Below are 72089 nucleotides of genomic sequence, written 5' to 3'. Positions count from 1 at the left end.
AATCCAATAAGCCAATTGTTGTGTGACAGAATTTTCCTGGGTAGATACAACACCCATATCTACTCAGTTCAGAAAGGGAACCCAAAACAAACCGAAGGCTACATGAAAGCCCAGGAAGATAAATCAATGGAGTACTCCTTGACTTACCCTACCCTGATGGACCTAACAGGATGATGGGTGAAGGGTAACTTACAAGAAGCAGAGATGACTATATCACTAAAACGTCCACACCAACTCTAGTGACGACTCATGAAAACTGTAGACCTGAAGCTCTTTGCACAGGGATCAGTAAGATAACAGCCCCAGAATCCCCTTAAACTCAGTTGGACATGGTCTCCTTCCTCAGTAGTTGTTTGCTTCTTATATTTCTGGGGAGAGGCCCAGAGAAATTTTCAAGTTTAGTTTTCTCAAACTTGTGACCTTTGGTTTACTTCTCAAATCTAATAAGTGCTCCCCAACCCCACCACCCTTGAGAGTATGTTTCAATTCCAGGAAACGGCCATGTAACACCAATAAACAAACTAAGATCAACCATCTAGTCACTAGGAAAATATAAAGGAACCCTCTAGTAAAACATAACTATACATGCACATCCATCAAACTGAGTGAAATAAAAATCCAAGAAAGGCTAGTACTGGTGACCATGTGAAGCACTGTCAGCTGATGGGCTAGAGAGATGATTCAGCAGCTAAGAGCACACAACACTGCTCTTGAAGAGGACTAGGTTCAGTTCCCAGCAACTACACAAGGCAGTGCCTAACTACCTGTAATTCCATCTCCAGGGGACCCAATGACCTCTTTTGGCCTCAGGCACTGCACTCACTTGTGAACCCACAAGCACAGGTGTAAACACACATACATATAAATAATTTAAAAAACACAAATAAATCTTAAAAATACATTATTAGTTGAAGTTCAAAACAGGCTGATGTCATGACTCAGCAATTCACGCCCAGGTAAACCGTACCCAGAAAATACGACTCAAAGACATGATGGTGCATAGATACCATTTTAATATTAGCATATGATATTATGTCCCAATCCAAGGCAGCAAAACGCACTATGTTGATAAAACGCAGCAAAGAAATAAAACCTAAAGCAATATGCATCAATTTAAACAAATGTAAATGGATTGAAATAAACATGACAGGAAATAACACATGTATTCCATAAATCTACATTAAGCTCACAAATATGCAAACTAATCAAGCAGTGTGGAGCAATCCAAGTGCTGCTAGAATGGGAAAGAAAGCAATGAGGTGATTGCCAAAAAACGCACGGATTGTATCCACCACATGGGGACAGGGACATCCCACTGATCCACAAGGAGTGTTCTGGAAGTTTCTGAAATGTTTTGTAGCATTCTCTTCTTATCCTGCCTGCTAGGTTGTGGGTTTCATTTCCATGACACTGGTTATTTTTATTTTATACATTCGCCTTGGTGTTAAATACCCAAATAAAAACTATACAGAACAGCAGCCAATGTGTACCAACCACAACCCCTCAAACTAAATTCAATCCTCACCAGACTATTGGTGACAGCTCTCAGATTTTTTATTGGCACCATATCCCATCAATAATTGTAACAACACTAATTTTCTAGTTTTTTTCTGTTTCTTTGAGCTTTAAATATTCACTGGAATATTGACTGAAAGAGTAATGGTTATGAATGTCCTCAAAATATGTTATATGCATGCATGAATGAAAATGTCAAATTTGAAACAAAATTAATGCACAGTAATGAAAAATAAAATATTGACTGCTTATTGCATGACAAGAATCATGCTAGACACTCAGCTTCACAACAATGGAACAAAGGGGAAAATCTTTACCCTTGCTCACTGAAGTTAATTCAAGCTTAAACATAAGGTAAGGGATTATTTTTAGCAATTATAACATAAGATTATATGAATAAAGTAAAATTACCTAGAAAAGGCTGCGTCCAGGGCTCAAATAGCATCATCTGTGTGTGTGTGCATGTGTGTGTATCTGTCTGTCTGTCTGTCTGTCTGTCTGTCTGCCTGTCCAATTCTCTGTCTCTGTTTATGTGTCTCTCTGTCTCTGTGTATATCTCTGTGTATGTGTCTCTGTCTCTGTGTGCATGTCTCTATTTCTGTATGTGTGTCTCTGTGTCTCTATGTCTATAACTCTCTTTGTGTCTGTGTGTGTCTCTCTCTCACTGTCTCTCTGTGTCTTTCTCCATCTGTCTCTCTCAGTATAAAAGCACATTTTAGCCTAATTCCTTTAGACCTATTCATAAGTTATCCGCCCGTTTATACTTCAAGGGGATGACAGTTGTCCATCCCCTTCTATACTTCTATACATATTAAGAATTTTTAATATGGAGGGGGGAAACAAAATGAAATCCCAGGAAAATCAAGCTGTCCACTTGAGAGTAATAATTTCATTAGAAAGCCAATGACAGAAGACCCGATCATAGTGAAGTATGATAGGTACAGCCTGTATCTTCTATGCAGTGATTCAATCAGAGCAGGTGGTCCTAGCATCAAGGACTCTTATAAAGGTGTGGAATGGTGAGAGGTGTTTTCAAAAGCATGTGCTAAACTTAGAATTGTGGGGGCTGGAGAGATTGCTCAGCAGTTAAGAGCATTTCCTGCTATTGCAGAGAACTCAGGTTTGATTCCCAGCACACAAGGCAGGTCATACTGGCCTATACCTCTAGTTTCAGGGACACTTATGACTGCTTGGGCCTTGATGGGCACCTGTGTTCATGTGTACATGAACCACACACAGGCATACTCATTGCAGTTTCAACAAAATCTGTTGGTGTTTTCTGTACCAACCCATGGACCCCTCAGCCTCTTGGCTAAGACAAGAGTAGGATCATTTTACTAACCAATAGAATAACCAGAAATGGCATAGGTGAGATCAGGCTGGGACTTTCAGATAGTCATAAGAGAAATGAGAAATGGAACAGAAAATAAAACACAGCAGGACCCCAGACACAGAAGCCATGATTTCCAACTGAAGGACTGAGGAAAACTGAACAAGCTCCACACCCTCAGGGCTGCTTGTCAATTCCTTGCTGGAAAGACCAAGAAGAACAACTGTTTTCAAAATAAATTAATAAATGAACACAAAAACTAATATGGCTCATCACTAAAGTGCTGGATGTGCTGGGCAAGTAAGAGGACCTAAGTCCAAACTCCAGAGTCCACATAGAAACCCCAAGCATGTTGGTGTGTGTTTATAATCCCACCACTGGGAAACAGAGGCAGGAGGATTCCTATGGCTTACTAACCAGTCATTCTAGGCCACTTTGTGAGTTCCAAACCAGTGAGAGTCTCTCTCAAAAGATAAGTAGCAATGCCTAAAGAAAAACACCAGAGATTGACCTCTGGCCTCTCACACACACACACACACACACACACACACACACACACACACACACACAGAGAGAGAGAGAGAGACAGACAGACAGACAGACAGACAGACAGACAGACAGACAGACAGACAGAGACAGAGACAGAAAGAGACAGAGAGAGACAGAGAGTCTGAGAGGACATTGAGATCATCCTGGCTTCAAAAGACAGCCTAACTAGAATTGGTGACAACACACCTGTGAGCTCTACTTAAAGGAAGGCATCCCCAGGTCTGTGTCAGGAAGCTGGCTGGGCTTTAATAGCCCTTATCTTCTCAGCCCAAATCAAAAGCCACTTCTCTTAACCAACCCAAGGCAGGGGAGTTTATAAAACAGTCAATAAAAACAAGGACACAGTCAAGGAAGAAACTGGAAGGCAGAGACAGAAAAAGTGGGGAGGGCCTCTGAGTGTATGCTGTGCCCTTAAATCACACTTTCGGGAGTCCTTATCTTGGCCTCATGAAGACCCAAATGGCCCTCACAACATAAGGTCCTGTTTGCATCTGTTGCAAGTTTTGCCTGAGCTTTTGAAGTTCTGTTATTAGAATATTTCACATGGGTTCAGGGAACGAGAATGACTGTGGTTACGTAGTTCAACCAGTGTTAACTTTCATTCCTTCATAATCTTCTGGGAACAGCCTTTCCATACTGAGAATAAAGGACACTGGTTCCTGTCTCTATTAGCGCCCCTTAGGCATGCTCTGATAGACACTTCCAAGATGAACTACATCGCTGTGATGATAACTTGGAATACACCCATTTTGCCTTCAGCCCTCACCTTGGGCAGCGTCAGAGTCTAATTTCCCAGCCAGGCTTCCTTCCCTTTGGGCTTATGAATTCTCTTTAAAAATCCTTCTCCAGCCACCCAACAACTAAGTGAAAGACTTGTTCTGTGGTTGAGAAGATGACTCAGTCAGTAAAGTGTTTCCCATGCCAGCATGAGAATCTGAGTTCAATCCTCAGAACAATTGTAAAAGTCAGGTGTGAAAAAAATACATACAAGTAACATATGTATTCAATAAATAATATTTTGGTATATTTTATATATGAATATATATTCATATAATAACAATTGAATAAAAAGAGGCTGCCTTGGTTAGGGTTTCTTTTGCTGCTGTGAACTACCATGATCAAAAAGCAACTGGGTGGGGGGATGGTTTATTTTGCTTACACATCCACATTGCTGTTCTTCACTGAAGGAAGTCAGGACGGAACTCAAGTAGGGCACGATCCTGGAGGCAGAAACTTATGCAGAGTCCATGGGCAGGGTGTGCATGCTGATTACTTGCTTTCTCAGACTGCTTTCCTATAGAACACAGGGCCAGCACCCAGGGATGGCACCACACTGGACTGGACCCTCCCACATTGATCACTGATTGAGGAAATGCCTTACAGCTGGATCTCATGGAGGCATTTGCTCAACTGAGGCTCCTACCTCTCTGATGCCTCTAGCTTTTGTCATGTCGACACATAAGCCAACCAGTACAGAGGCTAAATGAATTTTTGTTTGTTTGTTTTACGAGACAGGGTTTCTCTGTATTGTTTTGGAGGCAGTCCGGCCCGGCCTCGAACTCACCGAGATCCGACTGCCTCTGCCTCCCAAGTGCTGGGATTAAAGGCGTGTGCCACCACCGCCCAGCAGGCTAAATGAATTTTAAGGAGAATGGGGAAGGGAGAAATGTTGTAATTAACATGCAATCTCAAGCCCATATCCTGGCCCACAACTCCAACAGAAGAACCCTGCTCTACCAGACATGCCAGTACTAGGAACCCCAGATAATACACCAGCCCCCACCCAATAACACTCTTTAGAGCCATCCTAGAAGTTCTCAATAGTACCCCGTTTCCCTCCCCTAAACTCTTTATCTCAGCCCACAACTCTTGCAGAAAACCCATGGTCTACTGCAGACTACAAAGGTACTAAGAGCCCCAGACTCACAACTCCAGTAGAAAACTCCTCCTCTGCTGAGGCCAAGCTTATACTAGGAATACCAGAGGCCAAGCTGCTATCCAGGGCCCCCAAGGTCACACAGGATGTTGAAACTCCGGTGAAAACACCCTACTGTATCTGAAGACACTAGAACTACAGGCCACTCATGCCAGAAGATGAGGGGAAATAGAAACCAAATAGCAAAACATCCATCCAACAAAGACAAACTCAGAAATTGGCACCTAGATCTGTAATAACCCCAAACTCAGGTGAGTGGAGGCCAGTATAAGAATACAGTCAATAGCAGCCAGGACAATATGGCATCATCAGAGCTCAACTATCCTTCTATAGCAAGTCCTAAATATTCCAACAAAGCTAAAGCATAAGAAAAGGACCATAAAAACCAATCTTATAAAGATGATAAAGGCCCTTAAAGAGGAAATGAATAAATCTCTTGAAGAAATCCAGTAAAATAAAAATAGAAACAAAAAAGAAAACACAAAATGAGGGAATCTTGGAGATGGAAAATCTAGGTAAGTGAATAGGAACTACAGATGCAAGCATCACCAACAGAATACAAGAGAAGGAAGAAAGAATCTCAGATATTGAAGATCTGACAGAAGAAATTGATACACTGGTTAAAGAAAACGTTAAATCTAAAGCATTCCTGGCACAATACATCCAGGAAATCTGGGACAGTATGAAAAGACAAGAAGAATCAGGTGAGGGAAGGATGGAGAGAGAGAGTCCTGGGAAAGACAACTGAAATTGGCGAATTCTTGGGAATGAGCTGGAAACCTAGAATGGAAACTCACAGAAATCCACAAGGGTGACACTAGCTGAGACTGAATTGGTCATCTCCTGCAACCATGCAAGACTTCTAGGGGAAGAATTAGAACCCAGATCCAGCCACAAAAACCTTCCACCTACAATCTGTCCTGCTAACAAATTGTGCCAGGATAAAGGTGGCACAGAAATAGTAATAGTAAGAGTATCCAACAGATGACTGGTCTAGCTTGAACCCATGCCACAAGAGGGAGCACATCCCTGACACTGCCTGGAAGGCTACGACCTTGAGGCTGGGTGGCCCTGAAACCTAAGATAGAAGCAAACAAGACTGGGAAAAACACAGAGACATACAATGAAATGATTCCTAATGATATTCTGCTATACTCATAGACCAGAACCTGGCCCAATTGTCATCAGAATGGCTTCATGCAACAACTGATAGAAACAGATGCAGAGACCCACGGCAAAACACTAGGTGGAGCTTGAGGAATCCTGCAGATAATGGGAAGAAAGGATTGTAGGAATCAAAGGAGTCAAGGACATCACAAGAAAATTAATAGAATCAACTAACCTGGGCTCATAGCGGCTCACAGATACTGAACTGACAATCAGGGAGTTGCATGGGTCTGACCTTGGTTCCCTGCACATGTGTGATGGTTGTACAGCTCTATGTTCTTGTGGGAGTCTGAACTGTAGTAGCAGGAGCTGTCTCTGACTCTTTTTCCTGCTTTTGGGACCCTTTTCTCCTACCAGGTTGCCTGGTATTATTGTCACTTGACATGCCATGTTTAGTTGATATTCATGGAAGTCTTGTCCTTTCCTGAAGAGAAACAGAGGAGGAGTGGAGAAGGGGCAGTTGAGGAAGGACTGGGAGGAAAGAGCAGAATGAAAACCACGTTTGAGATATATGACTGAATAACATTTTTTAGAATGTAATTTCAAAAATAAACAAAAACTCAAGTCAGATATAGATGAACATCTCTAACCCTGCCCCTGGGGTAGAGACAAGTGGGTCCTTGGGAGAGAACAATAAAGGAAGATAGCAGTAATGAGATCTGGCATCCACATGCATGTTCATACATACATGCTCACTGGAACACTCAAATGCACTCACTCATCCACACGAACATGTACATATAACAAATACAAACTCTTCTGGTTAAGAGGCATTTTATCACTCATATTTCTTAAGCTCCTCATATTTTCTTAGGTAATAAAATGCTTTATACATAATGATTTCATCAGTGACTAACTGAACACCATTATCAATGACTAACTCTGCCATAATCTGCACAGCTTAAGGATTGACCTAATTGGGTCAACAAAAACCAAAGATACTACAAACATGCATGCAGAAAAGGAGATATTGAACCAGGCACCAGCATCCATCTCTCTGCTTCCTGACTGTAGATGGAATGTGACCATCTGCCTCACACACCTGCAGTCATACTGTTCATGCCATGATGAACTGTGCTCTTGAACCATCACGATAAACTCGTCCTTTCTTAAATTTTGTCATAGCAATGAGCAAAAGTATCAATACAGTTGTATGGGAACTGTGTGCTTCGTGCTGTATGCTGAAACTTAACCACCAATCTTTGCTGATATGTCTATAGATGATATCTTCAGGGTTTGTTGTTAGTTCATACTATCTGCTAGTCCTTTTCCCTACAGATCAGATTTTTTAAAGAACCTGCTATGAGCCTGTCTACAGTCCTGTCTATCATGCCTAGTGACTACTGACTGTGTAGAGTATTGCTGCCCAGAGGAAATGTAGATGTTTCTGTATTCTCAGCCAGATTTCTTTGCAAGGTCTTTCTCTACCTCCATATATTCTGCAGCATATAATCTCCCCCTGCTTCTTTTTGCCCCATCATGAGACATTTTTCATTATGTATAGATGGAAAGAGTCTCATCTGAGCCCACTCCTCTCAACCAGTTTGCCTCCCCCTTAAATCCTCTGATTCCCCTGCAGCCCTGAACATTGACAACTGCTGTCAAGAAAACTATTTTTTTCCACCATTCTTCTCTGTCTTGCCTATGATAAACACCATGACCAAATGCAACTTTGGGAATTAAGAGTTTATTTGTCTTACAGCTTATACTCATAACCCAGGGAAGTTAGCACAGGAATTCAAGTTAGGAATCTGGAGGCGGGGATTGATATAGAGGCCATGGGGGAATGCTGCTTACTGGATGACTAACCCTGCTTTCTTAAACAGAAGGACTACCTAAACCAGGCATTCTGAACCTGTGAGTCATGGTCCCTTTGGAGCCCTTTCACAGGGCTCAAATATCAGCTATCATGCATTATCAGATATTTTTGCATTATGATTCATAACCATAGTAAAATTATAGTTATGTAATAGCAAAGAAAAGAATTTAATGGTTGGGGTCACCACAACAAGAGGAAACTGTATTAAAGGGTTGTAGCATTACCACTGACCTAACCAGAGACAGCACCATCCACAATGGGCTGGGCTATCACATATCAATCACTAGTAAAGAAAATGCACTACAGACCTGTCCCTAGGCCAATCTGTCTCCATTGAGGTTCCCTATCCTTAAGTGACTCCAGATTATGTCTAGCTGGCATAAAACTGGATGGCACAGTTTGGTACATTCAAACTTCTCTCTACCAGCTATTTAAAAGTACATAATTTTATTTCTTAAAATGAGAGGTGCTTATACTTATTTAGGGTCCTAGAAATTCCTTCAACTGTGCACATGTTTTATGTAGTTTTGATATGTTTACATTTCACAACTTTAAAAGTTTGTTTCAGTAAGGCCAACTAGATAGCTTAGTGGTTCCAAGTCATTGCCACTAAGCCTGGGGACTTGAGTTTGATCCCTGAGACATTTGTGATAGAAGAAGTCAGCCTACTCCTGAAAGTTGCCCTCTATCTCTGCATAAGCACCATGGCATGCAAGCAATGCACACATATATGTACACACACATGCAAGCAATGCATACACATACACACACACACACACACACGATGCAATGTTCAATTAAAATGAAAATTAGTGACAATAAAATGAAAATTTTAGTCAACAATCATAAACATTTTCAAGTTCTGTGTCTTCACTAAGGAGGTGTACCTGTGAAACATACCTGTATGCACGAGGCAGGCTTAGAAACAGTACTTTAGAAAGAGAAATGTTTCAACAAAAAAGTTTTCAGATACAGTGTCAGCACCAGGATCTGGGAAGACAGCCCAGCTAGTAAAGTGTTCAAGGACATGAATCCCATCCTCATAGCCCACCGAAAGGCCAGACATGATGGCAAGGATTTGCAATATCAGGGCTGTGGAGGAAAAGACAAGAAGATCAATGAAGCCCACTGACCCGACTGAATGGTCAAGTTCCAGGGAAAAGTGAGAGACACTGCCTCCAAAAACAAGATGGCTGACACCCAAGGCTGACCTCTGGCCTCCACAGATATATGCATCCACATATACCTGCATACATATGAACAAACATGTACACACATTCATGTGTACATAAACATGTACAAAAAAATCACAAGTCTTAATAGAGGCATTTAAGGATGATAGAGATAATAATAAGCAAATAAAAATAGTGTCATCCCTCAGAACAAAGATGTGGAAAATGAAGGAAAGATGGACACAGATGACAATGATTTTGTCAGTGACAGCCGTGTGATGGCTCCATTTAATCTGCTTGGTAGGCAATGAAACTGAGTTCCAAAAGCTAGTTCTCTTGGCAGCAGGGAGTTGACAGTACTTTTCCTCTATCCTCTCCAGCTTATTGGGTCAAAGTCTCTTGCTGGGAAGCCAAGAGTGGCAGCAATGTAGATTATGCCCAGTGCAGATGCCAGCCAGTCCACCAAGGCCAGTGTTAAGAGCATCCCAGCACCACAGGAGCTCCAAGGCTATGCCTTACACTTGGCAAAACTGCATGCATCAACACTAAAGGGGACTGCTGAACTCAAAGCCCACACAGATTTTAATTTCCACCAGTTGTTTTATTAAGCTCATCATATCCAACTTATGAAAACAGAGCCAGAGGGTGTCCAGCCTTCCCTCTCACAATACCCTCTGCACATCACACCATCACTTTTTCCTTTAGGCTGAATCTAGGACAGGAATCTCTGGGTATAGTGTTTTCTGAAGTCTAATGGGTAGTTTCTACTCAAGATGACCATGAGACAACCTAACTACGTCTTTAGCTAGCTCCCAGGTGACTGTTGGTCTTCACACTCCACTCTGAGTAGCACAGTTTAACTGCATGCATAAAATGCCTGAAAACTCAGCCTATCTATCCACATAACATTCCAAAACATGCCTTAAACCATGTGTAAATATAGCTCAGGTTCAAGCTGGGACAGCCTACAAGACTACCCATTCAAGCCAACGATTAGCACAGCTGTCAGTCAAGACTAATTGATCATCTTTTCTGTTCCCACCATGTGGGATGAAGACAATTACTGGTTATTGCTTCTGCCTTTGTTGAATTTATTTTTGACTCAGTGAGAGGCAGGAAGACACTCAAAAAGTGCCATGAACTACTAGGGATGCTTCAGCTATAAATAGAGTATTCAACTAGGCATGGCCCTCTGCATCTGCACCTGGATGCTTTTTCCCTTTTGCTTGTTGATGTGCTATTAAATTCAATGGCAAACCTTGAATAAAATTTATGCCACAGTAAATCATAGCCATTCTCTCTGCATTAACTTCTTCTATAAATGCTTAGCTAAAGAAAATACATCCCATTGATAAGCTGTGGAAATATAACTTCTTGGTTTATACACTTCATTTGTCGTGGTGATACTGCACACCTCAAGTGCATTAGCAAACCACTTTCAGATATTCAAATATCTTTTTATCTCTTAAGAGTTAAAACAACTGTGACTTCCAAGACACAAGGATGAACAGGTAATGGCATTCAGTTTGTAGGTTGTATTTCCTTAACATTAATGGTATTCGTTTGTAGGTTGTATTTTGTTTAGTTCAGTTTTCTTTCCTCATTTTGGTAAACCAAACGGTGCTTACTCTTTGTATTTTAGAAATTTGAATGGGAAAATTCCTGAGATAATTTTTAAACTTCAGTTCAAGAGAAACAATCCTACAAATTGAATAGTCGAGTCAGCAGTCGTGCCACAGGGGAGCATATTCTAGCTGAAATGCAATTCTCCCAACATGAACAATCAAATAAAACAACCAGGGTAGTTTTAGATCAGAAACTAACTAGAAGGGTAGTAAGATGGCTCAGCAGTGAAGGAACTTGTCAGTTTTATCCCTGGGACCTAGAGGGTGGGAGGAAAGAATCAACAGTTACAAACGATCCTCACACATCCACATATGTACCATGGGTCATAGAAGAGATCCTGAGGGTGTCCTGTCACCTCTACCCAACATCACCTCCACAGCTTCTTGCTCATGGTCCTCTCCTTTCTTCTGTGGTGCTGTAGCTTCATTGGCAAACAGAGGCATAATGACTGTAAATGCAAACACTGTATGCTATCCCAATGTCAAGATTTTCACATCCACTGCAACTATATGAAATTAGCCCTGTAGATTTTGCTTGTTTGGGTAATTAGTTTAGTTTCCATTTGGTCTGTTTTGAATAAAAGAATAAGAGAATTAATGAAGTAAGTTTTAATGTTCACCAGAAAAACAAAAGCAAAACAAACTAGACAATCTAAGAAGGACTGACACATTTTTGAAACTTAAATAGGAGAATGTTTTTAGTATCATTCAGTATTAAATGCTACAACTGAGTTTAATTTTTGTAAACTTAGAAGGACAGATTTCTAAAAGAGAAGAAAATCTGAGAAACAGCCCCTCAGATTTGTCTATATTTGATAAACTTCAGCTGTAGTGTTGCTAATGAATACAGAAAAGAAAAGCTAGTCACAAATAATGCCAATTTTGTTCGCTAATTGGAAAAATAGGAAGAAATCTTAGTACACGTTCTACACTAAAATGAACTCCAGATGAATACGAATTTAAATTCGAACAACATAACCATGTAAATGTAGAAAGAACACCAAGGATCTTTATCATAACTAAGCAGAAATAAAAAAGCAAAATTCACCACAGCTAATGTAAATGCAGAGTTGTGGAGCCCAGTCCCAATGAATACATCTACAGAAACAGTGCACCTAAGGCACAGGGAATATTGAAGAAGAGGGGGTGGAAAGATTGTAAGGACCAGAGGAACAGGGAGTTTGGATGAGATTGTGTCTTCTACCTAGTAACATCAGAAGCTATACCCATAAAGTCTCACAAACATGACTGCCCACATATGAGCAGAACATGAACATGACAAAGTGGATGGAGGAAAGCCACTGGCTTTAACCCTACACACACGCATGCACGCACACACACACACACACACACACACACACGTGTACACACACTTTACAGGCAACTGAGTAAAACTGCGAGTGGGAGAGATGGTTTTCTCCAGGAAAGAATGCACTGATTGGTTCTGCACTGCTAAATGAGTATGAGCTTAACAGGTTATATTTGGGAATATATATGTATATACATAGACATATATGCATATACTAACAAGTAATGAAAAAGAGGCCATAAATTTGAAGAAGGTAAGGGGTACGCGGGAGGGTTTGGAGAGGGGAAAGGGAATGGAGAAATGTTGTAATTAAATTGCAAAATGGATTTATCAACCAAAGAAAACCTTAAATCCAACAAATCCTTAACACAAAACATCCAGGAATTATGGGACACCATGAAAAGACCAAACCTAAGAATAATAGGTATAGAAGAAGGAGAAGAAATCCACCTCAAAGGGGCAGAAGGCATATTCAACAAAATCATAGAAGAAAATTTTCCCAACCTTAAGAAAGACATGCCAATGAAGGTACAAGAAGCCTACAGAACACCAAATAGAGTGGACCACAAAAAAAAAATTCCCTCGCCACATAATAATCAAGACCCCAAACATACAGAATAAAGAAAGAATATTAAGAGCAGCTAAGGAAAAAGGTCAAGTAACATATAAAGGCAGACTTATCAGAATTACACCTGATTTCTCCATGGAAACTCTGAAAGCCAGAAGGTCCTGGATAGATATTCTACCTACACTAAGAGACCATGGGTGCCAGCCCAGACTACTATACCCGGCAAAGCTCTCAATCACTATAGACGGAGAAAACAAGATATTCCATGACAAAACTAGATTCAAGCAACATGTGTCCACTACAGAAAATTTTGGAAGGAAAACTCCAATCCAAGGAAGCTAACTACAACCAGAAAAACATAAGCATTAGAGAATCCCTCTCTACCAACAGCCAAAAGAACAAAGGGGTGAAATTCCACCCATAATTCCACCAACAACAACCATCGCAAATCGAAGAAGGATGAGCAATCAATGGTCATTAATATCCCTCAATATTAACGACCTTAACTCACCCATAAAAAGACACAGACTAGCAGAATGGATTCGAAGACAGAACCCTTCCTTCTGCTGCATACAAGAAACACACCTCACCCTCAAAGACAGACATTACCTGAGAGTTAAAGGTTGGGAAAAAATTTTTCAATCAAATGGACCCAAGAAACAAGCAGGAGTAGCAATCCTAATATCTAACAAACTAGACTTTAAAATAAAATCAATCAAAAGAGATAAAGGAGGTCATTACATACTCATCACAGGTGAAACCCACCAAGATGAAGTGTCTATCCTGAACACCTATGCCCCAAATACAAAGGCATCCACATTCGTTAAAGAAACATTTTAGAACTTAAACCTCATCTAAAGCCCCACACAGTTATAGTGGGAGACTTCAACACACCACTCTCACCACTAGACAGGAATACCAAACAGAAACTCAACAAAGAAGCAAAAGGTCTAATAGAAGTAATGACCCAACTGGGATTAACAGATATCTATAGAACATTTCATCCACATAAAAAAGAATATACCTTCTTCTCACCACCACATGGAACCTTCTCAAAAATCGACCACATACTTGGCAACATATCAAACCTCAGCAGCTACAAAAAAATTGGAATAACTCCATGCATCTTATCAGACCACGATGTCTTAAAATTAGAATTCAACAACAACACAAACTGCAGAAAACCTACAAACTCATGGAAATTGAATAATGCTCAACTGCACCATCCCTGGGTCAAAGAGGAAATAAAAAAAGAAATTAAAGACTTCCTCGAATTCAATGAGAATGAAGACACAACATACCCAAACCTATGGGACACTTTGAAAGCAGTGCTACGGGGGAAGTTCATAGCACTAAGTGCTCACATGAAGAAACAGGAAAACAGTTATACCAGAGAAATAACATCACAGCTAAAAGCTCTAGAACACAAAGAAGCAAACTCCCCCAGGAGGAGTAGACGCCAGGAAATAATCAAATTGAGGGCTGAAATCAAAAAGTAGAAACCAGGAAAACAATACAAAGAATCAATGCAACGAAGAGTTGGTTCTTTGAGAAAATCAACAAGATAGACAAACCTTTGTCCAAACTTACCAAACAGCAGAGAGTGAACATGCAAATTAACAAAATCAGAAATGAAAAGGGGGACATAACAACAGACTCTGAGGAAATCCAGAGAATCATTAGGTCATACTTTGAAAACCTGTACTCCACAAAATTCGAAAATTTAAAGGAAATGGATGACTTCCTGGACAGCTATCATTTGCCAAAACTAAATCAAGAACAGATAAGCAATTTAAATAGACCTATAACCCCTATGGAAATAGAAGCTGTCATCAAAAGTCTCCCAACCAAAAAAAGTCCAGGTCCAGATGGCCTCAGTGCAGAATTCTACCACAAATTCAAAGAACAGCTTATACCAATTCTTCTCAAAGTGTTCCACACAATAGAAGCAGAAGGGTCTTTGCCAAACTCTTTCTATGAGGCTTCAATAACCTTGATCCCCAAGCCACACAAAGATACAACCAAGAAAGAGAACTTCAGACCAATATCCCTCATGAACATTGATGCAAAAATACTCAATAAAATACTGGCAAATCGGATCCAAGAACACATCAAAACAATCATTCACCACGATCAAGTAGGTTTCATCCCAGGGATGCAGGGATGGTTCAACATACGAAAATCCATCCACGTAATCCACCATATAAACAAGCTAAAAACAAAAATCACATGATCATCTCACTAGATGCTGAAAAAGTCTTTGACAAAATCCAACACCCTTCATGATAAAGGTCTTGGAGAGATCTGGGATAACAGGGACATACTTAAACATAATAAAAGCCATATACAGTAAACCAACAGCCAACATCAAACTAAATGGACAGAAACTCAACGCAATTCCTCTAAAATCAGGAACAAAACAAGGCTGTCCACTCTCTCCATACCTTTTCAACATGGTACTTGAAGTTCTAGCTATTGCCATATGACAACAAAGGGGGATCAAGGGGATACAAATTGGGAAGGAAGAGGTCAAACTTTCACTGTTTGCAGACGATATGATAGTTTACATCAATGACCCAAAGAACTCTACCAGGGAACTCTTACAGCTGATTAACACCTTCAGCAAAGTGGCAGGCTACAAGATCAACTCAAGAAAGTCAGTAGCCCTATTATATACAGATGATAAAAGGGCTGAAAGAGAAATCAGAGAAACATCACCCTTTACAATTGCCACAAACAACATAAAATACCTTGGGGTAACGCTAACCAAACAAGTGAAAGACCTGTATCGTAAGAACTTTGAATCTCTAAAGAAAGAAATTAAAGAAGCCCTCAGAAAATGGAAAGATCTCCCATGCTCTTGGATAGGTAGGATCAATGTAGTAAAAATGGCAATCCTGCCAAAAGCAATCTACAGATTCAATGCTATCCCCATTAAAATCCCAGCACAATTCTTCACAGACCTTGAAAGAACAATAATCAATTTTGTATGGAAAAACAAAAGACCCAGGATAGCCAAAACAACCCTGTTCAACAAGGCAACGTCCGGAGGCATCACCATCCCTGACCTCAAGCTCTATTATAGAGCTATAGTCCTGAAAACAGCTTGGTATTGGCACAAAAATAGACAGGTAGACCAATGGAATCGAATTGAAAATCCGGGTATTAACCCACACACGTACGAACATCTGATCTTTGACAAAGAAGCTAAAAATATACAATGGAATAAAGAAAGCATCTTCAACAAATGGTGCTGGCATAATTGGAGACGGGCATGTAGAAGAATGCGGATCGATCCATGTTTATCGCCATGCACAAAACTTAAGTCCAAATGGATCAAAGACCTCAACATAAATCCAGCCACACTGAACCTCATAGAAGAGAAAGTGGGTGGTACCCTTGAACGAATTGGTACAGGAGACAGCTTCCTGAACATAACACCAGTAGCACAGACAGTGAGATCAAAAATTAATAAATGGGACCTACTGAAACTGAGAAGCTTCTGTAAGGCAAAGGACACAGTCAGCAAGACAAAAAGGCAGCCCACAGAATGGGAAAAAATATTCACTAATCCCACATCCGACAGAGGGTTGCTCTCCAAACTTTACAAAGAACTCAAGAAGCAAGTCTCCAAAACAGCAAAGGACCCAATTAAAAAGTGGGCTGCAGAACTAAATAGAGAGTTTTCAATAGAGGAGTCTAAAATGGCTGAGAGGCACTTGAGAAAGTGCTCAACATCCTTAGCCATCCGGGAAATGCAAATCAAAACAACTCTGAGATACCATCTCACTCCTGTCAGAATGGCTAAAATCAAAAACACCAATGACAATTTATGCTGGAGAGGATGTGGTGAAAGGGGGACACTCCTCCATTGCTGGTGGGAGTGCCAACTGGTTCAGCCACTTTGGAAATCAGTATGGAGATTCCTCAGAAAAATGGGAATAAACCTACCACAAGACCCAGCAACTCCACTCTTAGGCATATACCCAAAAAAGATGCCCATTCATACAACAAAGATGTCTGTTCCACTATGTTCATAGCAGCTTTATTTGTAATAGCCAGAACTTGGAAGCAACCTAGATGTCCCTCACCCGAAGAGTGGATAGAGAAAATGTGGTACATCTACACAATGGAGTACTAGTCAGCAGAAAAAAATAATGGAATCATGAGATTCGCAGGCAAATGGATGACACTAGAAGAAACCATCCTGAGTGAGGTAACCCAGTCACAAAAAGAGAAACATGGCATGTACTCTCTCATATATGGATTTTAGACATAGATCTGGGGAGTGCCAGCCTACAATCCTATGGCCAGACAGTCTGGGAAACAGAAACTACATTTAGTGGCTGGTTAAGTACTGAGCTGAACTCAAGAAAGCCAGTATCAGAGAGGGAGGACTGATGATCAAAGGGATTAAGACTGGGCTGGTTTAACCCCCAGAAACAGCTGACCAGACAAAGGTTAACTCTTGAATCCCAGGCATCAGCCTGGGAATCCAGCATGGGACTGATCAAGACCCCCTGAATCTGGGTGTCAGTGAGGAGGCCTAGGTAATCTATTGAGCCCTGGGCAGCAGATCAGTACCCATCCCAAGTATACACACGGACTTTGGACTCCCATAGAACAATGTGAGGTGCACTCTCACCCTGAACTCTTGGGGAAGGGTCTAGGCCCTGCCGTATATGAAATGACAGACTATGGACACCCCCATGGAGGGCCTCACCCTCCCTGGGGGAACGAGGGGATAACGGGGGGGGATGGGGGGAGGGCACGGGAGGAGGGGAGGGAAAGGGAGAGGGACCTGGAACTGACTTGTGAAGCAACCTTGTTTCTTATCTAAATTTAAAAAAAAAGAATAAAAAAAATAAAATAAATTGCAAATCTCAAAAATCATAAAAAATTGAAAAGAGAAATGATTTCACTAAACTAATTTAAATTTTTGAACATTAAAATTTGAAAACAACCTTATCAGTCAAGCAAGCAACAATGTCAGAAATAAAGCAAAGATTTAATAAACTCAGTATGTACACATTTCTTTAAAATCAATATGATAAACATTAAAACTCTGACAAAACGTAGACACTTATCAAAAAGCAGAGATTTAAACACATAATAAATATCCCATCTAAATAATAATTCACTAAGAAATGTAAAGAGAAGTTATCATTTTACATGTATTAACATAAAATTCTAACTTTTAAGTTATAACTAATTTTTTTTCTGCATGTGTGGGGTTGCCCACATACCACAGCATTCTTGTCGAAATCAGAGGACAGCATGCAGGAACCACTTTTCTGTTTCCGTCATGTGGATTCAGATATCAAACTCACCTTATCAGGCATGATATCAAGTGATGGCATCTTACTGGCTTAAAATATAATTTCAAAGCTAAGATTTCCAAAAATATTACACAGTATTAGGGAAGGTGAAACAAATACGTATCTAGGAATATATTTTGTTGTTACTGTTTTATTGAGACAGTATCTTGCTATGTGGTCCAGGGAGGTTTGAAATTCTCTATGTAGTCCAGGCAGGTCTCTATCACATGGTCCTCCTGCCTCACACTTCTGAGTGCTGGGATTACAGGAAAGCACCATCATCCTTGGCCCCAGAAATCTGCTTAAAGAGTTTGCAAGCAGACACATCTTTTCAGTCAATCAATGTTGTAAAATGTTATTAAAAGCTGGAAGAACTCAACGAAGTCTGTTACCAAGTTAAAGCTGTTTAGGGGTAGAAAAGGAGGAGGCAAGGGGCTGAGAGAAGGGAGGGATGAGGAAGTGGGGTTATTATGCAAAATGAACAAATTTTTTTAAAATAAAATAAAAAATGATGGCAAAAAATTAATAAATCATACATACTAAACACCAATATTATTTTTAACAACTCATTCATTGGGCCGGAAAAATAGCTCAGTGTTTAAGAGCACATACTGTTCTTGGAGAAGACTGAAATTCAGTTCTTAGAACCTGCACAGGCCTGTTACTCCAGTTCTGAAGGATATATTACCCCCTTCTTGCTTGCAAGGATATTGCACTAATGTGGAACAAACACAGAGGAAGTGCACACACACACACATCAAAGACATAATTTAAAAATAAAATATTTTAAAAACTTATTCTTGAAAATCAAAATGTTGAGGGGCTGAACAGAAAATGACCTCTTTCCATTAGCCACGGGAAAGATGTTTAAAAAGAAAACAGAAGAAATCCTGGCTGAGGATGTAGGAAAAATTAACGCAAACAAAAAAATAAAAAACAAATGCAGTAGTAAAAAATGAATGAGTCGATAACCAGTTTCAGTTTTCCCCAACTCCCATTATCCAAATAAATTTTATTCCTTAAAACTGCAGCCCTGCCTTCTTGTGCCTGGCTCACAGCCTCCTGAGGCCTGGGGACTGCACACTGGGGAACCTGTCCCAGTGGACCAGCCCATGCAAAGTGTGCCAACATCATGGTACTAGTCCCACCTCCACCCACAGGGAGAATAGAGCCGTCAAATTACTGGACCTGCTTGGTCCCACACCCACCAGGAGAGGAAGAGGTCCCACCGGTACCCACTGGAAGAAGGGATAGGATGATGACAGTATAAGAACACAGTCAACAACAGAAAGATCCATATGGTGCCACCAGAGTCTAGGGACTCCACACGAGCAAGACCTGAACATCCCAACACAGATGAAGAAAAAGAGAACGACCCTTGAAAACAACTTTATGAAGGTGATAGAGACCCTCAAAGAGGTAAAGAGTGAATCACAAAAAGTCCCCTCCCCACATAATAATCAAAACGCCAAGCGTTCAAAAAAAGGAAAGAAAATTAAGAGCAGCAAAGGAAAAAGGTCAAGTAACATATAAAGTCAAACCTATGAAAATTACACCTTAAGTTCATGTAAAATCTGAAAGCCACAAGGTCCTGGACAGATATACACCAACACTAAGAGACCAAGGATGACAGCCCAGACTATTATACTCAGCAAAGCTTTCAGTCACTACAGATGGAGAAACAAGATATTCCATGACAAACCAGATTTAAACAATACATACCCACTTATCCAGCCCTACAGAAAGTTCTGGAAGGAAAACTCCAAATTAGCTACACACAAAAAAACATAGGTTATAGATAATCCCACTTTACCTACAGTCAAAAGTAAAAAAAAAGCAGAGGGGATTCACATCAACACCAACAACCACAACAAATTCAAAACAAACAAAAATCAACAACCAAATGTCATTAATATCCCTCAATATTAATGGTCAGAACTTGCCTATAAAATGACATAGGCTAACAGAATGGATACGAAGACAGGATCCATCCTTCTGTTGCATACAAGAAACACACCTTGACTTCAAAGACAGATGGTACCTCATAAGTAAGGGTTGGGAAAAGATATTCAAATCAAATGGATCCAAGAAACAAGCAGCTGTAGCAATCTTAATATCTAACAAATAAGACTTTAAACTAAAATCAATCAAAAGAGATGAAGAAAGTAATTTCATATTCATCACAGGAGAAATCCATCAGGATGAAGTCTCAATTCTGAACATCTATGCCCCAAATACAAAGATGTCCACATTTGTAAAAGGTAGATCACTAAAACTCAAATCACACATAAAACCTCACACACTTATAATAGGAGACTTCAACACCCCACTCTCACCACAAGACAGGACCAACAGACAGAAACTTAACAAAGGAACTAACAGAAGTTCCAAATTAGATTAATAGACATCTATAAAACATTACATCCAAACACAAACGAATATAACTTCTTCTCAGCTCCACATGGAGCCTTCTCTAAAAATCGACCACATACTCAGCAATATAGCAAACTCAATAGGTTAAAAAAAAAGTAGAATACACCCCTGTATCTTACCATATCACCATGCTTTAGAGTTAGAATTCAACAACAATGCAAATTGACAAGGAAATTGAACAATGCTCAATTTCACCATTCCTGGGTGGAGGAAAAAAAATAATTAAAGACTTCCTAGAATTCAATGAGAATGTAGATACAACATAAGCAAACTTATAGGACACTTTGAAAGCAGTGCTAAGAGAAAAGTTCATAGCACTAAGAGCCCGCATGAAGAAACTGGAGAATATTCACACTAGACAATTATCAGCACAACTGAAAACTCTAAAACAAAAAGAAGCAAACTCACCCTGGAGGAGTAGATGCCAGGAAATAACCACATTGAGGGCTGAAATCAACAAAGTAGAAACTAGGAAAACAATACAAAGAATCAATGTAACAAAGAGTTGATTCTTCAAGAAAATCAACAGGATAAACAGACTTTTATCCAAACTAACCAAAAGGCAGAGAAGAATATGCAAATTAACAAAATCAGAAATGAAAAGGGGGACATCACAATAGACACTGAGGAAATACAGAGAATCATCGGGTCATACTTTGAAAACCTGCACTCCACAAAATTCGAAAATTTAAAGAAAATGAACAATTTTCTGGATAGATATCACTTACCAAAATTAAACCAAGAGCAGAAAAGCAATTTAAATAGAACTATAACCCCTAAGGAAATAGAAGCAGTCATCAAAAGTCTCCAAAACAAAAAATCTCAGTGCCAGATGGTTTCAGTGCAGGATTCTACCAGAAATTCAAAGAACAGCTAATACCAATACACCTCAAAGTGTTCCACACAATAGAAGCAGAAGGGTCATTGTCAAACTCTTTTTAGGGGGATATAATTACCTTGGTATCCAAGACACAATGAAGAAAGAGAACTAAAGACCAATATCGCACATGAACATTGATTCAAAAATACTCAGTAAGATACTGGCAAATCAAATCCAAGGACACATTAGAAAAATCATCCACCGTGATCAAATAGGCTTCATCCCAGGGATGCAGGGATGGTTAAGCATAAGAAAATACATCAATGTAATCCATCATATAAACAAACTGCAAAAGAAAAACCACATGATCATCTCACTAGGTGCTGAATAAGGCTTTGACAAAATCCAGTACCCCTTCATGATAAAGGTCTTGGAGAGATCAGAGATAAAAGGAACATACTTAAACACAATAAAAGCAATATACAAAACCAACAGCCAACATCAAACTAAATGAAGAGAAATTTAATGTGACTCCTCTAAAATCAGGAACAAAACAAGGCTATACACATTCTCCATATCTCTTCAATATTGTACTTCAAGTTCTATCTAGAGCAGTAACACAAGAAAAGGAGATCAATGGGATAAAAATTGTTGAAGAAGTCAAACTTTTAATATTTGCAGATTATATGATAGATTACATAGTGACCCAAAAATCTCAACCAGGGAACTCCTACAGTTGATAAACACATTCAGCAAAGTGGCAGGATACAATATTAACTAAAAAAAAATAATCAGTAGCAAGCTATATACATATAATACACGGGCTGATAAAGAAATCAGAGAAACATCACCCTTTACAATAGCCACAAACAACATAAAATAATTGGGGTAATGCTAACCAAACAAGTGAAAGACCTGTATAACAAGAACTTTGAGTCTTTAAAAAAGAAATTAAAGAAGATACCAGAAAATGGAAAGATCTCCCATGTTCTTGGATAGGTAGGATCAACATAGGAAAAATGGCAATCTTGCCAAAAGCAATCTACAGATTCAGTACAATCCCCATCTAAATCCCAGCACAATTCTTCACAGACCTTGAAAGAACAATACTCAAATTTATAAGGAAAAACAAAAGATCCAGGATAGCCAAAACAATCCTGTACAATAAGGAACTTAAGGGGGCATCACCACCCCTGACTTCAAGCCCAATAATAGACAGGTAGAACAATGGAATAAAATTGAAAACCCTGATATTAATCCACACACCTATGAACACCTGATTTTTTGACAAAGAAGCTAAAATTATACAATGGGAAATAAGAAAGCATCTTCGAGGGGAGGGGGGGAGTGGGACCTGGGAAGAATAGAGGGGTAAAGAGGAAGGGAGTTGGTCATGGGGGAACAGGAAGTTGAGGGGGTGGGGGTAGAATAGGGGGAAGAGGGAATCATAGGATCGAAGACAGATCAGGCACCAGAGTGACCTCGAGTGATCTAAAGGTATAACATCAATTGGCAAGCTAAGCAATAGTGGAGGGACCACCTCGAATGCCCATTCCTGATAATGAACTTGATGTCTATAACCATCCGGGAGCCTTCATCCTGTGACTGATGGAAGCAGAGGCAAACACACAACTAATCACTGAACTAAACCCAAGGAACCCAGTGACAGAGAGGAGTGATGAGCAAATTGGCAAAGAATGGGCTGGGAAAACCAGCAGAGACAGCTGATCTGAACAGGGGAGTGCTCTTGGACCCCAGACCGACAGTGGGGAGGCCAGCATGGGACTGATCTGGACCCCCCAAATGTGAATGTCAGTGAGAAGGCCTGGGCAACCTATGGGGCCCTGAGCTGTGGATCAGTGTCTATCCCTGGTATACAAACTGTCTTCATGTGCCTATAGCACAAAGAGAGATGCTCTCTCAGTCTGGACTCTTAGGGGAGTGCCTTGACCCTACCAAGAGTAAAATGACAGACTCCAGATATCCCCTATGTGGAAGGATTTGGCAATAGGGTGGGAGGGAGGGGGGAAGGGGAGTGCGGGAAGAGGGGAGGGAGAGGGAACTGGGATTGACATGTAAAACAAGCTATTTAAAATTAAAATAAAAAATGATAAAAAAGAAAGCATCTTCAACAAATGGTGCTGGCATAACAGGATGCTGGCATGTTGAAAATTGCAGATAGATCCCTATCTATCTCCATCCATAAAACTTAAATCTAGTCACACTGAACCTCTTAGAAGAGAAAGTGGGAGGTACCCTTGAATGAATTGATACAGGAGACTGCTTCCTAACATAACACCAGTAGAACAGACACTAAGATCAACAATTAATAAATGAAACCTCCTAAAACTGAGAAGCTTCTGTAAGGCAGAAGACACAGCCAACAAGACAAAGTGGCAGTCTACAGAATGGGAAAGCACCTTCACCATGCTCACATCTGACAGAGGGTTAATTTCCAAAATATACAAAGAACTCAAGAAGCTAGTTACCAAATTGCCAAACAACCCAATTAAAATTGGAGTACAGAACTAAATATAAAATTCTCAATAGAGGAATATAAAATGGTTGAAAGACACTTTAAAAAGTGTCCAACATCCTTAGGCATCAGGAAATGCAAATCAAAACAATTCTGAGATACCATCTTGCACCTATCAGAATGGATAAAATCAAAAACATCAATGACAGTTTATGCTGGAGACGATATGGAGAAAGGGGGACACTCCTCCACTGCTGGTGGAAGTGCAAACTCCTGCAGCCACTTTGGAAATCAGTATGGCAGTTCCTCAGAAAAAATGGGAATCTGTCTACTACAAGATCCAGCAATTCCACTCTTAGGCATATTCATACAACAAGGACATCTGTTCAACTGTGTTCATAGCAGCACTATGTGTAATAGCCAGAACCTGAAAGCAACCTAGATGCCCTTCAATTGGAGAATGGATAAAGAAAATGTGCTACACTTACCCGATAGAGTACTACTCAGCCAAAAAAAAAAAAAAAAAAAAAAAGAAAATGAAATCTTGAAATTCGCAGGGAAATGGATAGAACTAGAAGGCACACTCCTGAGTGAGGTAATCCAGTCACAAAAAGACAAACACGGAAATTAGTCACTCATATATGGATTAGACATAGAGCAAAGGATTACCAGCCTACAATCCACACTGCCAGAGAAGCTAGGAAACAAGGAGCACCCTAAGACAGACAGACATGAACCCTCAGAGAAGGAGAATGGGAAAATATCTTGTGAACAAATTGGGAGCATGGGGGGTTGGAAGAAAGAGAAGGGGAGAAGAAGAGGAGAGAGGAGGAAATGAGGGAACAGGAAGAGTGAGTTGGGGAAGAATAGAGGAGAGCAAGAAAGAGACACATCAATAGAGGGAACTGTTTTAGGTTTAAAGAGAAATCTGGCACTAGGGAAATGTCCAGAGATCTACAAGGATGACCCCAGCTAACAATCTAAGCAATAGTAGAGTGGAGAGGCTACCTTAAATGCCCCTCCCTGATAATGAGATTGATGACTACCATATACGCCATCCTAGAGACTTCATCCAGCAGCTGATGGAAGTAGAAGCAGACACCCACACCCACAGCTCTGCACTTAACCAAACTTCTGGAATCCAGTTTCAGAGAGGGAGGTGGGATGAACAAAGGGATCAAGACAAGGCTAGAGAAATCCACAGAAATAGATGACCTGAACAGGGGGAGCTCATGGACCCCAGACTGATAGCTGGGAAACCAACATAGGATTGACCCAGAGACCCTGTACATGAGTGTAACTTACAAGGCCTGGGCAATCTGTGGAGCCTCTGATAGTGGATCAGTATTTATCCCTAGAATACGAATGGACTTTGGTAGAGCATTCCACATAGTGGGATAACTCTCTCAGCCTAGAAGCACAGGGGGAGGGCCTAGGCCTTTCCCCTAAATGATATGATAGACTTTGATGATTCCCCCATGGAAGTCCTCACCCTCCCTGTGGAGCAGAAAGGGGATGGGATAGAGGGTCGGTGTGGGGCAAGGGAGGAGTGGAGGGGGATGGAACTGGGATTGATATGTAAAACAAGCTTGTTTCTAATTTAAATAAAAAAGAAAAATAAATAAATAAATTTTACATCCTGCTCAGTCATAGATGATGTATCTATATTAACAACCCTACCCACTCAGATGGAGAGAACATTGTAGAAATGACAAAAAGAATGTAAGATGGAGAAGAATGTGAACTGCCACTTCTAGACATGCCATGGCTTTTGAGCAAGGGAACTTACAGCAGCCAGTGTTGTCTGCATAAGATCAAGGCAGTTGAGCATGGAATGAGAGGTTCCTAACCGTCCACATTAGGGAGTTATCAGCTATTGATGGCTGCTTTGGGAGGGATGGCCACTGGTAGATTGCACATGCCCAGTGGATGACTCTGTGCCTTCCTGTATAAGGGCAGCACTAAGTGCGGGGAGGGGGAAAGAAACTAAAGAAAGAGAGATGTGTTGGGAAATCACAGGGAATTGGAGGGAAAGTGTGGGAGTAGCTATGGCCAAGACACATACATACCTGCATGCATATATCATACATACATATATAATACATATAAATGTATGTGAAACTTTCAAAGAATAAAAAATTAATCTCCAGGTGGGTTCCACTATTAAGTTATATCTTGGTCTTGGGTTCTATTAAACTTCTAATCTTCTCTGAACCCAGTCCCCCTATCACTACAGGCCATTCAGGATAAAAGGGACTAGATTAAAATGAGAGAGAGAGAGAGAGAAAGAGAGAGAGAGAAACAGAAAGGAGAAACAAGGCTAACATTTAATAGTTTAATATCGTGTGTAGTCTGAATGCTTTCTAGTCCACAGATACTTTGTTCATACTATCACAGAGAGTTTGTATTTTAGGATGATGAAATAGGCATGATTTCCTCCCATCACTGAAAACCCATGCATATTTTATATAAAATAACATAAGACACAGAATAGAGAGACAATAAGACAAATTGCCTAAATATCCTAAGATTGAAGAAACATCACATTGGCAGCACCCTGAATTTCCCTTTAGCACTTTGTATCCCAAACACAAAGTTTGAAATCTCAGTGTCAATGAGGCAGAAACATGCAGATCTCTGAGGCTTACCAGCACACACACAGACACACACACACACACACACACACACCTACAAGCAAAAGCTCTGAGCTAATCATGAGTGAAAACAGCAGCCAAGACTGTAACATTTCAAAGAATAGAGTTTATTATAACGAAAAGTGAGGGGACTTCCTCCCACCTCTGAAAGTTCAAGCCTTAAAATGGCTGAAATAAAGTAGCAATTAAAGGGTTAATGGGACAAAAGCATACAAATTTATTTACTGAATGAGCAGGTGAGACAAATTCATACATCTTCAAAGGGTAGCAGGGAGCAGAGGCTATGTCAACTTAGAGGGGTTATAAATGATTTTCACACTGTGTGTGTGTGTGTTGTGTGTGAGGTGTGTGTGTGTGTGAGGTGTGTGTGTGTGTGAGGTGTGAGGTGTGTGTGTGTGAGGTGTGAGTGTGTGTGTGTGTGTGTGTGTGTGTGTGTGTGTGTGTGTGTGTGTGTGTGTGTGTAGACATCTAGAGGGTGTCAGATGCCCTGGAGTTGGGGTTACAGATCTAATCTGTGTGTTGGGAACTGAGCTTGAGTCCTGGGTGAGGACAGAACATGCTGCTAAATGCTGAACCATCTCTCCAGCTCAGTGGTAAATGATGTTTTCAAAGAGATGACAGGCCCAAAGAAGATACAATAGCCTGGGGCAAAGTTCTCAGTCACTAGGATGTTATCTGATTTTTATGCATTTTCTCTATGGTAGAAGTTCAATCTTCCTTGGCTACTGAAGTTTCTGTAGGAGGATCAAAAAAGCAGCTGTGCTCATTTGGGGGAGGGTCAGGTCCTTCAGTAGATAAGGGAGCTCTGGAGAAAATCTCCCCTTGGGCTGTGTGGTTGGCTTTGGGATGTGCAAACAGCTTTACCTCTAAGGTGACTTCCTAGAGGTGCCAAATTTTTTCTGTTCAAGGTAGTAAGCAGACCAATATGGGATGTTTTAGGGTATCACTTTCTGTACCCTGATATCACCAGCACAATAGCTAAGATGTAACCTACCTTCCCACACATTGCAAAGGTCTCTGGATTCTTGAGGAGCCTGAACTTTAACATGTACAATGCAGTGGCCAGATTATGTCAGGGAAGGCCAAAAAGCAAAACAGTCAGCTGACCCATCCATTAGCTTGAAGCCGACTTCACCATAATGTTGGTGTAGACTTTGTGAGGGGATTAATTTCTACCTCCACCAAAGGAGGCCATATTATACCTTCACTGGTATCAGAAAGCCAGTCAAAATAAAAGATATAAATTAAACCTGGACTCACAACAAAATAGTATAATGTTGATATTTGAATAAAAATGTACTCATTGCATAAAAAAAACTGAGAAGAGTTCTTTAGAGAGGAGGGGCAGAGAAAACTGGGAAAGTCCATACATGCAGTCATCAGAAGAATGAAAACACTATGAGATGTGACTCACTCCATTGTTCTTCCCCACTAGGAACCAGGAATTAAGAACATTTTAGAAGAAAATGGCTAAACAAAAATGGTATTTTCTATTTAATAAAAATACAGCCAGAAATACTATTCATTGATATCTTTCTCATCTCTTTCTTATGATTTGCTTTGTTTTGTAAAGACAGTAGCCATCTTTGGCCTGGAACCCATTGTGGAAATCATCAGCCTGGCCTTAAACGTTCAGCAATCCTCCTGCCTCCAGAGGGCAGCAGAGTGCTGAGACCACAGGTCCACCATTTCCAGCCCTGTCATGTACCTTTCATAAGATCTTAAAATGCTAGACAGAGGAGGAATGCTTGCCCCTTCCTAGCAGCAAGAAATACCAAGAGTTAGATGGCTGGGCATCAAAAACAGGGCATCATGAGATGGAACTAAGGTACCTGTCCTGCAATCAATTCTCCCTAACTCTGCCAATGGGATATTACTCAAGAAAAAAAAAAAAACATCTTCCTGTCCCCTGTGTGAAACCCCACGTTGGTGCCATGTCAACTATAAAACAGAATTCCAGCTTTGTTGGAACTCACAAAGCCACAAGGATCTTTTCCTCTCTATTGCTTATCTATGATGTTCTGGAACATGATGTCCTGTCTCTTGCCCTCCTAGTGCAATAGGACTTTCTTACATTAATATACACAACTGTACTCCTAGGGCAAAGAAGGACACTTGATAGAAAGAATTTGTGGAATGGGGAGGAATTCTCTATTCTCTTTACCTTTTGTCCATCTCAAGGAAGTCTTTTATTCTGCTCTGTCTTCTATCATGAAGTAATAATTGACCACTGTTTAAGTTTTAGAACTAGCTTTTCTCTGAGGCTGGTAACATGAAGACTTGAGTTCCTCTTTCACTACTCATATTTTTAAAAAGCGTGGAAGTGACAGTGCTGTGATCTCAGAACTGGACAGGAGGAGACACATAGATCCCTGGGACTTGCTGACCAGCCAACCTAACAAAATTAATGAACTCTGGGTTCAGTGAGAGCCTTTGTCTCAAAAAATATGGTGGAGACCTACTGAGAAAAATGCCTTCACATGTGCCTGCACAGGTGAATGCAACACACACGCACACATACACACAGCTTTTTCTCTTTTCTACTTTCTCTCTATGTAATTTTCTCTATGAGTCACTTCCATTTCCTTCCTGTTGTGTCCTTTTGCTCCTCTTTTCTTTCCTTCATTCTTTGCCCATCTCTTATCATACCATCAGGCTTGCACCTTCTTCCTTTTAGAAAATTATTCCCAGTGGCCTACAGTAGTTCAGTGAACATTTGTCCTACTGGGAACTTTTCTCCCCAGTCCTTGGTCTTACACATGTGTCAACAGTTTTCAACAACCATGATGCCATCTACACTAAACAAACTTGACACCTAACCACATTTGTAAATGGGGACTAACAGAGATCTGTCACCATTTCTATTTAATTTCACTTGGAAACTTTTAATGTGAACCTGTTGCTGGAGTCATCAGAGTTCTAGCCTTTGCACTGATACCTCTATCAAGGAAGGTGTAGTAAAAAGTAGAAAAGGAATATTTATTCAATGTAGCCACACTGGAAAGAAGAATGAAGAGGCCCAGTGAATCCCCTACCTCCAAATACATCTTTGAGATCATGACATGAAGTTTGTGTTTAAGTAAAAAGGCAGAGGGATGCATAACTAAGTAGTCTTTCAAGGAATGGTCCGCTTATCACTGTCTCTACCCCAGATGCTCCTGCAAGGTGATATGCTGTAAATGTCTTCTCAGGAGACAAAGCTCCCCTCTGGCTGGCAGGAATTTCAGCATTTCCTTTCTCTCAGCATGAGACTGCTGGGGAGATTTTAATTTGTGCTCGTGTTTCAATACCCTGATGCCTAAGGGAGAGGCACAAGTGTCTCTTCATGGTATCTTCATCCACACCAGACAGATGCTGACTTTGGTTAAGTGTTGATACTGTTTTGTTAGTATGCGGCTTATGGAAGACATAGTTATGAACATTTATATAATTGCTTCATGATCATATAAAAAATATGGGACTGAAAAGATGGATCTGCAGCTCAGAGCACTTGCTTCCCTTGCAGAAAACAAATGTTTAGTTTCTAGCACCCACATGGAGACTCAAAGTCTTCAGTTCAAGAAGATAACACACCACCAAAGCTTTACTGATGTGTACTAAAGTTGTCCACTGGGGTTATTATCAGTATTATTTTTAAAAAGTTTGTACGTGTGATAAATCTATGGAGGTATTTGTGTGCATGTGCCTGTAGAGGTAAGAGGTAAACAGCAAGAATCTCATATTACTATCCTCTGTTTTTAATATTCATTTGTTTATTTTTATGTGTATGAGAGTATTGCCTGCATGTTTGTATGCGAACCATGTGCAGGCAGTGCCCATTGAGCCCAGAAGATGCTGCGCTAGAAGCCCTGGAACTAGAGTTATAGACAATTATGAACCACCATGTGTGTGTGCTGGGAACTGAACTTGGGTCTTCTGAAAAAGCATTCAGCACTCTTAACCTTGGGAGCCATCTCTCCATCCCTTCCTCCCTTTTTTTTTTTGTTTGCTTTCCTTTTTGGTTTGGTTTTGGTTTTGGAGGCATGGTCTCTCGGTAAACATGGAGCTCATCAATTTTACTAGACTGGCCAGTGATCTTCATAGATCCTCCCATCCCTAACTCTACAGCTTCCCAGATTACAAGTGTGTCACCAAGTCAGTCTTTTTCTCATGGGTCATGGGAATAGAACTCAGGTCTTTATACTTACAGAGTAACAATTTTTCTGACTAAGCTGTCTCTATCTCTGTAGGCTCTATTATTGCTTATTAATATATGAATAGCACTATAATTTGGCAGTCTCTGTTCAAGCAAACCACTGCTACATAGTTTGCAGTTTTTAGTCTGCACAACTATGTCTGCCAAGCTGTACACTAGCATCACTCCTAATAGACACAGTGAAAAAAACACTGCTCTATTTTAAAATGGAGTTGGTACCTCTTCTCATTTCATTTCTGTTGTTGTGACAAATATTTAACCAAAACAAATCTTGGAGGAGAAAGGGTTTATTTGGCTTACAATTCCAGGTCACAGTCCACAACTGATGGAATTGAAGTCAGGAACTTGAGTGCAGGCCTGCTTGCTATCTCACACAGCAATGCCTTCAATGAAGGAATTCACTTCACAAACAAAGAAGCATGGCAGAAACCATATAGGATTCTTCTGGCTAGCTTGGAGGTACACTTTTGTTATCTATTTTCTTAACAGTTCAGAACCACCTGTCTGTGGAATGGTGACACCTGAAGTGATATAGGTCTTCCTACAATCAATCGAAACTCAAGAAAATTGTCCACAGACATCACCACAGGCTAATTGGATCTAAGTGATTCCTCGATTGAGGCTGTCTTCTCAGGTGAATCAAGGTTGTGTAAAATTGACAGATAAGGCTAACCAGAAGAGGGTAACCTCTTCTCAGGTATCCCAATTAGAAGGTCACTGTGGGCCATTCCATAGAATGGAAGAGTCAAAACAAGCATACATTTTTGCTTTTGTTTTGCATTCATTTCAGGGGTACCATATTTTTGCATCAGATTGTATCTCCATGTTTTGGCAGCTGGTTAATTTATTACCAATTTTATCTCCAGCAACCGAATAGTGTCTCATGATATCCATTACATGTGATCAAACCTCTACTTATCCTATTTTCTTGATTTTTGTTTTCCCTTGGCTGTCATTTCTTTGCTTTTATTTTTAAGATTTATCCCATTACATGTATGCAGATAGAAGGATAGATATAGATAAGCTGACTCAAATCACTTTCTGGAGTGATTTAGAAGCATAAATAAATCAATAATACTTTTTATAACAACATCAATAACACTTTCTCCAATAACATTTTCCTTATGTTTGCTTGAGAGTTTATAACTGAAAATACTGTTTAAGGCCCAATCTACTCCATCCTTGGTAATGTTCTGGGTAATATACAATGTCTTCCCAAAGGTCTCTCCAGTGCAGTTTAGGAGAAGGAAATGTAGTGTGTGTGTGTGTGTGTGTGTGTGTGTGTGTGTGTGTGTGTGTGTGTGTGTGTGTGTGTGTGTTCTTCAACTGGAGACCAGTAGGCTCTATCAGCTGTCATTCTTCAAACTCTGTCTACCTTGGTATTTGAAACCAGCTATCTCACTGTCTTGGAAGTCGCCAGTTTAGGTAGGCTGGCATGTGAGTAGTACCCAGCAATCCACCTGTTTCCACCTTCCCAACCCTGGAATTACAGACATTTACCACCATGCCTATCTTTCTTCACATGGAGTATGCAGGTTGAACTCACACCCTCATGCTTTATGGCAAGCATTGTACCAAGTAAGCTATCATTTCAGACCAAAACAACACTTTTTAAAAGCTTGGAAACTGGCCTAAAGTTCTACAAATTTAAGTCACATATTCTTTTATGTTTCTATAGGATCTATGGCTACTGGAGGAACCGACATCACTGTGCAATACTTTGGTAGTGGATGAAGGCTTTATGGAGAATTGAACAGTTGTGTATTCTAGTTTTATTCATGACCAAAAGAGAATTAGGGGAAGAAAGCTTTGTTTTAGATTGCAACTCCAGTTCACAGTCCACCACTGAGAAAAATCAAGGCAGACTTAAGTAGGGTAAAGCAAAACATGGAGGAATGTTGCTTGCTGCTTCAAACACGCCCATGATCAGCCAGCTTTCTTATGGACCACCACCTCCCAGTAAATAGTAGACGAGGCCACTTTCCTATTGTGAGTGAGGCCCTCCTACATCAATTAATAATCAACACAATGTCTCATAAACCAGTCTGATAAATACAATAGTTCAAAAGTGATCCCCTCTCTAGGCAATAGCTAAGCTGTGGCAAGTTGATAGTTCATGTTAACCAGGATACTGGGATTTATAATATATTCCAATGACCCTCTTGGTGTTGTCTGCTTCATTTTGTTTTTCTCTGCTCAATTTCTGGTTTGGAAAGAAGACAATTAATAATGATTTCTATGGGCAACAGCAGTGCCTGAAGAACCCATCAAGCAAAACATCAGAGCTGAAACGAGACCTGGATTAAAAGCAGAACAATTTTACCATGTTTTATAATCACACTGATTTAAGTCCCAATATTTCCTCTGATTTGCTCCCTACATCTATTCCTCTGCTCTTGCAGAGTGGGATAAGTCTAGCTGATTTTGTCTAGGGATGAAAGTGTTCCCTTAAAAGTAGTACTGTGTAGAATTTGGAGGAGACAACTCAGTTGGCAAAGTACTTGCCTATTAAGGTTGCACTGAACCCCAGACTCTAACTAAAAATAATAATGTCAGGAGTGGTGGCCCATGTTTGTAATCAGAGCTGTGGTGGTGAAGTAAAAGCAGGTGAATCCCTCAGGTTCACTGACCAGCCCGTCTAGGCTAATTGACTAGTTCCAGGCCACTGAGAGTCTCTGTCTCAAAAAAAAAAAAAAAAAAAAGAACAGTATCCAAAGTTGACCTCTGCCCTTTACAGTGAACACACACATATAAACACAGGTATATATATACACACACACACATAGCACTGTGAAGGCAATGAGCAGCTAGGTCACTGGGAGGCAATAAATTTGCAGGAGAGAGTGGAATTATATAGGGCACCAAAACATCAAGGCTGAATTGCTGCCATGGAGAGAAGCTTGTGTAGCCTTGAACAGAATTCAGAGTCAGGGGAGACACTTCTGTGGCTATGTACTGTCAACACTAATAACAAGTGACACAAACCCAGAAAGGAAAGCACAGTCTGGCTTCTAAGGTGAGCCCTTCATCCACCCTCCCTCCACACATGACATGTTCTCGGTGTATCTGACAACAGCCTTGGCCAGGAATCTCTAAGCAATGCAAGTCTTTGTTTCTATACTAAGACAGCAGCATGGAGAATCAGAGCCCTGGGGACTGGAGGCATCTGACACACAAGGAGAAAGCAAGGAAGACAGCTGGCCTTGAGGGGCTGCCTACTGCCTCCCATACCAGGGCACTGTGCTTTTGTGACCTGTGGACTGTGAACTGTGGTACAGAATTAGAATTGTTCCAAAAAACACCATGCTAAGTGTGTAAGAAATAAGTAAAGGAAGCCTTTGAAGGAGAAAGCCAAACTGCAAACTGAAGCAAGGACACTAACAACTTGAAAATCACCAGTGTAGTAAGAGCTCAGCAGATCCCCACAACTACTAGGAAGGAAAGGGAATGGAGACAAAAGAAAACATGTGTGAACCATTGACCATGCTGACCAAGCAATTCAGGTTGGTATTATGCAGTCATGCTAGGAGGAAGTCCAGTTGAAGAGCTCAACAAGGTGACAAAAGATGAGTTTCTGCTTAGATCTAACAGTCTCTCTTCTCCAAGGTTCTATGTAGTACCAGTTATCGTGTCAGCAGAGACAATGATATGTGTTGCTACCTGTAAGCCTCATCTGGATAGCTGCTCTTCTACTCAAGGCTTCCGATGATCATGTGAGATGCAAGCAGTAGCAGAGGACAGCCATGGCTAAATGCTCTTCACTAGGGAGCTCCATTACCTTATATATAGCTTTTGGAGATGACACAAATCAAACTAGCTATGAAGGTTTTGAATATCCGTGTGTGTGTGTGTGTGTGTGTGTGTGTGTGTGTGTGCATGGTGTATGATCAAATGTATGTTGTAGTATATGTGTGTTCATGTATGTGTGATGGTGTGTACAAGTGTGTGTGTGTGTGTGTGTTCATGTGGAATCTATTAATCATCTAAATATCCATCTCTGTCATGTCCTAGTTTCTCTTATGTTACTGTGATAGAAAATTCTGACCAACAACTCTTGGGGAGAAAGGGTTTATTTAGCTTGTACTACTAGGGAAATCCATCATGACTGAAATCAAGGCAGGAACTAGAAACAGACACTGTGTAGGGATGCTATCAGTGGAATCACTCTCAGGATTACAACGCCTAGGAATGGTGGCACCAATGCTGTTCTAGTAATTCCCATATCAATTAATAATCAAGACAATCCCCCACAAACACTCCCATAAGCTAATCTTATCTGGGCAATCCTCAGTCTCCCTTATCATATAACTCTAGGCTATGCAAAGTTGAAGGGTAACACTGACTAGGACAGCTGCCCATCTCGTTTTATAAGAAGAGGACTCTCACTAAACCTGAATTTACTGTTTCTAATAACTTAAGCTGGCTACTGAGCAAGCCTTGGGAATCATTGCTAGGGTACCAGACATGTACCAGAACACCTGGCATTTTGTGGGTCCTGGGGATATAAACCAAGGTTCCTATGCTTGCATGGTGAACACTATACCCATGGTGCTGTCTTCCAGCTCCAAATGAGCTCTTTGTCCTATATGTATCTATGGCTAGCATGAAAGATGTAAGTGCCCTGAATAAGGTTTTCACTCAATGGCCTTACAAACCAGTAGTCTTGAAATATTCATCGAACATTTATTTAGCAAAGAAAGAAAAATGGTTTTCTACTATACAAATTATATAACTAATTTAAATTCAGAATATAAATGAGATTTTACCTAGAAAAAATTTCAAAAACATGAGAAACAGGGGAAAAATTCACCTCTATTTCATTTCACTTGAAAACATTTAGCCTGAACCTTTTACCCTTTCTCTGTAGTCTGTGTTGGTTTTTCTCTTACAAATCCTTCAAAGGATAAAATTATTCATGGTTTCACTTTATAAAATAAAGAAAGTCACTTATTCCCATTAAATGATACTACAGAGTTTCAGATAAGCTACCATTCGCTGCTTTGGACAAGAGATGACTGTCGGGCAAGAGATATATTTGGTGACACTGTTTGAATGCAATATTTTAAAGAAAGGGATGAGGGACTGGTGGGGGCATGAGAGGATGGGAGGGAGAGGTAACTGGAATTGATATGTAAAATAAGATTGTTTCTAAATTAAATTATATATATATATATGAAAAGGGCAGAAAGTTTAAAAGGGTGATAGAGTGTGAGTGAATCAAACACTCTTTAGAAAAAGATGTGTTGTATTTAAAAGTGTGTGTGTGTGTGTGTGTGTGTGTGTGTGTGTGTGTGTGTGTGTTCAGAGTCAGTGGAGTACTGGGTCCCTGGAGCTGGAGCTACAGGCAGTTGTGAGCTGCCTATCATGACTGCTGGGAACTGAACTGGGTCCTGTCCAAGAGCAATAAGTGCTCTTAACAACTCATCCCATCTCTTCCATGCCTAAACCAAATACTCTTGTAGACTCAAGAGTTCTAGCTCACACCAGGTGAGACATTGTGACTTTCAAGATCAATATATTGGATGATAAAGGTGCAATTGAGAAAGAATAAGACTTTAGAGAAAAACTAATAATGTGTACAGCATCTGTTAAAAAAACAGAATAAAAGTACTCAGGCTCCATGAAAGACAGTGGGGTCAATCATCATTATTAATTTGCTACTTCCTGATTCTCTGTATTCTGTTCTATTCTGAGATAACTATTCCTAAACTGGCAAGATGGGTTTGAAGTAAAGGTACTTGTCAGCAAACTTGACAACCTGAGCTACATATTTGGAATCTACACTGTGAAAGTAGAAAATCAACTCCTTCCAGTTCTCCTCTGATCTACATACCAGCATACAACATAAGTACACAATAAATAAAGTGTATGTGAGAGAGAAGGAGGAGGAGGAGGAGGAAGAAGAAGAAGAAGAAGAAGAGCAGAAGAAGAAGAAGAAGAAGAAGAAGAAGAAGAAGAAGAAGAAGAAGAAGAAGAAGAAGAAGAAGAAGAAGAAGAAAAACTACTCCCATTCCAGATAGCTCCTTCACTATGACCTTGACCTAGCTTGGGTAGATTCCAATTACTTACAACCAGTGGACCAGTTTTAAAATGTGTATATGTGTGCCTCTACATGCATACTTGTGATACTTGTGTGTGTCATGTGTTTACACATGCTTGAGAAATGTCAGAGGGGCCTTGGGAATCAAGTTAGAAAGGGTTCCTAAGACTTTGGAACAAATTCCCAAAAGTACAAAAGCAGATAACACTTATTTATTAAGTTCCCAGTGAGGCAGGTGCTAGTTGGCAACTGGAATGATGCAGCTCTTTAAGTCAATGGGGCAAGAAACCTGACAGTTATCATGGTAGTGATGAGTGATGGGGAAAGAGTTTTCCCCACTGGTGCTTCTAAGGCCAAAAGGGAGACTTTAGAGACAAGAGATTCAAGAGTGCACCAGGCACCAGGGCCATATCAAACCCCATTCTGGATGGTAGACTAAAGCTGTATGAACCTGTAAATTACCAAATGAAGTCCTCATAACATAGATGAGAAAGGTCAATTTCCACTTGACCACTGACTTCTTAAAATGCCTATTATATTTAGGTACATTCAACCTGTTGATACTATGACAGAATACTGTTATCAACAAAATTGAGTTGCCAAAAACACAGTCATAATGTTTTAAGCAATATTATAGTTTTGTGTTGGACTGAATCCATATATATATACTGAACTGCATGCATCCTGAAGTCCACAGATTCTCAACCTAATAAATAATATAAAAAGAGATGAAGAAATTATTTTGAAAAACATAGTCTCAATCAACTGTCCAGTACCTACACCTTGCAAGTATCATACTTATGTTCTGCTTCCTCTATTACATGGACATACAGGACATTGATGCCAAGGTCTAAAGTAAACACACAAATATAATCATTGACATATTTGTATATTAATTCATTTAACAAGACTAAGAAAGAATGTGTTTCCCATGGAAGGAACAGAGGTGACTTGATGTCATAAGCATTACTCTGAAGTAATAACAAATTCTTCCCAGGTAGAAGGTTAATTCTGGAAGGGACTGACCAATAGGTTCCCCAAGATAGGACATAAAGAACATAAGGTGATGATGATGCTTTTGCCACCTGGACCAGTTGAAGTTTGTGGGAATCAGATAAAGTGCTGAGTGAGTGAGGTACTGAGTGAATGTGTATTGTTAATATGTGCAAGGCCATGTCAAGGACTCCAATGCTTCAAGCCCATGGGAGTAGCAATGCTTTTCCTGGGTGAGGCCCAGAGAGATGACCAAGACTTCCTTTGGAATCCATGTGAAGATATTGATAGAATATGCAGAAGATGTCCACCATAGCTTCTCTCCCAGATGTTTGGCCTGAAGACTGCTGCCATGTATAGAGAGACTTTCTACAGAAATTAGCTAAGCCTGACTCCTTGATTTAGCTCTATGTAAACACTTCTCTGTTCAACCACATATAATGAACACACTATGCTTCCAAGGTGTGGGGGCTTCTCCATCAGAGAGCCGAGCCCACCTGATCCCAACTTTTCTCTCCATGAGTCTGCATGTGTATTTTTCCTTCATTTCCACACCACAGTCAAGTCAGATCTGTTCCTGGAGCCATACACCCTAAGATATGATGTAAAGATAAGTGTGGTGGTTGACTAGGGTCAAGATACAAAGATGGGGATGTTGGTTAACACCAGATGGTCTACTTCTGGACCCCTAACACAGAGTATAGACAATAATAGATAGTAGTGCTCATTCTAGCTGTGTCAGCTCCAAGGGCCCTCAGGACCTTCCTTACCAGGGGAGCAGGATGCTATTACCCTTTCCCCTAGTGAACTTTATAATGTTAGGGGTACTAAAGACCTATCCCTGTTCTTGCATATTATGTATCTCCTTATAGTGGCAGCTGTCGACCTGCGGATCTCAACCCCTTTTGGGGTCGAACAACTCTTTCACAGAGGTCACCTAAGACTATTGGAAAATACAGATATTTACATTGCAATTCATACCAGCAACAAAATTACAATTTGCAAAGTAGCAATGGGAACCATTTTATGATTGGGCATCACCACAACATGCAGCATTATGAAGGTTCAGAACCATTGGTTCTGGGTAAAGTAATTCCAAGGAGAAAATACCCATCTTTTCAAAGTCCCAATCATTAGGAAAGACACAGGGGAGGGATAGCAGAGAGAAGAGAACTCTACGGACTGCTAGGATGGAGCTCTTGCCACTCATCTCACCGTTTTGCTCTAACGAGTATATTCTTGCCCTTTTTGCTTGTCCTCACTAAATTCTTGAACTGCTTAACTGCTTGATGAACTCCCACGTCTTGGCCCAATTCTGCTCTTTGGGGAGCACAAAAAACAAGAATCTGAATGGGAGGGAGAACAGAGGAAACAGGAGACTCCCTTGTAACAGCAGGACTTCTCCCCATTCCCTTTGGGGGTCAGCAGATTAGATGTGCAAAGGACCAAGCAAGCTCACTTTGGCATTAGACCTAGGGCTGTTCATTTCCCATCAAGTTCATCCTCTCACCTGAAGATACAAAGCTTTGGTAGTGTCTTAGTGTTTGAGCAAACTCAGGGAGACACTAAAGTTTCAGAATGTTCAATGATGTGGAAAGTCAAGAGAACATTTCTCTTGTATCAGAAATTACATCCTTGAATACAGCCTCATTATGGGAAAAGATGTCAATAGTAACAGACAAAGTGCATTTTGATATTAAGGTTTTGATTTGCTCTTGGGATAGGCAGAGGACTTGAGAACGAGTTTTGTTAAGCTTTGTACATAGAAACTTTACCTGAGGAAAAACAAAACTTCATTTTCCATGTAACATGATATAAAGGAAATAGTACTCCCAACCTTAAATTTTAGCAGGCAGGCAAGCAGGAGTTATAAATGATTTTTTTCCCAGAATTCTTTATAGGGCATCAAGATAGGTGCTTATAATGGAAGTCCATTCAGTTCTCCATCTACCTAATTCTATCCTGGTAATTCCCTCAGGAGCAGCAAGTGTCACTCTCTTTGGCTTTTGTATAATTAATACCAAGACACAGGTATCTACCTATCTATTATTAGAGGCAGAAGTGGGGAGGAAAAAGAAGGGAAGAAGACACTAGTGTCAAATGAATTATCTAATACGTTTTCCTACCAGAGGGAAAGATAAATTAAATGTGCAATAAAAATTTAATAGGGAACAGTGATTGCATATAGGAGCCCCGATAGAAATAAGCATAATGGCATAATAAATTTTCTTGCATGAGGAAAGATTATTTGGCGCTTTAAGCTTTGACAATTCTTGTAAATCTTATCCGTTTGTTAGCAATTAATAATATTAAATTGCTTCACATCTCCCTAGATAAACATCAGCAATCCTTCAAGTTGTTGGTGAAGATACACATAACCTAGTGCATTCCATTATGAAACTTTCTAAAATTTCTGAGATGTTAAATAGCTCTGCTCCAAGGAGAAAGGAAAGCAGGTTCATTTCTGCTGCTGACATAGATACAAGTGTTTGTTGAAACATACTTCTGTCAGGCAGAAATAACAAGTAAGTAGTCAATAAATATCCATTTAGGGAAGGCTGTGGAGTTGGTTCAAAGGGTGAAGCTCTTGACCCCAAATATGAGAACTATATCTCAGATTCCCAGAATCCACTTAAAACCAAGCTGTCTGCTTGGAATCCCAATGCTCTAGAGGAAAGAAAGGGAATTCCCAAAGCAAGCGGCCTGGCCAGACTAGGCAGACAGACAAGCTCTGTGTCATCAAGGGACTCTGCCTTGATAAGTAAGGCAGGAAAACATCTAAAGCTAACCTCTAGCTTCCATGTGTATAAACATGGGTGTGCCCACACACTTGCATACATGCATGGCCATACTCTCACATACCACTCACACACACACACACACACACACACACACACATCCATTTCTGCCTTCTAAAGTACAGACTTATTTTTAGGAGGATGCCATGGCAATATGGCATCCCCAGTCCCTCACCACTGGTACAGTTCTGTGATTCAACTCCAGCAATATTGACCAGAAGTGACTTTTTGTGCCAGCCAAGTCTGAAGAATAAGGGCAAGTTCTCTAGGATATCTCAGTTTCTACAAGGTTACTGACCAATAAAAATAAATGCTAGAAATGGAAGGGAAAAAAACTCATGCTGATAGAAGTTGACCCCAAATCTACATAGGGAGAAATGGCTTCACAAACAAACTCCCAGACTTGGTTCTATGAGTAAGAGAGAGTTCTATTGCATTTAGTCATTACAAATAATAGAACTTGGATCTGCTTGTCACAGGATTTTGCCTGGCCTGATTAAAGTAATTGTTCTTATAAGCTATGTAAGATGTGTAGAGAAGTGAATACCAGTGTACTTTTTAACCAAAAACAAACAAACAAACAAGCAAACAACTTCACCTTAGTTACAGAGACCCAGAGTGTGGGCTCAGAATGTAACTTAGGTGAAGAGTGCCTGTCAGCCTTGTATAAAGGTTTAATATTACAGGATATTGCAAAATGGTGTGTAGTAATGTTCACCTAAAACCCTACCACTCAGGAGGAGAAACTGAAAGGAGGATCAGGAGTTCAAAGTCAACTTTAGATACAGAAGAAGTCTGAGGTCAGCATGGACTACATGAGACCAAATCTCAAACAACAAGTATAAAACAAACAAGGAAGAATTTATGAAAATGTGCAAGCAAGTTAAATAATTGCCATGCATATGTGACCACATTATAATATTTCAAAGATGCCAGAGGACAGAGAAAGTGTCAATGAACAATAACTGTGACTTGCACAATATGTTAAGAATCCTAAAAACCATTTCTCTGAAAAACAACTCTAAAAAAAGTATAGTGGGAGCTACACCTAAGGACTTCAAGAAATTTTCCAATAAATAACACTTAGGATGAAGAGTTGGGAGGTGGTTCAGCAGATAAGAGTGTGTACTATCCAAATATGAGGACATAAGTATGAATTCTAGAAACTACATGAAAAGCAGAATGTGGACATGCATGAGTCTGAAACCCAGCTCTATAGAGGGTGCACACAGGAGTTTGCTGGGTCTTGTTGACCACCTGCCTAAAATCCAGATTCAGTAAGAGACCCTGTCTCAAAGGAATATGAGGAATATGGTGGAGCAATAGAGCAAAACACTTAACATCCTCCTCTGGCCTCTGCTGGCTCACAGGCACGTGTATTTCACAAACATACATGTATGTATATACCACACACACACACACACACACACACACACACACACACACGAAATCATTTATAAAGAAGATTCCTCACTTGGACAAATAAGCTTAAAACCCCCACTGGTCTTGACCTCCATAGGTGTGTTACAGTCCTCAGTTAAGCTTTCAAGTCTCTGATTTCTCTGTATATGTAAAGCTTAGTTTTTCTTACTATACTACATTCTCTTATGTACCAGGCTGGCCTCGAACTCAAGGCATAACTGAGGATGATCTTTAATTTCCGATCTTCTTGCTGCCATCTCTTGCATATTAGGATTAAAGGCATGTGTCAATGTGCCTAGTTTTATGCCATGCTAGGTTCAAACATAGGACTTCATACATTCCTGACAAAGTTTTTCCACCAGATCATTTTGTTGCTATTTCTTGAGACCACATCTTGTGGTCAGTCATTTCCTAGTTAGGTTGAAATGATTTCCATTTTATCCAGGAGGTTTATAAGTTCCACTTATAGGGGGGTTCAATGCAAATCTCAGCCCAAATCAGAAGAGTTCCAGAAATAAGCATGACAGTCATATTATTTTTTTCTTTAAATTTTTGTATTATTTTAATTTTAAATAGCTTGTTTTACATGTCAATCCCAGTTCCCTCTCCCTCCCCTCTTCCTACACCCCCCGCCCCTCCCCCCAGCCTCCCACCCTATTGCCATTTTCTTCTACATAGGGGAAGTCTGTCATTTCACTCAGGGCAGGGTCCAGGCACTCCCCCTAAGAGTCCAGGCTGAGAGAGCATCCCTCTTTGTGTTATGACCACATGATGTCTGTTTGTATGCCAGGGATTAACACCGATTCACTGCCCAGGGCCCCATAGGTTGCCCAGGCCTCCTCATCGACTCTCACATTCAGGGGGTCTGGATCAGTCCCATGTTGGCCTCCCAGCTGTCTATCTGGGGTCCAAGAGCTCTCCCTGTTCATATCAGCTGTCTCTGCTGGTTTTGCCAGCGAATTTGCTCATTGCTCCTCTCTCTCTGTCACTGGGTTCCTTGGGTTCAGTTCAGTGTTTAACTGTGGGTGTTTGCCTCTGAGAAGAGGAATGAGGCAAGATCTTCTGAACAGATGGGGAACACGGCGAGGGGTGGAGGGAGTGGGAGCTGGGAAGAAGAGAGGGGGAGAAGAGGAAGAGAGAGTAGGTCATAGGGGAACAGGAAGGTTGAGTGGGGTGGTAGAATAGGGGGAAGAGGGAATCATAGGTTAGAAGACAGATCAGGCACCAGTTTGACCTCTAGTGATCTAAAGGGATGACACCAACTGGCAAGCTAAGCAATGGTGGAGAGACCACCTCGAATGCCCATTCCTGATAATGAACTTGATATTTATAACCATCTGGGAGTCTTCATCCAGTGACTGATGGAAGCAGAGGAAGACATAGTCATATTATTTTACAACTATTTGTGGAAGGTTTCTGTTTGTTAGACACAAAACATATAATGATGATCATGACAATGGGGTCCAAGACCTTTGGTATTTGTACAATAATGAGGCTCCCTCCCTATAAGAGATGATGTCATACTATATACAGAAACATCTGAGTATATGATCCTAGAGGAGACTCAATGTCAAAGAGATAAATGTAAAGATTTTTTTCTTATATAATAGGAAGGGAGGGTTTAGGTCTAATTCTTATAGATTCAGTCAACTGATATATGTAGCAACCGCCTCGACCAGCAAGGAAGACGCAACTCGGGAACTCTTCTCCAAGCGGTTTATTCAGGAACCTTGAAACAGTCTTCTTCTCCCCCGGGGAAAGCCAGCCCACAGCTTATATGGCCCAGGCATAGCCAACCCCAGCACGCCACTTGGCGATAGCAGATAGGTCCATACATACGGAAGCAAGCCATAGACCCAAGCCTTGACCAAATATGGAATTGTTTACTCCGAGAGTGCTCACCTTCGGGGGGGGGGGGGGTGGTAGGAGGAAGCTGGTGCCATCATTAAGGCGCAGCACGTGGCAGCTCTCCACAGATATATACAAGTGACTAGATTCATATCTGACACCTGCTGGCCACACAGAAAGTATAATTTAAATGGAAGAAGGAATGTCAGCCTGAGCTTGGGGACTTGACTCATTCAAACTCTTCTCGTCTGCAGCAGGAAAATATGGCAGTCAACACTACCACCTTCTTACTGTAGGCCTTTGAGAAGAACTCACATCTCTAAGTGAGATGTAGATTGGTAAAAGCTATGGGAGGAGGATTTGGACTCAGTAAGAAGTCACTGCCAGGAGCAGTGGTAACCAGAAGTCAACCTCAGGTTTTGTTAATCAGGAGATTTTGTCTGAGACATGGTTTTTCACTGGCCCAGAGCTCACTGAGTAGGTTAGACTGGCTGACCAACAAGTCCCAGGGGTCTGCCTGTCTCCTGTCTCCACTTCCCCAGTGCTGGTACTATAGTGATGCAGTATAGGTTTTAGGGACCCAAGCACTTTATTTACGGAGACATCTCCACAGCCTGTTTTTGCAATTCACAAAGCAACAACTTTCCATATATTTATACCAGCCAGTTTATATCTAAGTCCAAAAATTGAAGAAAGCCCAACATCCTTCCTCCCTAACATGATTATGTATTTCAAAGATTGTTGTTCTCAAAAATTCCTACCCACATCCCAGAAATAGGCTCTTTAGTCAGGATATTTCCAGCCATGTAAATGTTTCTTTATTTCCATACTTGCAAGCTACCTAATTCACCATGTCACTTCATGGTTCTTCTTGTTAAAGTGTTTATCTATGAAGTTTGCAATAAAACCAAGTAATCATGCTGTCACCCAGTGTTAGAAAAATGATCAATATGCTTATAATAATAATTTCAGGCCACTTAAAATCAAAATGCCTTAATATCTTTCCAACAGTGTGAGATCTGAGTTGTTTATGCTTGACTGTTTTGTTTTATTATGATTCCTTGATATATAGGTAAGTCATTTGCCCTCACATAGTTTAATATCAGATTATTTTCTTTTGTGTGGTACATGTGATCTCTGTGTGTGCATGCATATGTATGCAGAAGCCAGAAGTTAACACTAGGTTTCTTCCGCCTCTCTATACTCTATATTTTAAAGCTTTTTTTATAGTTTTTAAAGTATGTGCATATGCAGGGAAGGGGGAAGTCTGTGTATTGTGTATCTATGATGGTTATTCTTGGTTGTCAACTTGGTTATATCTGGAATGAACTACAATCCAGAAATGGAAGACACACCTGTGATCTGGATCTTGTGGCTGGAAGTTGTGCCTTTAATCCAGATCTTGAAGGAAGAGTTCTTCTTTTTCTTCTTGCCCTCACCTTGTCAGACCATCAGTTCCTTCACTGACATTGGAGCCTACTTCTTTGGGATTCTGGTATATTCAGAAGACCAGCAGAGGCATGCAACTTTGTGTAATCTTGAACTTTATATTCACAGCTAGTTATTGTTGGACTGCAGCCTGTAAGTCATTTCGATAAATTCCCATATGTAGAGATAGAGAGATTTATTCTGTAAGTTCTGTGTCTCTAGAGAACCCTTACTGATATAGTATCGTAAGTGCTGGTACATGGGGATCCAGAAGAAGGCCTCAGATCACCTTGAGCTGGAGTTGCAGGTGGTTGTGAGCCACCCAGTGTGGGTACCTGGGTCCTCTGCAAGAACAGTATGCACTCTTAACCTCTGAGCAATCTCCCTAGCTATGCCACCTTATTTTTGAATGTTGTGTCTTATATAGCACCTGAAGCTTATGCATCGGGAAAAACTGGCTACCCAAACCCAGGGATCTTCCTGTCTCTGCCTCCCCAGCACTCCCCACCACCATGCCCGCCTGGTGCCCAAGATTGGAACTCAGGTCCTTCTGTATGTGTGGCAAGCACTTTACCAACCGTGCGATCTCCCCAGTTGCCTTGCATTCTTTTGAGATAGACAGTTATATAAGGAAGAGCTAGGCAGAGCCAGAAAATATCAGAAGATTTAGAAAATACCCTAAAATAACAGTATTATAGGGAACTTTAGTTCTTAATGAGCAAGGTTGAGGAAAATAATACGGTCATCTTAAAAAATAAAAATATTCCTCTTTTACCTTCATGATTCAAGCAACAGGAAACTTAAATACCAGAGAAAAATTTTACAAGCAATAATGTGCTATTTCTAAGCTTGAGTTTTGATATGTGGTTCATGATAGATGATTAGTTCAAGCTTGCAAGCAATTTGCCCTTGGAAGTCAGAGTCACTTCTAAGTTCCCATGAGAATTTCATCCTTAATTTCCTAAAAAAGAACACATCTGCTGGGAAACCTAGTGTATTGGAATCAAAGAAGGCGTGAGACCTTGCCGACGTTGACGTGTGAGTGCCTGTAATTTCTTTGTTCTGGCTATTAACACATCTCTAAGCATCTCCTGTTGAAGTCTAGGTTGAAAGGAAACTGAAGATGCTGGAGCATGCTGGAGATCTATCTCAGGAGACCCTGGGGTAAAATCAAGCAAGTAAAACAGGTTGGAAAATACCTACCTAGTGTCACTGAGGTTGCTGCTCCCTAAGGGTTTGCGGTCGGGAATGGCGTGCAGTTTTTCAGATGGTCAAAGGACTTTGCACATTGAATGACACCTTAGAAGTCTAATATATGCCCACCTAATAGACAAATAAATAAATGTCAAAAACTAAACACACACCAAGTGAACAAAATATAAGTGAATAAAGAAAATACAGGGTTTGAAATACCAACTCTAGAAAGAGTTACAAGGTCATAGGATCTAACAAAGAGCCCACTACTGCCAACCTATTGAACAGACTCATTCTCCAACTGTTCTCTAAGGCCCAGAGAGATGGCTCAGCAGTTAGGAGTTCTGGCTGCTGTTTCAGAGGATCAGAGTCCACTTTTGCATCCACACATCAGAAAACTAATACCAGCCTGTAACTCCAGCCCTGGGAATTCTCTCTGCCTCTTCTGAATTCTGGGTACACACTGATATGTGGCATATACAGATATACACATATTTTTTAATTCTCCCTAAATATTTAGGTTTCTAACTTTCTAAAAAATTGTTTGATGAGCCTGGTGGTGGTGGCACACACCTTTAACCCCAGCACGTGAGAGGCAGAGGCAGGCAGATCTCTGTGAATTAGACATCAACCTTGTCTACATAGTAAGTTCCAGGACAGCCATGGCTATACAGAGAAACCCTGTCTCAAAAAAACAAAACTAAACAAAACAAAAAAAATTGTTTGATGGCTTTATGTATTCATAGATTGGACTTGAGTCATTTTTGCTCCTTTTTCTCGATTATTAACTGCACTCCCTCTTGGGCTGGCACCCTTTATCTAGCAATTCCTCTTCCTTCATAACTTTTGCTTATGTGTGTCCTGAGTTTAACTGGGATTTTGCACAAGAGTGGGTGGGAAGTTATTTACTGGAGCAAATTATCAGTGGTTACATTGCTGAAACACACACACATACACACACACACACACACACACACACACACACACACAAACAAAACAATTAGTTACAAATGGCCCCTCCCTTAAACTCCGGCCCCATAGATTGGCCCAGATCAGAGCCCCATCAGAGAAGCTTCTTTTTGTAGCAGACACACACACACACACAGGTGGGAAGCACACACATTAAAAGAGGGTACAAGCATGGATACTGACTAATGAGAAAAAGAAGAGTTTCAAAGAGAGAGAAAGAGGAATGAGAGGGGAGGAATCTGAAACTGGTCAAAATTCACTACATACTTACACGAGAGCAGTTGTCAAGGGAGAACAATGAACACAAAGAGAAACAAACACCAGCAAAGGTAGATCATCAGAAAGATTCTTAAGACCGTGACTGGATTTAGAGACTGACAGAAATAAACCGAGATGGCATATCAAAACTGCTATCACTATTACTGTCCATTCCCCTTCTCATTCCCCGCCTTTTGTCATCTCTTGCCTGGTATAACCTGTGTGAAGTGGAGCACGATTGATGGAAAGACACCGAAAACCACAACTCAAGGGTGCACAATTACTTCTGAACTAAGATAGGAAATCCTCCAGACACGGCTGCATTGGCAGAGGTGGGAGAGGGTGCGTGGAGCTTGAGGCATCAGCACCCAAGCTGAAAAGTTTCAGTGGAGTGGCTACAACTGTGCCACACATACAGTATGTATGTGATACCAATTGCTCCAGGTGCAAGCAGCACACACTTGGGAGTTCTTGTGATTTTAGTGTGTATGGTAGGATTTACTAAAGTCTATTCCAGAGACTTTAATTTTGTCTTCCTTTTCACCATATAAAAAGACCATATATAAAAGCACCCAAAAATGTGTTTGATTAAGCAAAATGTAACATTTCAAGAAGCCCAGATGAAGGCCCATTTCTGAAGCATTAATCTAACTAATCTTATCAATAAAAACCTGGAGTCTGATAGCAGGGTAATAACCTGAAAGATCAGAGAAATGGAGAGGCAGCCACCAGGGACCTCTTACCTCTCTGGATGCTCTGACAGGGGAGAGATACTGTCTCCACCCCACCTTATCCCTTCCTGTCTCGATCTCCAGAGTGCTGCCACCACCACCAGGCAAGCTCTATTTGTCAAAACCAAAAATATCGCACGACATATTTTACATCTATTTTTGATGAGATATGGTTTGTGAGTCTCTTCATTATTTGTTGGGGTACACATGTTAGTGTCCGTGCATGAATATGTGGGGGTGCACACGGAAGCCAGAGACTGCTATCAGGAGTCCTCCTACATTGTACTGCGTTTTGTGTTTAGAAACAGAATCTTTCACTTAATCTGGATCTCAGCAATTATGTGAGAGTGGCTGGCCAGCAAACTCCATGGATCCTCAGCACTGGGACTGCAGATGCACATTGTGCCCTTCTTTTCACAGGGATTTGAGCTCATGTCCTCATGCTCATGCAGAAAGCATCTTATGAGCCATTTCTCCAAACCCTGTACACTTACTTTAAATAACTGAAGTTGGCTAGAATTAGGAATAATCTGCTTGATGATATCATTAGATGAGCATTGAATCTTCAGCTGAATTACAATTAGGGCTCAACTTACTTCTGTATCCCTCACTGAGGTAGGCAAACCCCCATATGGTGCCCAAATAACAGATCTACTGTTAATCAATTTAAAAGATAAAGCAGCCACAAGAGCTAGTGGAAGAGCCTTGACCATGGTTCCCTTTGGCCAAGTAGGAGGATTCTTATTTATATTCTAAAGAAACTCTACAGATTGACCAGAGGAAATACATAGCTATAACACTACTCTTGCAGGTGAAACTGTAGCTCAGCTGGTAGAGTGTCTTCTTAGTATGAACAAAGCATTGATTTCAATTCTCAGCACCATGTAAACTGGATGTGATGGTATACACCTGTAATCCACCGGGAAGTGGACACAGAAAGACCATGAGACCTTGTATCAAAGGGGAACAAAAGGAAAAGAAAATTTAAAAAGAAAAAAAAACATGGGCCACAGACTGGGAAAGTGGTAAAGTTCTTCCTGTGTGAGGATGAGGGCCTAAGTTCAAATCCCCAGCACTAGTGTAATAAGTCGTGTTCCAGTGCTCACCTGTAACCCCAGTACCACTGAGGTAGAGAAGGGAGGATCCCAGAGCATTGCTGGTGAGCCAATCTAGCTGACACAGTGAAATACGGGCTGATTGAGAGACTATTTCTCCAAAAATAAGGTGGAGAAGGAATTGAGGAGGACACCTGCCATTGACCTCTGAAGCCCACAGATATGTATATACACATGTCCACATTCATACACACAGATGTGCACACACAGTCAGGTGTGGTGGTACACATGTTTAATCCATCACTTGTTAGGCAAAAGCAGGCTGATATCTGTGAGTTTGAAGCCAATCTGGTCTACATAGTGAGCTCCAGGAGAGCCAGGGCTACATAGAGAGACCCTGTCTCAAAAACAACATATATGTATGCATTTGTACACATTGACATGTATACACACACACACACACACACACACACACACACACACACACACCAGGAAAACAACCACTATTCTGACTTCCATAGTACTATTAAGTACATTTGTTCTTTAAGAACATTCATTTTCATATTGATAAACATTGCAACAATAACTCATTATTTAATCTATAAGAATCCTTAATGCACATCTGGCATCTGTGGCCAAATTTAGAGATCTTCTGCTCTGGTCAATTGAACATCCAAAAACTCAAATGGTTGTCCCAGCATCAATGCTACTAGCTGAAAGCTAAGCTAAGAAATTTGACATCTCTGGACTGGCTTTCCTTTCTTCACCTTATTTTACCTGTAAAATGGAGCATCTGGAGGTATCTAGCCCTCAGTAAGCTTGTCTTACTCCACCAAGCTGTTTATTGAAACATTTACACTTACCTTTGTACATCCATTCAAGGCTTAAATTCCAAGTATCTGGGAAAGAGATTTAGGATATTTTGCTTACATCTTATTCATCCATGGATATTGAAATGTATTAAAGTTTGAGACTCACCAATACCAGAAAATATTACCTAAATGCCAGAACAGAACAATAACATCCATCAGTGTGCCTTGACTAAATGGTCAAGCTCAACTGAAGAAATCTGGCCCAAATGTGTGCTTCATAAAAGGAAATTGATTCAGAAAGTTCCGCAGGAGTTATATGTGGGAGGAGAGTACATAATTGTGTGTGTGTGTGTGTGTGTGTGTGTGTGTGTGTGTGTGTGTTAGGGTGGGTTCGTAGATGAATATGTGTATAAAGTCAGAGACAACCTCAGTTATTCCCATAAGCCTTTTCACTTCATACAAGTGTCTTTTATGGGCCTGCAATTTTGCTAAGTAGACTAGACTAGCTGGCTAAAATGCTCCCAGGGATTGGCCTGTCTCTCCCTTCCACCTCACCATCATGCCTGGCCTTTTATGACATTCCGGGGACCAAACTCATGACTTCACACTTGCAAGGTAAGTATCTTGTCAACTGAACCATCTCTCCATCCCCAAAGCTCAGATGTGAGTCAAGATGGTTTGAGCTCAAATTCTGCTTTGTTGGCATTCTGATTCTTTGAGCTTCCATCACCTCCAAGTAAACAAGGGTAATACTATGTTTTGTGGCATATGATCACAAAGGTTTCTGGTTAAAAGTGCAGTGTTGTGGGTAGGATGGAGGGTGGTGCCTGAAACTCACTTGTCTGCCAAGGTGGGTATGTGGTATCTTTGGCACAATGACGTAGGCAAGAGCTGATTAAATTTTCCACTTTTTCTCATGGTGAAATTATGACACTGGCTAAAAATATGCAGGTTTCATTCCACAAAGTTTCCAATTCAACAAAAAAATGGACTGTAACTAACATCTTGAGCTACCAAGTTGGGCAATATGAAATCACTAATACCCAGAATCTTTTGATGATCAAAAATGATTATTCTGATACAGTCTAGATTGGGCTGGGTTTGTTTTCTCTTCAAGTTAAAGAATTAAAAGGTAGACCAAATCTTGCATCTGACTAGTAGTGGTGAGAAATCTCAAACACAGAACACAGCAGCAGACAGAAGGTGCTGTGGAAGAAAGGTTTCTATTGGGAATGAAGACCCCCATGCATGCAGCAGACACACGGAGAAAAAGACCCTCGGCAAATCAGAGGGGCCACTCTGAAAGCCAAAACCAATCCAGTCTCTTCTCTGGGACTGGGGTTATTTTAAGTCTCTAAATGGTTTCCCACTCCTAATTTAGAGTTGGTCAGTTTAAAGAAAGTAGGGTGGCTCATTGGCCCACAACTGTGTAAACATGTGTTGACCTTGCCTAGTGTTGAGCCAGTCCAGTCACAGAGGGCCTGCTGGAAGGAGTAAAAGCCTACAAGGCCTTTGTTTTAAGCTGCCAGGCTTTTGTCTCCACTCAGGAGGGTGGGGAAGAAGTGGACCATCAATGAAGTTCACCACTTCTGTTGCCTAATCATGGCCCATCTCTTTGTATGTCTATCAGGTGGTCTAACTCTGAGTCTCTCAATTCCTTACAGTTCCAATGTAATATAATTGAATCTTGAAATCTCAGTAAGATGCACACATTCCAATGTCCCCCTCCAAATTACTCGGGTTCTTTTTGTGAAATAGATAACACTAAAAATGCAATTTTTTTCTTTTTTAAATGAAAATCCCCAAGATGTCACCTGAAGTCATGCTATGATCATCTCTGAGTGGTGACAGGGTAAGAAGAGGAGCAGCAGCTGGTAAGAATTTCTGATTGGTGGAGGTGATGGCTTGTTCTGTTATGTTATCAGCTGTCCTTTTGGAGCAGAGTCTGTCTTCATTGATTTTAGTGGTGACCAGAAATGCCCCTAATCAGGTGTTAGTGTAGCTCACAGACTCCTCTGGGTGCTTAAACGATCACAGAACCTCTGTGTTTGCTAATGAATGGCTCTGCATTTCCTTCCTGTAGGGCCATCGTACAAAGGAGAACCAGTCATACAGGGCATAAAAATAATGAACGGTCTTAACCCGCTATTAATATTATGTTGCCAACCAGATGAGGTATCAATCTAAGTTAATTACTAATTTCACATTCACATTTTATCTAACAGTTAAAAGGATGAATGGATCTTCTGGACTCTCATTGTATTCCTACTCCCCATATTTTTAAATCTCGTGGGAGAGCATGTATCCACAGGATGAACATCCCATCTTGTTCTCTTTGAGGAACTGGTATAAGTGGAAGAATGCAATGGCTAGATTTCCCAGAAACAACTCCTCATATAAAATAAGGAAAAAAGTTGCTGTAAAGCCCAGTGGCCTGAGTTCCACCCCCTGGAAATCTACATGTTGTAATGAGAAAACCAATTCCTGCATGTTGTCCTCTGAACTTCTCATGCACTGACCACCACATGTACATCATATACACATGTACGCACAATAATATTAACATCATATACAATTTATTAAGAAGGAAAGACACTCTTGAAAATAAGAGTGGTATAGTAAGGTGAGGGAACAGTCCCAAAGTGTGGGGTGGGAGACTCATGATGTAACTCTTCTGGCAGAAATGAAGATATTAAAAGACTCTTTGTGTCTCTCAGCCTGACCTGACTTTTAGACTATGGAAACAATGGACCCCAAAGGAATTTTAGGTTCCCTTTGGAATCTCAGGCTGAGAGAAGGAAAAGGCACAAGCCGAAGGGGAATGTGTCTCCAGAAAGAGATTTCATATGGTTCTAACACCTATCAGAGCATCCTATAAAGACCAGACTGAAACCCAGATGCTGATGGGTCAGGGCTTGGTAAGACTGCACCTCGACCAAGCCTTTCCTTGGCTTGCACTCTGTTTTATCTCACTTTAGGACCTCACACAGAGACTTAGAAGAATCATCAATTGCCTCTCCTCTTCCTAATGAGGCCATGTTGAACAAATATCCTTTTTTTGATTTCCACTTTTCTTTGACTCTTTTTATTGGTTTATTGAATACAGATGGTGAGACCTAACTTGGGGCACAAGTTATGACCACCAAGTTTGAGACCTATAACGATAATCGAGGCTATATAGGGAAAAACAATATATTTATTTATCAGGGAGAGAGAGAGTCGCACATACCAGGAGTTAGAAGCGTGGCTGGCTCCAGGAGAAAAGAGGGAGGCCCCTTTTCCTTTCACTACCTTTTATCTCTACCTTTACCCCGCCCTGTTGGGCGGGTAGCTTTGTGGGGTTCACTCCTACAATTCCCCTTTTAGTCTAAATAGAAGACTTAAATTTGATACAAACTCAAACATATACAACATATATACATAGAGGTCCAGCTGCAGGTACGCGCAGCGGGCCGACTGGGGCGGGCGGAGGGGCCGCTGCGATGTAGCCGCCATGGCTGGAGCGAATTAGCACTCACCTCGGGATGCTGAATTCAGGCGGTTTCCCAGGCGTGGGCTGTAATTCCAAACCACTTCTGCCACCAGATATAACGATAATCGAGGCTATATAGAGAAAAACAAGGCTTTGTTTAGGAACACCCTCTTGTATAAAGTCTAGGTAAACAATTGTTTCCTGCCTTTTTCTGTCATCTGGCTTTTTCTTGACATAGCTTTTCCCATCCCTCTTCCCCTGATACATGACCCTAGACAGAGCAGTGGGGTTCAAGAGGTCAGAACGGAGTAAGCATTTGGGACAAATATTATAGTACCTTCATGAAACAGTAGTATGCTGGGGGGGAGTTTAATCGCCTCAACACAAGTTCAGCCTATCTGGGAAGGTGGAACCTCAGCTAAGAAAACGCCTCCACCATATTGGTCTATAGTCAAGCCTATTGGGACATTTGATTGGTTAATTATTGATATGGGAGGGCTCAGCCCACTGTGTGGATAGATACTGTCTCTGAGAAGTAGTAATGGGTTGTATATGAAAGCAAGCTGAGCAAGCCATGGAGAGCAAACCAGTAAGCAGCATTCCTTCCCAGTCTTTGCTTGGGTTTCCACCTCCAGTTTCTGACTTGAGTTCTGCCTGTCCTCCCTCAATGATAGACTGTGACTTATTTGTACTTTTATTGTATTATTACTGTTGCTGTTGTTGTTATACAAAGTCTCTCTGCAAGGTCCTGACTGCCCTGGAGCTCACTATGTAGATCAGGCTGGCTTTGACTCACAGATTCTCCTGCTTCTGCCTTCTGAGTGCTGGGATTAAAGACTTGTGATACTATACTGAGCTAGACTCTGTGGTTTAGAGTATAAATAATCTCTTTCCACTCCAAGTTGCTTCTGGTCATGTTGCATTATTATAGGGTAGAAATGCAAGTAAGCATGGATTGAGCAGTGAGAACAGAACATGGAACAGACTTCTCACAAGATGAGAAATATTACTCATCCCTGAGATGAAGCAATCCCAGAGGAAGATCAAGGTATCCAGTGTAAGAAACTGGGAATGAACATAACCCATTAGAAACCAAAGAAGCAATCTTCCCTAAACAGAATCATCTAGAACTGTAGAATGGAGGAGGAGAAAAGAGTCTTGAATTTTAGAAAATAATTTCAGCTCTTTTACAGGTCAGGAGGAGGGAAGACCTGCTTGAAGTAGCTCCTCTAGTAAAAATGGAGATAACGTTTTAAAATCACTAAAAGTCACCTTTTATTTTTTGATTATGTATATATGTATATATGTCTATGTGTAGATATGAGCATATGAGTGTGGGTGCCCTCAGAGGCAAAGGGTGTTGCATTCCCTGGAGTGGATACAGGCAGCTATAAGCTACCCAATGATGAGGCTGGGAATTAAAACTATGAAGAACAATACATATATTCTCATAACGGAACCATCTCTCTAGCCCCCAAAACACCTTAGTCTAATTAAGTCACAAATGAAAAACACCATACAGCCAACTTAAGGAAGCCATATAGGAGCACTTGTACTGGCCCCAAATCTATCCAGCTCAGTGAACTATTAAAACAGCCACTGCAAAACCATGGAGCTTCACTAAGAGTTCTACATTTCCAATATCAATTATGCTTTTATTGCCTTATCCACCACAAAAGGGGGCACTATGGAGCCGAAAGTAAGCGGACATTTAGCATTCTATCATCTTCCACTACTCACATGCCCTTTGTCTACTTTCTGTCCTTCCTCATTGTCTGCTATTACCCTCTCTTGGTGTCCTTCCTGATTTTACACTGTGGCTACATTTACATGTGATGATAGATTAGTAACCATCACTTGATAGTGACTGTTACTTTGCAGACAATGTCCCTGAAGCATTGTTCAGTGTAACACTTATGGCCCTCGTTATGCAATTTACCGCTGTAAAAGGTCATCAGCAAACACAGGACTTAAAGCTTCTGCCCCAGGACCCACCTGCAAAATCATGTAGAGCCCTACATTACAGCAAAAGGCCTGCTCCAAACCAGTCAACTAAGCCACTCCTGTCTGAGATACAGCAACATGGCCTGGAGAGTCAGTAATGTATCTACCATGCAAGCATGTGGACCTGAGTTCAATCCCCAGAACCCAGGTTAAATCCCAGCACTGGGGAGATGGAACCATCCAGTTCCCTGGCATGATGGGAAGTTCCAGATAAGCACTGAGATTCATTGTCTCAAAAAATAAGGTAGGGGCTAAAGATGGTCCAACACTTATGTTGTGGGGTACCCACTAGAAGGTACTGCCCAGGCAAGGATTCATGCCAATAGGAAGTTTGGAATGGCCAGCAGGTGACTGCACTGGTGTTTGGGATACCAGCATAGTCCCCAGTCTGTCCTATGGTGCACATTTAAGCACAAAACCATATATTAGATTGACACAGAATTACAGAAGTCAAAAGCAAGGTTAGTTCATCCAGGGACTTTGGAAGACTATGGACTTTGATGGATTAGGTCTTTGTTTTTTCTTTTGGCAGAACTTGCTGTCTACAAGTACAGCATCAAGTATGATAAGACCTTGGGGCCTCTGATATTCCTCACTGGTTCTGTGTACATGAGTAAAATCGGGGACTCATCTGGGCCCAGAGAGTTACATCATCTCCTTAGCATGAATACATAGCAAGGAGGCAGTTGAGCAAGCAGGGTCCTATAGTGAAAGCTGGAGTGAATGTAGCATGAATAATAAAAACCCAGAGACAGATATTGGGGTTAAAACTGAAGACCAGAGAAGCAAGGCAGCCAGCCACTAGAGAGTTCTCACCTCTACCAATGCTCAGACCGAGGGGGCGATCTTGTCCTCTGATTGCATCTCCAAACTGTACTGCTCCTCACACTGCCTATACTGCCAAATGCCTGTCTCCTCTTGCCTTACATTCTTCTCTCTGCCATAGCCACAACACTCCTGTCTCCACCTCCCTAGTACTGCGATTAAAGTTGTGAGCTCTATTTCTCTTTTAGACTGATTCACTCTCATGTAGCCCTGAGTGGCCTTGAACTCACAGATAGCCATCTGCCTCTGTCTCCTGAGGCTTAGGATTAAAGATGTATACCACCACTGCCTGGTTTCTATAACTACGGCTAGCTTTGCATTCTGATCTTCATGCAAGCTTTATTAGATAATAAACAAAATATCACCATAAGTGAAAGGATTAATGACCCAGCCACTGTCATAAGCAGAGTGGTTAACCAGGGGGACAAGGAAAACAAAGGTTTGTACCAATTCTTAGATTCTTAACATCCTCTTTTTCTTTTCTGAAGGTTATTTTTAATCATGACTAAATTCTTTTAATTTATTCCTTTCTGATTGGCATAGAAACAAGTTTCTCACAGTCTCATATAGAGAACTCCTTGTTTATAAGGTGGAGAGCCAATCCTCTTGGATTATGAAGAACTACCTCAGCTAAGGAATCTAACTGGGCTTCCAGACAACCGAGTTCCTTAGTTTTATCGGACATAACTAGGGCTGAACTTCCAACTACAGTGGAGTCCATGATGCCTGCTCCCACCAACAGGGGAATGAGGATGGGGAAAGCCCAGACTCTAGATTTTGGTGAGCTCTGCCCTCTTCTTCATTATAGATGAACACCTGCGGTATAACATGCTCAAGAACGCCATTTGTCTGGCTTCTAGCAGCTCAGGGGGCTATCAGCCAAGCAGGCATAGTACTGTACGGATGAGAGTTCACTTTCTTCACTGGGGAACAGACAGCCCCAGGGGCACACTCCTCCTCAGAAAAAAGTGAACAATCCCCCAGTAGCCTTTTGGTGCAGTATTTTATAGAAATCTATCCAGAAGGTAGATTTGGTTTCAATAGATCCATACCCAAGGTCCTGGCTTATGGAGGTTTGGGGCATTTCCCATGAGTATACAAAAAGGACAAAATAGGACAACTACAATTATAGGGCCCACATGAGTCTTGTCTTTACTGGGCCAGAGGTTCTGGTGACAACCCATCTGTTGTTATTTTTGGTAATCTCCTTTAGCTGGGTGTGGTGGCTCTATGTGGTGACACTGGTGACCTTCATTGATTATACACTATGATCATTCCATACCCTATTTTCATATGCTATGATCCTCGCTATACCCTATGGCTCCAGGCTCCCCGTAAGGATCCTTTCTAACCATATAATGTTGTCAGACTGGAACTTGTGGACAGGCTCAGACAGAGGCAAGGATACAGCTTCTTGAATCATGTGATGAACAGTCCTGTGTGTCTTGTGCAAGGCCTGTAAGGACTTGAGAGAAAATGGTTAGTGATTTCTGCCTCATGAATGTCTCAATATGAAGTACACCTGGCCCTTGGGAGAGTTAAAGGTATGAGATCTCAAGGACATACTTAGTTGAAGTTTCTTTCTATTTATCTTTTTTACCTGACCTGAACTCTATGACTTATACGCACAATATTGTTTTTAACTAACATTTAGAATCTTTGACAGATTTAGGGAAACATTGGCTGTAAAGGCTGCATCATTTTTGGATCCCAGGGAGTAAGATAACCCAAATCTAAGAATTTTTAAGCTGGAATATCTGGGTATGAGTAACTCAGCAGTTTTAGTTGCTACCCACAGATGGGTGGCCTGGTAGAGTATTACCTTCTGTCTTCCAATAACAGCAGGGTAGAAGGGTCTCTTGTCTGGCAAGAACCACCACCCATTTGCCTCCTGTTTGGCAAGTTCCCTTCTTGCCCATTTGCTTTTATCCTATGCATAAGTTGGATGCTGGCACAATTCAGAATCAGGCAGCATAACCAAGACCTGGAGAGGTCCCATTGGTTCTAGCGCTGCCTTCCCAGTGGCCAAGCCTGCTACTCAGTTAGTGTGGGCCTCTGGGGAATTGTTTATGAGCTTGCAGCTGAGGTGAGAAGCCCTGTTTCTCTATATGGGGCACCATGAACATGGACCATGGCAAATGAGTATCGACTGTCCATGTATATGGTGATGGCTTTGTCCTTCCCCCAGTGAAGTGCCTGGGTTCACACCAGAAGCTCTGCCCTTTGTGCTGAAGTCCCTTGCTGAAGGACCAGACCCATACTGTCCTGTCCAAAGTGACAAGGGTAGCCCAGCACACCTGATTTATTCTTGAACAAAATGGTACCCATATAATAAATACCTCAAACCTCTTCCAGTCTGATGGATTGTACTGTATCAGCCATTTTCAGGAACTGTGGACCTCAGTGGCAATAGAGCTAGAAGTTCAAGGCCCATCATTTCTAGAGTGGAGCAGACTCAAGGATGCAGCAGTCACAATAACAGCCCAGTGCCTGCCTCACACTTTCCCAGACTGTGAACTTTGATAGATTAGGTCTTTGTTCTCATTTTGGCAGTTGTTGCTGCCTGCATACTGGGTTTTAAGGTCTGATTGGTACTTCCATCATGGTGTCATTGTGCTAAGGTCTGGGGGCCTACGCAGACCTTCAAGGGCCTTGTAATTAAGAGTGTTTGTTGCTCCTTCAGAGAAACAAAATTCAGTCCCCAGTACCCACTATTACCTGGTACTCCACTGCCAGGAAATCTAATGGCCTTTTCTGGCCTTCCACACAGACACACAGTCACATATACACACATACAAATAAATATTTTAAAACATAGTTTAGAGAGATAGAAGCCTGAAGAAGTACATCTGAGGTTAACATACATGCATACACACTGAGAGAGAAAGGGAGGATGGGGAAGGGAAGGAAGAGGGAGAGAACACCTGATTTTTCTTTAGGGCAACACTTTGGAGAAAGAAACCTGGACTTCTCAACTATGGTGCTGAGCAGTTCAGGAGTCAGAGCACCTAACCTAGCAAATGCTGGTCAGGCAAGGCTTGCTTTCAGTGAGTGCAGTCACTGTTTTCCCAGCAACCTCTCTCACAAAAGGCTATCAAGAACATCATGCTGGGTGGTTGTGGTGCATGTACTTAATCCCAGCGCTGAGGAGGCAGAGGAAGGCAATCTCTGTGAGTTTGAGGCCAGCCTGTAGTGAGTTCCAGGACAGCCAGGATTGTTATACAAAGAAACCCTGTCTCAAAAAAAATACATATGCATGTATGTATGTGTATATGTAGTGAAGAAAAGTAACAGGATCAAAAGGTTCTAGATGCATGAAGAACAGTGTAGGAAAACCATCAACACACTCCCCCCACATCCACACATCACACACACACACACACACACACGCTTGATTGCCATTGGCTATGTGTGTATCAAAACAGAGCATGCTCAGAAAAAGTACATGGTACATACATGACACACAAACAGATCCTAAGATTTCCAGCATGGGGCCACTGAGCTCCACCACACCTCCAGTCTCAGACAGACTTTTCTCATTTAAATTCCCTGTTTCTGCCAGCATCCACTTATCTCTAGTAAAATTTCTAGTTCCAAGACACAAAAACCTGTAAGTCTCTGTGGAAGGGGTTTGCATATGATCAAAATACACCATAAGAAAATTATCACTGATCCAGACCCCCTGAATGTGGGTTTCAGTGAAGAGACCTTGGTAATCTGTGGGACCTTGGGTAGTATTTATCCCTGACATACAAATGGACTTTGGCTAACCATCCCACAACGAGGAATGCTCTCTCAGCCTGGGATCTTGGGGAAGGGCCTAGACCCTGCCCTGGATGAAATGACAGACTCTAGAGATCCTCCATGGAGAGCCTCTTCCTCCCTGGGGATCGGAGTGGAGACTGGGTGGGGGACAGGGAGGCCTGGTGGGGAGGGATGGCGAGGAAGGGAGAGGGGCTGGGATTGATATGTCAAACAAGCTTGTTTCTAACTTAAATTTAAAAAAGGAAGAAAAAAAAGATGCTATACTTCTTAACAAACTTGCACCGGCTTATGCAAGACCCCCTGAAAAACAAAGAAAAGAACATCATCAAAGGATAAACAAAAACATTATTTTTAAAAAGATAGATGGCACCTGAGAAATTACAGCACTGAAAGTTGTTCTCTGGCCTCCACACACATTTGCACACACACAAGCACAATTCACAGGAAGATTGCTCCAAACCTCTACCTAACTACATTAAAGATGCTTCTTTCTCACCAGAAAAGTGTAGAAATACAAGTAAGCCCTGCTGGCCATGCCACATGCAAATTCGTGAACCACTATAAGGGAATGGAGTTCCCACCTCCTCTGATTAAATCCCTCCATGATCTACACCTTAGTCAATATCCCATCAGTCAAAGGGATATTGCCCCGTAGAGTGCAGGCAGCTGCAATCCTCAGAGGCACACCCTTTCATGTTCTGTCTTATTTAGGATCAACAGAGACAATCACAATTCAGGGAATTCACTGTCAAAAAGTTGCTTTATCAGTATCCAATAGAAACAAGCAAACAAACAACACAAATTAATTAATTAATTTACTTCCAAAGGGGAATGGAAAGAGACACTCTTTTCTTGAGAAGCAGGACAGGACACTAGCACATTATTTGATAAGTTATGCAGCTCAAATCTCCCTCAGAAAATTAATTGTCATGGTGACCATGGAGCACCACCCTGGAAGCTAACATCCCAAACTGAGATAAATTGTTTCAATTATCTACTTTTCACAATGAGTGAACCCTGCTTATGGGAAATCCATTCCAGGTTGGCAGTGGTGAATGGCAACTGTGACAAGTACGAGCTGCCAGATTTATACACCAGAGTAGAACAGGATTGTGATTTTTGGTAGATATTCTCCTTCTACCTGAGCTTTTGGAATGTGCTATCTCCTTCAAAGTTCTCTGCCATGTTTCGAGGTTGCCCTGGGGAGACAGGCATCCCTCTGTGCTCAGCATGAAACTTCATCCTCCTCCCTGCTATGCACTCACTTAGTACTTTGAAGTTTTATACTCAAGGCCGATGAGCTCCTTGACATCAGTGGAAACTGCGATTTTGGCTAAGTAAAGTTTTCAAGAAATACACAGTAAAATTTTGCATAAAACTGTCTGCTAAGTAACAACTCAGCTTCATTGAAGGAATCTCTCTTTTCTGCTGTCAGTCACCTAAAGCTAAAGGGATAACATTTATTTTGTGCTCTGCCTGGACCAGATTCTGTTGTGAGAAATGTTTCCCCAAGGAGACTTCAGCACTACCTCACCCGTCCACCACCAGTGAAAACAAACTAAAATACGACTACACCAAAATCTTCCTTGGGAAACAATGAGTCCATTTGAGTTTACTTACAGAGCATGGGTGAGGGGTGACTTACAGGACTGTAGTTCAATGAACTCCAAGCAGCTTACCACCCAAAACCCCCGTGGAGTCTAGGTGATGATTTTCCCATACCTGCATAACTGGAGTCTCCCCTTCAGCTAATCTTCCACACTATATATACTCGAGACCACAAGAGCAGGTACAGCTGAAATTATATAGAGACAACAGTAACAGTGAAGGAGAACAAGAAATGCCCGGCAGCTCACGAAAGGGTCTGAGAGTCCATACCCTGTCAAGCTGACAATCAATAGTAACTATCGCAACAGAGAAAACCTTCCACCCTCTGCATTGATTTGTTTTTTCCATGGATAATCACATCCCCTTCCCTGTGTAGATTAAAAAGAGAAGACCACTTTTATTTAAATGTGTTCTCTTTTAGGTGATACATTGATTAAGCCGGTTTGTTTTTGAGGTGATGCAGACTGATGTGGGTATTGCATTAGGTACCACTTTATACAGCACATCATAACTCAGAAGAGATTGTTGAGTTAGTAAACTGCAATAACAGGGTAGGATATATGACTCAACTAGTTTCAAGTTCTGGCCACGGAAGAATTTCTGAACACCCTTAGCCTTTCCATCTCTGTTGGAAGAACACAGGCCTTTGCTTCAATAGTTTAAACTCCAGTGAGCAAACAGTGAGGCTTATTTTGTCAATTACCAAAAGAAAAAAAAAGTTGGGCCTGTCTCTGATAATTTTCATTTACAATCGAGGAACATGCCATCAGATGAGGAAGGGGGCTTCTTGTATTATGGACACAGCCATTATTAATGAGAAGGTGAGATTCTATGTTGTGGTTTGACCTTAAAAGAAGGAAAAGGGTTTTGAAGCAACACTCTTAAAGGAGCTGTATTAACTGTAGCCTCACATTGTATGAAGGCAATTATGAATAAAGAATTATGCATCACAAAACCAGTATAAATAAGTAAAAGCTTGCATTGTGGATATTAAATATACTATAGTATTGACTAACAAAATGCTTCAGCCACCCTAGCTGGGGAATTAATAGCTGCTGGGGAAGGAGGGCCACTTCTCTCCAGTGGTGCAGCTACTGATATGATGCCCATGCTCCAGAAAATGATCCCTGACCGTGTATTTGCCAACAACTCTAATTAAACTCAGGGAGCCACAAAAAACAGACGCAGAAATAGAAGGGGGACCTGCTGGGAAGAGGAGATCCAGAAAGAATAGGAAGGGACAAGAGACGGTAATGGTGAGAAAATACAATCAAAATACACTATATGTGTATGCAATTGTCAATACATAATCTTGGAGAATTGAATACAATATACCTGAGGAGTAAACACAGGCTCCTCTAGAAAGTAAATACTGAGTTAGTTATATGGGGACAAAGGTAAGACAATCAGTTCTTTCACAAAACATATTTCGGACATTAGTAAAGAAAAACAGGGTCTCAAGGGTCTGTTAGTACTCCAAGGATTATCACCGTGGTGTTAAAAATGGGCAAAGGAAGGGTATAGCCTAAATATATGTTAACAGATGAATGGATAGAACACGGTAGGTATGTGCAATATTAAGCAGCTTTCATTGCTTGAACACAACACTCAAGGCTCGGTGCTCTTGTAAAGAAGCATTATTTATTCACCTTACAGTCTTGGAGGGTTGATATCCAAAGAGTCTCTATACTACTTACTCTCTGTTCTGGCTAGCACCAAGCTTTTAGCCTTTTTCTTCTACCAGCAAAAGATTCCTAGAAATTCCCATTTCTTGGGATCCATTATTTCAATAGTATGATAGTCCAAGGAAAGGGCACACCCGTATCTTTTGAATGCCTTTATTCATACCAAAATGGTTACAAAGTTTCCAGTGTGTGGACCATAAAGTTCAAGCCACCTCCAACCTAGGACATAGACAATGGAATAAAATACAACCTTTAGGAAGAAATTAATCCTGATACATATGACAACCTGGATGAGCCATTATACTAATTGAAATGAGCCAGTGACATGAAGATTATACTACCAGATCTTGTGTTTCTGAAGCATTGAAAATAATTAGAACCCAACAATGAAATTTTAGGTAGCAGGGCCTGGGGTGAAACTCACCAAAGATCCAAAAGTCTCAATCAAGCAAAATCTGATGGCTGATCTTGATTGCTGACTTGACAGAATCCAGAATCACCTACATATATTTCTGAATGTGTGTGTGTGAGAAAGAGAGTTTTTAGACTGGGTTCATTGAGGTGGGAAAACCACCCTAAATGTAGTACCCATTTAGGACATGCATCCTAGACTGCCTAGGAGAGAGAAGTGACCCGAGCAATAGTACTCAACTCTGTCTGTATCCTGACTAGATGCAAATGTGACCAGCCACCTCATGTTCCTGCTACCATGACTTGTGGTCACAATGAGCTGTGCCTTCAAACTGTGAGCCAAAACAAATACTTCCTTCCGTAGGTTCCTTTAGTCATAGGGCATTTTGTCAAAGCAATAAGAAAAGTAACTAATACACATGATAAAGGAGCTTTAGGGAACTACTTCATATTATCTGTAGTCAACAATAGTGTGGTGGGCACTTATAATTTTGTTAAGAGAATAGATCTCATGACCCCATAAAGTCTGGAATGAAGTCTATGTGAAAAGATACTTTAATTCAAACAAAAGTAGTGGTAAGAATTTCATGTAAATATATAGCTAATATAAGACATCATAATTCTAGTTATAGTTTATTCCTAGATTATATTATTTTATATCAAGTTCTATGCTTCGAAATTTTTCAAAGACGACTCCTTGTAGATTGCAAAAACTGTAATACTTTAATTCTAATTAATTTGTAAACATTAACAAATGAATGCCTTAGTTATATAAGTCAAGACTAGAAGCTGGTATGATTGGGACTGATTTGTCCTGAAGGGGGGCCTACCAGAATGCTACCATGTCTTAAAACTAAGGACTGTGAAGTTTTCCACTAAAATGGACTTTGGGCAAAGTTACAGTCGAGAGTTAAAACAATGTGGTTCAGCTCAGCTTCCAAGAGTTTACTTGAATCTGGACATGAAACAGTTCTCCAAGAGTAGAGGGTAGGCGTCCCCCAAAACCAGTACAAAAGATATATTAAGTACAGAGACCCAACAAGGATGCACTATGGATTCATGGGCAGGTGCCAGGGATCTTAAGTAGGAGTTCTAAAAAATGAAAGCAATTAGGCTAAGGATATAAGTAGAGTGCTTGCTTAGCATGCACAAAACCCAGATTGGATCCCCAGTACTGCATAAACCGAGGATGGTAGTGCATGGCTATGGTGCAGGGACTCAGGAGATGGAGGCAATCAGATCAGAACTTCAAGGTCATCCTCAGTTGTATATCAAGTTTGAGGCTAGCCTGCCCCTAAAAGGAAGAATAGGGAACATAGTTGAACTTGCTTGATGTCATAAGAAGTCAATTTTTTTATTCATTCAAAAGTATTTGTAGCACCTCATACATGTCAGGTACTCTGCGAGGTGCTATGGATATAGTAGCATAAAACATGATTAGTTCCTATTTAACTGATATTAGAAACCAGTGGGAAGGCAGACATAAAAAAATTCTGTCTTAAGACTTACCAAGGGAGATGCCATGATCAATAGTTTTATTGTCAGCTTGACACAACACAGGGGCACCTGGAGAGAGGAAGTGTCAAATGAAGAATCACCTAATCTGGTTAGCTAGTGTGTGTGTGTGTGTGTGTGTGTGTGTGTGTGTGTGTGTGTGTGTGTGTATGTGTATGTGTGTGTGTTTCAGGCAATGTCTTGATTGGTAATTAATACAGGAGAGCCTAGCCCACCATCCCCTATGTAGGTGCTCCTGGGGTTACATGAAAAAGATAGCTGACCATAAGTCATGGAGTGAACCAGAAAGTAGTGTTCCTCCACAGGTTCTGCTTGAGTTTCTGCTTCAATGTCCCTCAATGATGGTGTGCTGTCTAGTTTTATGTTAACTTGACATAAGCTAGACCCTGAAAGAAGAAACTCCAATTGAGGACATTTTCTTAATTAGTGAATTTTGGGGGAGGGCTTAGACCATTTTGTGTGTCATTAATTCTGAGCTGGTAGCCTAGGATCCTATAAAAAGGCAGGCTGAGCAACCTATGAAGAACAAGCCAGTAAGCAACACATCCCTCCATGGCCTCTGCACCATCTACTGCCTCAGGGTCCCTGCCCTGTTTGAGTTTCTGTCTTGACTTCTTTAAGTGATAGATTATGATGTGGAAATATAAGCCAAATAAACTCTTTCCTACCCAACTTTCTTTGGGTCATGGCATTTCATCACCACAATAATATCCCTAACTATGACAGATGAATAGAGATTTGGAGTACAAGGCAAGTAGTAAATCCTTCCCTTCCCAGAGTGCTTTAGGTAGTAGAGCTTATCAAAGCAACAGAAAAGCAAATTGGGCCATTTGCTTCCAGAGGAGCTGACTTAAGCTGAGCCCTGGAAGATTAGTAGAAGGACGGCAGAGAGGAAGAAAGAGGTAAGGCCTAGAGGGTGTCAAGGCTGTAAGCAAGAAGACAAGGTTCTCAAACTGCTCAGGTATGAGAAGATGATAGAAGTTCAGTGCTCTTCTGTCACAAGAAAAAGCAGGACAGTGCTGTACCCAAGACAAGGGACACTACAGTAGCCTGTGAGCCAAGATTGGACTTTGGGCAAAATGGAAAGAAAATTACTGCCTGGTTTCAGCCAGAAAGTAAATAGCTTCCATTATATTTTGTCTAAAATGACCACCTTGACTTCCTAACCTGAAGCAGGGGAGAGGATGGAAGGCAGCCAGGAGACTCCTGTGTGACTGGATGGGAGTTAATGAAGGCTGACAGAACCTGGACCTGTCTCAGTCACTGCTCTGTTGTGAAGAGACACCATGACGAAAGCAACTCTTATAAAGGAAAGCATTTAATTGGGGACTTGCTTACAGTTTCAGAGGCTTAGTCCATTGTCATCATGACTGGGAACATGGCGGCACGCAGGCAGTCACCGTGCTGGAGAGTAGCTAGCAGGCAGCAAGCAGAGAGACGCTGGGCCTGATGTCGGCTTATGAAACTTCAAAGCCCACTCCTAGTGATTCACCTCCTTCAACAAAGCCACACCTCCTCATTCTTCCAGCAGTATACCAACTGGGAACTGTAAGCCCATTGGGGCCAATCTCACTCAAACCACCACAGAAGCAGTAAAGAGGGAAGCTGCAGGAGATCTTGTGTAAAATGCCTGTAATTTTGGTGGGAACGTGAAGCCTACCCAACCTCACTGGTGCCACGTGGGGTAGGCCTGATGATTTCTGTCATCTAGAACATTCTGACAGGTCTATTGTACCAGAGAAGAGGACTCAAAATGTCTCCAGCAGTTGCATGGAAGATAATCCTTAGGCTCCTCACAACCAAGATTCACTGTGGAAATACAATTTCTTCTGTTACAGAGTGGCACAGGGTGAGCTGGAGATGTGGCTCAGCTGGAAAGTTGCTTGCCTAGCATGTCAGCACTGAATCCACAGGGCACAGCAAGGCACGCTTGGAACCCTAGTTCTCAGTCGAAAGATGAGGCAAGATCAGGAGTTCAAGATCATCCTCAGCTACTCAGAAAACTTAAGGCTAGTTTGGACAGCATAATATCCTGTCTCAGAAGCCAAACAAAACAATGGTATGTGGTGAGCAACTCAAAGCATCGCAAGCTGGGTTTTTTTGCATTTCTTCGGCAAGAGATGCCTGAAACCCTAGAGCCAAACACACTGGGACTGACCTAACCACAGGAAAGGCAATGTTGCTGAATTGAACTCGCCATTTATTATTAATGCCACTGTGGGCACCCAGGGCTTTGATATGGATGCCAGAGCTAGCTGCCTGCTTTCAGTCAGCCAGCACAGTCTCATGCTCTTCCAGGGAGCACTTAATTTTCAAGGAAGAAAGCTTCTTTAGCAGCTTGCCCTCCAGACCATCACTACAGCAGGACTTTGAATACAGAAACAAAGCCATTTCAGAGTGGATGTGGGTTGTGCTCTCAGCACAAGTAGGGATACTGAGAGGTCTGATAGAAACAGGCCTTGAAAAGTAGGTAAGAGTGTATATATACATACATATATGTGTGTATGTATGTATGTATGTATGTATGTATGTATGTATATATATGAGCCAGGCACACCACAGGCCAAGTTCACTTAAAACTTAGATCTTTTGGCTTATCCCAAACTTATGTTGTTTTTAAAAACTATTTCTTTAGTTAGTATATCCGTGTGTGTCATATGATGAGGACAACATTGAATGTCTTCCTCTAATGCCCAACTTATTTTTTTGGCACAAGTTTTCTCATTAAACAAAAAGGTTTCATTTTCAGATATGCTGACTGACCAATGAGTTCCCTGGATCTGTCTGTCTCCTCCTATATTAATTAGGGTTTCCATTGCTGTGCTAAAATACCATGGGTAAAATAAACTTGGGGAGGGAAGGATTTCAGATTACAAGTCATATTTCACCAGTGGAGGAAGTCAGGGCAGGAACTCACAGCAGGAACCTGGAGGCAAAAACTGAAGCAGAAGCTGTGGAGAAACATTGTGTACTGGCTTGCTTCCCATGGCTTGCTCACCCAGTTTTCTTATACTATCTAAGATCACCTGGCTAGGGATGACACCTACAGTACTGCATATGACCCTCCCATGTCAATCAATAAAATGTCCTATGGAACTGTCTATAGAGCAATAACACAGAGGCATTTTCTCAATAAGATTTCCTATTTCCAAAACTGTTCATCAAATTGACAAAAACACAACCATTACATTCTCCTTACCCCTCCCCCATGCTGGTATTCTAGGCATGCACCTCCAGGCATGGCTTTTACATGACTAATAGGATATTGAACTCATATCCTCTTGCCTACACAGCAAATAGCAAGCACTCTTATCCACTGAGCCATCTCCATAGCCTAGATTTTCTTTTCAAATCAACAATTTTCATTGGGGTCACTTACAGGAACGTAGGTGGGCAGTTATTTATTATAATAATGTGGTCAATTTGCCATTAGCTAAACCACTGAAGAAAAAATTTTTTCCTTGCCCATCATAGATTTTCAGGGAAGGGTGGAGTCTTATGAGTTCCTTCTCCAACCATAATAGAAATGTTTACAGGCCCAGTCTTGTGTAATTTTTATTTGGGTAACAATGCCTTTTAAAAGTTCAAGAGTAAAATATCCTTGTTCCTGGGGGACACTGCTCCACAACACTCCACCCCTTCCTCAGCTCTTACCTTCTTTCTGTTCCTGCTTCCATGATGTTCCATGTATCTTGAAGGGGGGATAATGATGTCTTATTTAAGGATTAGTGAGCAATAAAAGCTCTTTAAACTTTATCTCTCGAAGTTCCAAGATGCAAAATTGATTTCTGACTTTGATGGCTACCTACAGTTCTTGGTATCCACATATAGGGTTATTTCATCACTATAACATGTGGCATACCTCAATCAATTATTGAAGGCTCTCAGAGCATCTAGCAAATGGGTATAGGGTAGAGGGGACGGGGCCATATGCCCAGAAACTTGTGCACAAATTGTGACCTATATGGGACATGCTGGAAAAGCAGAGGCATGCCCTGTGTTTATCTTTTCTTCTATGGACACAAACAACCTCATGGAATAGACTTCTGTTCATAGTCTACTAAACTCCTCATGTATAGAAGGATTCTGTGTTCCTATGGAGACAAGATATGCTTGGTTTGCCCACTCTTTGCATCAGTTATATAGCAGTCATTTATTTATTGATGACTTGGCAAATATTGAATGTTCACACCGGACTTCTTGGATAAGTTACTTAACATCTCTGAGCTCCAGTGGTCTTACTTGTAGCTTGGAGATTGATCATAACTCATTACCAGCTGACTGTGAAAGTTTGGAAGGTAAGGTTTGCAAAGCACCAAGATAGCATGTGTATCCATGAGTAGTTACCCAACTCCCCTACTTACCCTGCATCTGCACCTGTCATTCTTTCAACATGAAAGCAAGTAATGGAAAGCTGTTAGGGAAGATTCTATCCTGAACATCCAGGAACTCTCTCAGAGCTCTTAGGAGAACAAACAGAAGTGAATGGATCTCCTTCTCATGACAGTGGAACCAAAAATGCCTTTGTCCTGTTTATACTTCTATCATGGTAGCAATATGTCCCCTCACCTCTCTTTTTAGTATTTTGTGTGTGTATATATATATATATTCATATATGTATATATATACACATGTATGCACATGTGTATGTGTACATGTTGTGTGTATAAATGTGGCTACTCATGCCACAGCACATATTGGTAGAGGACAACCTTCACTGTCTACTTTGTTGAAACAGTCTTTATCTTTGTTGATCACCACTGCACATTCAACGCTAGCTGATCCATGGGCTTCTAGGGATTCTCTTGTCTCTGCCTCCCATCTCACCATAGGAACAGTGGGGTTATAGGCATACACTATCATGTCTGACTTTATGTGTATTCTGGGGACCAGAACTCGGGTTCAAAAACATATATGACTGATGATTTATCCACAAAGTAATTTCCTCAGCCCATCCCTTCTTTAAACTGATACTATTGAGATGTTTAATGCCCAACTGGTAGGAAGCCAGGGAAGTCTCCTGTCCATCTTTAAGTCACCAACAGTGGGCTTGTTTGTGCTTTCAGATGGAGAGCTTTCTTGACTGCCTTCCACATTCCCTATGAAGGCAGAGTACTCCACAGGCAAAGGCTCTTGTTACTTGAAAAGCTACCATAAAATATCAAGCAAGGTCAATCACATAGTAACTGAGGAGAATAAAATATTCATCAGTGGGCATTTACTAGGAGAGAAACAGCTCAGTTAATTTCATGAGAACAACAGCATAATAGAGGGACAAAATTAATCACGTGATAATGGTACAACTCCTGAGCCACAAAGCCAACATAAAACAATTAAGAAAAAAAGAAACTAAAGCAAATGTGTGTCCTGAATGAAGAGAGGCATACGTGGAAAGCTACTGAAAATAAATGTATGCAGGTTCAATCAATCCACAAAAGCATCAGAAGATCTCTTGCTTCCTTAGAGTGATAAGTCTCAACACTTTCAGTAATGTTTTTGGCATAGCCATATCACCCTTGAATATATTCAACTAGAAAATGAACAGGATAGGAAGAAATTAAAAGGACAAATGTTAGTAAAATAACAAGGAGGTTAGTATTGCCACTTTTACCTGCAAAATTCTGCAGACCTGGGAGCGTGTACTTCCCCAAATGCAGTGCTTGAGGGAATCTAATTTTTACTTGCTTGCTGCAGGAGACACAGGGGGGAATTCTATCAAGCCTGTGACACAGAGGTTAGGGTCTAATAGGGAATGGTAAAACTAAGTGTCTGAGATAGGATCTCTACTGCTGTGATAAGCACCTTACCCAAAAGCGATCTGAGAAGGAAATTATTTATTTAACTTACATTTCCACCACATGGTTCATCACTGAAGGAAGTCAGGACAGGAACCCAATGTTGTAGCCAGGAGGCAGGAACTGATGCAGAAGCCATGGAGGAGTGCTGATTACTAGCTCACTCCTCCTGACTTGTTCAGCCCACTTTCTTATGCCACCCAGAACCACAAGCCTAGAGATAGCATTATGCACAGTGAGCTATGACCCCATGCATCAATTGCTATTTAAGAAAATTCCTGGCAGATACATCCCTATCTTATGGAGGCATTTTCTCAATTGAGTTTCTCTCTTCTCAGATGACTCTAGCTTGTGTCTGTTGGGGTACCCCAAATTGAGGAGGGGTCCCCAAGCTGGATTCATCACCCCAAGAATCAAGAGTCCACGCGCCAATTGATGCAACACGCAAGAGGCTTTAATTATGCATCTGCAGATGGGCCTCTCGGTCAGCTTTTAGACCGATTGGCCCCGAGGTTCAGTTACAATCAGCTTTTAAAGACAAAAACCACAAGCTTTTGGGAGGGGCCCCTATCCTG

Source organism: Mesocricetus auratus, unplaced genomic scaffold (assembly GCF_017639785.1).
Source record: "Mesocricetus auratus isolate SY011 unplaced genomic scaffold, BCM_Maur_2.0 Super-Scaffold_100676, whole genome shotgun sequence".
In the NCBI taxonomy this organism is placed as follows: domain Eukaryota; kingdom Metazoa; phylum Chordata; class Mammalia; order Rodentia; family Cricetidae; genus Mesocricetus; species Mesocricetus auratus.
Note: the sequence above shows the minus strand (reverse complement) of the source record.